The sequence below is a fragment of the Piliocolobus tephrosceles genome, chromosome 8 (genome assembly GCF_002776525.5).
Source record: "Piliocolobus tephrosceles isolate RC106 chromosome 8, ASM277652v3, whole genome shotgun sequence".
NCBI classification, from domain to species: Eukaryota; Metazoa; Chordata; class Mammalia; order Primates; family Cercopithecidae; genus Piliocolobus; species Piliocolobus tephrosceles.
In genome coordinates, this window is record NC_045441.1 from 99,345,163 (window position 1) to 99,417,251 (window position 72,089).

General features: G+C 40.7%; 1 long non-coding RNA gene across 1 annotated transcript; it reads left to right on the plus strand.

The window, feature by feature from the left end:
• The first annotated feature begins 24,481 nt into the window (after nt 1–24,481).
• Nucleotides 24,482–29,767, plus strand: LOC111520391. Its single transcript, XR_002724667.1, has 2 exons — nt 24,482–24,680; nt 26,941–29,767. It is a non-coding gene; the product is annotated as an uncharacterized LOC111520391 (long non-coding RNA).
• Nucleotides 29,768–72,089: the final 42,322 nt, after the last annotated feature.

Sequence of the window (72,089 nt, forward strand, 5' to 3'; positions counted from 1 at the left end):
TCTATTCAGAAAAAAAGAGATGATGCTTATGGTCTTACATGGAAGGGACATCATGTGAGATGTAAAGTCAGTGGCAATCAAGAGGTTTCCACAGGGGCGGGGAGAAGGGGAAATATTGGCAATAAATAGACAAGCGGGCAGGGAGAGGAACGTGGCTAATTTCTTTTTCCTGCTTTTACAGTTTTGAAGGGCACAGCCAGCAAGATTTTCCAGCTTAGTTCATTTTCCTTCTAAATAAAAGGCAGCACTGCAGGATAAGCATGACCAGAGCATAGCCAGAGAGCATGGGATGCTTATAGTGATAATAAAGAGGGGGTGACTGAGTTGTTTACAATGAGCAGACAAACTTTACTGGAATTGAATACAGGCGGGCCTCTTGCATTCAGTGCTCCTGTTGACTTAATTTGCTTTATCTGTCTGCTGCTTGCCTCCATACCTCTACTTCCTAAGTGCCTTTATCCCGCCTGTGTTTGCAACAGTGGTGGGAAGAGGGATCAGCCGTTCTAATTGTTCTGTTAATAAAAACAAAATGAAGGCCCCTCTCTGCAATAGACCCATGACTAACCAGGACATCAGAGACTGCAGCTGCCTCTTCAACTCCACACTCAGCAAGCAGCTACCTCTCCCAAATTCGCCTCTTAGGGCCTGCTCTCCATGTGACCAAGGAGAGTGGGCTAGAGAAGAAAATCAAGCCAGGGGATCTGAGTCAATAAATCCCAACTCACCAAAACTCTCGCTCCACAGGATGTATGGGAGCCAGCTCACACAAGCTGGAGAGAGGCCATTGTGCACCTCTCTTCCCCATTCCACTTAGTGACCCTACGTTGGTTATGTGGCACCTGTTGTGGGAGTATTTAGAAGTCAGCAAATCTCACAAATCAGCACGCTCATTCTTTTCAGGGAGCCCCTTGTTAAACACCAGCACATCATTGCTTTCAACCCTAATATTTAACTGACGGCTTCAAATGTCCAGATGCTCTAATGGCTATTTCTGACAGCAGGATCCCACATATTAGATAATGCAGAAAAGCATAAAGGATGTAAATCTCTACTATAAGTGTACTGCTTAGAGAGAAACACTACTGATATTTGTGATGTATATCTTTCCAGACACAAATATGTGTGTTTCTAACCACATTTTCCTAGTGCAATTATTATTTTAATGTTTTTATTTATAAAATAACAGATTTGTTCATGTTTGAAATTTGACACAAATTTCAAATACAGGTTTGAAGTAAAAAGTGAAAAACCCACCCTCATCCCCTCTCCCTCCCTCTAAACTCCTACTTCCTAGGAGTAACTTCTGTCTAGAGTTTGTGGCACACTCTTGTAGATCTTCAGATAGCTAGACTCCTTTTTTTTTTTTTTTTTTTAACTAAAACTAGCATTATATATACATACTGCCCCACATTTTTTACATTGGAAAGGTCACCCCTATTGTAAGATGATTAAAATTTTTTATTAAAAATATTTTCCTGGCTGGGTGAGGTAGCTCACACCTGTAATCCTAGAACTTTGGAAAGCTGATGCAGGAGAACTGCTTGAGGCCAAGGGTTCAAGGCCAGCCTGGGCAATATAGTAAGAACTTGTGTCTACAATTTAAAAATTAGTTGGGCATGGTGGTGCATGCCAGGAGTCCCAGCTACTCAGAAGGCTGAGGTGGGAGGATTACTTGAGCCCAGGAGATCAAGGATGCAGTGAGGCATGATTGTACTGCTGCACTCCAGCCTGGGTGACACAGTGAAACCCTGTTTCTCAAAAAAATGAAATTTTCTATATTTGTCTTAAATATGTGTGTATGTGCTTTTTACCTCATTATTTTTTCTGAAATTGACTTGGAGTATAGTATGAGGTATGGGTCTAATATGATTCTTTTTATAGAGGGGTAGTGAATTTCATAACACAATGTGTTGAAATGTCAGTTCTCACTTATTTGAATGTGTACCTTTAACATAAACGAAATTCCTATGTATTCATGGTCAGTGTCTGAATCTCTGTGCTAACCTGTTGGTTCATTTATCTCTTCCTAATACCACACTGTTTACACATGGTGTGGCTCTGCCGAGCCTTCATGGTGGCTCCCATTGGCCGCTGGCTCCTGGCATTCACACATTTGTGTAGTCTCCTCCCACATTGTACCAGTGTTGGTCTGTGTGACCAATAGCACATGCAGAAGTGATAGGATGTCACTTCTATATGGGATTCTTTCTCTTTCCTCCTGTGGGAAACCACGTGCCATGTCCACTGAGCAGCCCTATGGAGAGGCCCAAGTGACAAGAAACAGAAGTCTGCCTACAGCCACTCGAGTGAGCTTAGAAGACTGCAATTTCATGAAAGACTCTGAGCCAGGAAGCTGCTCCCAGATTCCTGATTCTCAGAAACTGTGAGAGACAATAAATATTTGTGTTAAGATGTCAACTTTGGGGGTATTTCGCTACATAGCAATAACTAATACACATTGTATTAGTTTGTAATTTTGCTATTTAATGGAGCAAGTCCTCTATTCAAACTCATTTTCCCCCCAATGTTTTCTCAGCTATTTCTGCTCATTCTCTCTTCTTTACGAACTTCAAAATCTACTCTTCAAGTTTAATAATCCTGTTGAGATTAGAGCCTTGACTTTACAAATTAATTCAAGATACTAAACAGCTATACAATACCGGGTCTTTCCATCTAGGAACATGGTATGTCTTTTCATTTATTAATAATAAATATATTTCCTTTCTAATATTAATTGGTTAATAACTTATATGTTATTTGTCTTATTTTATTTTTTGCCTTATCATATGGACCAGAGCTTCAAGAACAAAGTGTTTTTGTAAATGATATATAGTCTAACCAAATTACCCACTAAAACTTTCCTACATCTTAGAAGGCAAGTTTCACTGTTAGCTAAATGTTTAATGCATGACTATTTTTGCTGGTTTATGTTATTTTCAAGTTGTAGTATATATAATATATGAATATGTTGTATATATTATATATGAAATATATTACATACATAATATTATATATTAAACATTACACTGCTATGTCCCCATTAGGTATGGTCATTTTTGCACAGAAGATTTCTAATGTAAATTTAATATTCAAAATAATAAGATTTATAACAGTTGTATCATTGCTTTCATGATAATTTATTAATTGAACCTAAATGTACTCAGTGCCAAATGCTAGCTTATGAGCATAGTTCTCAAACATAATGTTTCTATAGAACAGTACAATCTGCATTTTGACCATTCATTTTATCATGATCTCCAAGAACATATTCCAGCAAAAGGTAAGGAATACATATATGAAGTTAGCTTTAGATAGTAAAAGTCTTTTATAAAATGCTGAATCTCATGATGCCAAGTTGGGTGTATTGATGTTAGAATGCAGTGAACTAGGGGCCAAGAAGGGGGATTCTAAAAGCAGGAGAGCCACAGACATTTCAGACCATGAAAAACAAATACAATAATAGCAAAGAAAATTTCCCAGTGCCTATAATGACTATTGCATATTTTAAATATAAATACAGAAGAGAGTTTTTCAGACTGTTCAAATAGCTGTTAGATGCAGTTTCTGTGAATTGCTTAGTCAAGATAATACGGAGTAAAAGACATTTGGCATTTCTTGATTTTTTATTTTGTGAGGGTGATTCTTTATGCCCAAACTCCCAGAAAATATTTTAATATTTTTAAATATTTTTAAAATATATTTTAAAATAAAACTAGATACTATCTCATGCCAGTTAGAATGACGATCATTAAAATGTCAGGGAACAACAGGTGCTGGAAAGGATGTGGAGAAATAGGAACACTTTTACACTGTTGGTGGGAGTGTAAGTTAATTCAACCATTGTGGAAGGCAGTGTGATGATTCCTTAAGGATCTAAAACTAGAAATCCTATTTGACCCAGCAATCCCATTACTGGGTATATACCCAAAGGATTATAATTCATTCTACCATAAAGACACATGTACACATATGTTTATTGCAGCACTATTCACAGTAGCAAAGACTTGGAACCAACCCAAATGCCCATCAGTGATAGACTGGATAAAGAAAATGTGGCACATATACACCATGGAATACTATGCAGCCATAAAAAAGGATGAGTTCCTGTCCTTCATAGGGACATGGATGAAGCTGGAAACCATTATTCTCAGCAAATTATCACAAGGACAGAAAACCAGACACCGCATGTTCTCACTCATAAGAGGGAGCTGAACAATGAGAACACATGGACACAGGGAGGGAACATCACACACTGGGGCCTGTCAGGAGGTGGGGTGCTAGGGGCGGGATAGCATTAGGAGAAATAACTAATGTAGATGACGGGTTGATGGGTGCAGCAAACCACCATGGCACGTGTACACCTATGTAACAAATCTGCATGTTCTGCACATGTACCCCAGAACTTAAAGTATAATAATAACAATAATAATAACTGAATTACTATAGATAATCAGGAAATAACTTATAAATGCAAAAATCAAGTGAATATTTTTCAGTTGCCATATAACATGGTGGGCCGACTATTTGAATTATTACTAAAAGCAGAATCTGCTGACCACAAGTTATGAAAAGCATGAAAGTTTCATGACTGTGTATCATTAATTATTTAGAACTAGAGTTCTCATTTTTTAAATTTGTCGTGTGATCTCCCACATAGCTGCTATAAAATTAATACTCATCTTTACTGAGCTTATAGACAATCGATTAAAGAGAACAAACAAGTAGATGATACACTGACAAGTATTTTAAATTCTATGTGTTTTTATTCTTTACTGCTGAAGTAGCTATCAGGTAAGTATGGGAGTGGAGCAATAATGTGATTCTAATAAAGGTGGCTTTAATTTAACTCATTGCTCTCTGCCTGAAGCAATCAGAGGCCCATGTAACCTTCTCAGCCCAACCCCATATCCCTCCCCTCTCTTCCTTGTGGTCTTTGCTCCCCTCTCCTCTCTCTCCTTTTTGTGGTCTTTGCTCCCAGATGCCAACTGATTTGTGACAGGAAGGCAAACACCTGATGTAGGAGGTGAGGTTGAGAGCTATATTGGAGGGCAATGTTCTGTGTCAGCTGGAGTTGGCAGTCCTCTGCTCAGGTGAGGTAAGGTTTGTGATTGATCCCAATGGACCACTGAGCCACAGGCTGCATCATCTCACTGAAGCTCTGATGGACACACAGTCTTTGGTTGCCCTCAGCCCTGCCAAGGCACAAAATAGCAAACAGAATTTAGGGCCAGGTATTATATCCTAAGAAGGTAGAGAAGATAGCTACCTACAGTCATGATATTAGAGACAAAAGAAAAGCCCCTATAAATGCCAAGGCTAGCCAATCTCCATGTTAATCTGCTTCCAGTCATTAGTCATGACATCCCCAAATAGCAGGAGTTTAAGAACATTCTAATAATAAATGTTGGCCTACGGTCAAAGGTATCAAATTTTCCTATTTTTCTGGAAAACAAGAACATACTTTCTTCTGTGATCATAAACCAATTATCGTGGGAAGTATGATTCCACAATAGTAAACGGTCAACCTGTCAAGAACTATAAAGAGCCTGAGATTATATTCTACCTGGCAGATTAACAAATTAACCTATCACTGTTGCATGAATGCTGACAGAATGCACCAGACTTCTGGCTCAGAGACAAAGGACTTTATCACCCAGAGCATGGAAAGGAACATGAGCTACACATTCATGTTAGTTCCCCTTCCCCAGACATCCCCGCCAAATTCCACAGAGCAACTGCATAGATGCTCCACACATGTGGACTTACATGACAGCTAAAGAACCCCAAGTTTAAGGAACCTAATGTTTTATAATGGGCTGCAAGAAAACCTGCCCAATCTTTGCTCCCAAACACACATCATCTTTATTATATTGGACAGTAAATAAATCTGCCCTCTGCTCCATAGGGAGATACCATCTTCCAAGGAAGTTTGAATGCAAAGGTTCTTTTTTTTTTTTTTTTTTTGAGACGGAGTCCAGCTCTGTCACCCAGGCTGGAGTGCAGTGGCTGGATCTCAGCTCACTGCAAGCTCCGCCTCCGGGGTTTATGCCATTCTCCTGCCTCAGCCTCCCGAGTAGCTGGGACTACAGGCGCCCGCCACGTCGCCCGGCTAATTTATTTTTTTTTGTATTTTTTAGTAGAGACGGGGTTTCACCAGGTTAGCCAGGATGGTCTCGATCTCCTGACCTCGTGATCCACCCGTTTCGGCCTCCCAAAGTGCTGGGATTACAGGCTTGAGCCACCGTGCCCGGCCGATGCAAAGGTTCTTAAAAAGATAATCAATACAAAAGCAGTCTGTGCCTCTGTTCACAAAATGTGCAGAAATGTAAGAGACCCTTGAAGAATTGTCTCCCAACACAACTCCATCAAGCTGCTATGGTTTGTACGTTGTCCTCTTCAAAACTCATGTTGAAAATTCATTGCCGTTGCAACACTATTAAGATGTGGGGCCTTTAAGAAGTGATTAAGCCATGAGGGCTCCATCCTCATGAATAGATTAACACCATTATCACAAGAGTAGGTTAGTTATAGTTATTGCAAGAGTTCAGCCCCCTTTGCACACTCACTTGCTCTTCCACCTTCCACCAGGGGATGATGCAGCGTGGAGACCATCACTAGATGCCGGTGCCATGCTCTTGACTTCTCAGTCTCCAGAACTATGAGCCAAATAAATTTATTTTCTTTATAAATTACCCAGCAGAAAACAGACTAAGACATAAGCCCTCAGCAAGACCAAAATCTATATTCTCACCATTGGTATCACTATCTCACATTAAATGGTATAAAGAAAGGCAATGTGGGTCAGATGTGGTGGCTCACATCTTCAATCCCTGCATTTTGGAAGGCTGAGGTGGGAGGATTACTTGAGCACAGGAGTTCAAGATCAGCTTGGGTAACATAGGGAGACCTTATGACTACAAAAAAAATGAAAAAAATTAGCTGGGTATGGTGGTGTGCCTATGGTCCTAGCTACTCAGGAGGCTGAGGTGGGAGGATCACTTCAACCTGAGAGGTCGAGGCTGCAGTGAGCTATGATTGCACCACTGCACTCCAGTTTGGGTGACAGAGGAAGACCCAGTCTTAAAAAAAAATAGTAAAGCTTCTGCATAATTCTTCCTCTTTGTAGTAGGTGTTATTGGGGTCCTACTCAGATCTGTTTATCTGGTAAATGCCTACATTCCCCACCTGTATGAATGTTGGCTGTTGGCAACTCATAGCTGTACCCTTAACCTAAGAATAGCCTTCAGCAGAGCTGCCTTGCCTGGAAATGCCTGTAAGGCATATGCCTTCCTACCCCATACATACACCCTCCATGGGAAGCACACAGGCAATGCCTGACTGGTAAAGAAGCACAAAAGACCTAAGAGATGACAATTCAGTGATACCATTCATGCCCCAGAACTCCTGTGGGATCAGGTTGGGGTCAGACTTTAGCATACACGCATCTTTGCCCAGCTTCCCCCCCTCCCCTCCTCTGCTCAGCTCACTCCTCTACTGGCTTCTCCTGAGCCCACTCCCTCAAAGCTCACTCTTCCTTGCACAGGAATCTCCATTTCAGGCTCTCCTTCTAGAGAACCTGACCTAAGGCACTGCCCTTGAACATTTCCAGAAATAGAGCTATCTGCCTCACAAGGCAAGCCATTCTGTTTTTGGACAGCTATGATCATTAGAAAAGTTTTATTATTATATTAGGATCACATTGCCTCTGTAATCTCCACATATGGTTCTATGTAGGATAAGTCTAATCCCTTTTCCACATGACAGCCTCTCAGATATTGGGGCAGGGGGATTCCTTCTTAAATCTGCTTTACTTTTAGGCTGCGAGAATAAAGGGGGAGCTTTTTTAAAAAGTTTTTAAAAAACTATACAATAATATTCTAACTCAGAGTAATGTCTGCCTGACAACAAAATTGTATGACACAAATAATGAAAAGTTAGCCAGAAGAAAGTCTGAAGAAGCTTATTTCAAATCCACTGGATGCTGGGGGCAGAGGGAAAGGGTGGGGCAAAAAGACGTACCCAGCACAAGAATGAAGAAGAGATCAAATCTCAGAAAAAGATAAATCAAACATAAACTATTCAAAACCAAACACAATGAAAGACTGCAAGGATCCCATAGAAGAGAAACCTTATAATTCTCAAGGGACCATGTCATAGAAGTAGACCTAAAAAAAACTCTAGGACTCAAATGTGTATATGTCACATGCACACAGTATCCATACTTTGAAGATTTTTAGATAAGGATTGGTAAATACTGTCTCCAGATCATTGAGACTTATTGATGAGATGCATACCTGGAATACAACATTAAAAGAGCATGTATACCTTGTTCAAAAGGAAAACGTTTCCTTGAAAGGATAGGATAGGAAAATTGTATGTCAAGAATATATATATTCCAATGGAAATTTAAAATCTGGGGATAGAATTACTTAAAAGGAGATAAACCCAGAAAGAGATGGAAGTAGTATCTTTGAAGGACTGTAATACAGATAGCCAGCAGATGAAGGAAGTTGGGTAAAACAATCCTAGATATCTCTTATGAGAAGGGCAAAGTCAGAGATAACCATGTTTGTGTCTTTCCACAATGTCAGGTTTTTATTGATGCTATTTTAATCACAAAAGCCACATGCTACATGGAGTTCTCAAGAAGGTAACTCTCTCCTTAGTACTTCTCATTTACTCGGTAGTCAGAGCACACAGGCTCAAGCCACTTCCCAAGTCAGTCAGTATTGCAAACCATATACAGTAGTATATTTCATCAACATATAAATGTTAAGATTAAACATTCCACACCAAAGTGATATTTAACATCAAGAGAAAGGGAATAGGAAAATGGGTTAATGAACTAGTCCAGGGAAAGTGACGATGAAGACAGAAAGAATCTCCTGGTCTGTGCTGGGCGGTGCAGGAAAGGTCTTGAAAGGAAAAGTCTTTGATGTGGGCAGAGCCTTTAGCAGCAGATGCCAGGTGTTGATCACTAGTGACAGTAAGAGCACGTCAGCTAAGATGGCTGCTTTGAGCTGCTGAAGCCCTGCTCTTTTTATGGCCACCAGAGGACTGATAGTGGAAGTGTGTGCTTGTTTATGCCCTTATCTAGTTGGATACAGTCTTTATTTATTATAAATGTATTAAGCAATCATCGTATCTCTGTTGGCAAAGTGTCCCGTGAAATGTAAGATGGAGTCTTTTTCTAAGATGGAGTTACTTATGTCAAGGGTGCGCAATACAATAGCCTTTATTGGGACTTTATAACTTAAAATGTGCTCTCTCACATTTTCTTCAACCTCACAGAAGCCTTATCAGTTGAATAATAAATAATCATTATTTTATGGAACTTATAAGTGATTAATTGACTATGCCCTGTTAAGTTTAGTCTAAAGCTGCCTCCTTACATATTTTTAAGTTGAGGCTAAAGGATTCTCTGCACACAGTGAACTGTAACCTAACTGGATGTGTCAACAGACTGTAACTTTCTCTTGTACCCATCACTGAGTTTCAGCCAATTATAGATGGCCAACTGTTTAAACCATATTCAAATAAGACAAACATAAAGCTGTAACAATCCAGCTGTTTCTATTCCTTACTTCTGTTTCACTTTCGTTTTTCTGTTCATAAATCATTTTCTTTTCACGTGAGTCTGTCTGAATCTATTCCGGTTTGGGGATTGCCCAGTTCATGAAACATTCTTTGCTCAATTAAACTCTGTTAAATTTAGTTTGTCCAAAATTTTTCTTTTAGCAGCCGCAGATCGCCCAACTCACCGGTGGTAGGTCTAAGACTTGAGTGTGGGTCTTTAAGTTTAAAGTCTATATTCTTGCCACATAGCCATGCTATCTTCTGATACATGTAGCAAAACTGCTATAGAATTGGCCACCTGGAACCAGTTAGTGGTATCCTGCTATTAACCACATGTATTGGTTACCTGATGCTGCCATAACAAATCACCACAAACTAGATGGCTTAAAACAACAAAAAATTATTATCTCAGTGTTGGCAGCTAGCAGTCTGCAACTAAGGTGATATTTTCCTCTGACGCCTCTAGGGAACCTTCCTTGCCTCTTCCTAGCCTCTGGCAGTTGCTTGCCACCCTTGGTGCTCCCTGGCTTCTAGATGCATCACTCCAGTCTCCACCTACGATCTTCTCCCTGTCTGTGTCCCTGTGTTCCAGTGTTCCTCTTTTTATAAGGATTTAGTTATATTGGATTTCGGGTCCATTCTAATCCAGTATGACCTCATCTTAACTTGATTACATCTGCAAAGACTGTATTTTCAAATAAGGTCATGCTCACAGGCTCCAGGTGGACATAAGCTGGGGAAAGGCACACAGTCAACCCAGCGCACAGCAATGGAGAGTTTGTTCTTGGCTTGTGTTACTGACAAGTTTCTCTCAGCAGGTAAAGGAATACATTTGGGAAACTTCTATCCTGGATTCCAACAAGAAAGAAGGAGGTGTCAAATGTAGAAACGAGGAAACCTTGGGATAAAATGGCCTTGATGTTTTATAATAGTGAAAAAAGTAATGGTCAGGCCTTCAGAAAGGAGGCTTCATAAAAAGTAGGGAAAATAATAGTGCCCAAGGGAATATGTTTAGAAGAGGAATGTAGACTCTGAAAGCAGGATTACTTGAGCATTACAAAAATGATCCTGTTTCGGAGGAAAGATATGCTGTCTGGAAAGAAAATATAATAGATATAATCTCAGATAATTGACCATAAACGAGGTTCTGAGATTGTGCTGCAAAGATACACAGCAAGAATAGAAAAATAGTCGAGGAGTAGACAGCTCTCAGAGAGGAAGTAAAAGGAGTGTTAGATCTGGAGTAGGAAGACTCGAGGTTCCTATGGCTCAGAGGATGGATGGGGTGGACAGAGCCAAGCATGCAATAAAAGAAAAGGAAAAATTGTTTAGAGTATTATGAGAATAAAGTCTTAAGGTAGGGGTGGAGATAAACACTAAAGACAGCAAGAAAGCTGTTTTTCTTTTTAATCTCTTTAGCCAAGAAAAGATCTGGGAAGAAAATCCTATTCTATATCTCAGACAATATAACCTTAGGCCAAGCATGGTGGCTGACACCTGTAATCCTAATGCTTTGGGAGGCCAAGGCAGGTGGATCACTTGAGCCCAGGAGGATCTCTTGCCCACCAGCCTGGGAAACAAAGTGAGACTCCATCTCTACAAAACTTTGTAAAAAGTTAGCCAGGTGTGGTAGCACATGCCTGTGTTCCCAGCTACTCAGGGGGCTGAGGTAGGAGGATCACTTGAGCCCAGGAAGTAAACCCTCACTAGCCATGTTCACACCACTACACTCTAGCCTGGGCCACAGAGCAAGACCTTGTCTCAAAAAAAAAAAAAAAATACAATACAATATAACCTTAACAAATGATAACATAATCAAAGAACCAATCAATTTTCTGCTTTCTTCCATATTCTAAGAGAGATGAACATCAACTTTGAAGCAAACATTATGAAGAGAAAATTAAAACCTATAATAGAAAAAGAGATAGTAAGAGAAATCTTCACTTACTCTAAATGACTTCAAAACTTCAGTTTAATAAAAATTCTATCCCAAAGTATCAAAAGAGTTTGCAGATGAGATCAGAGAACTGTTCCTGAGAATCAAGGAGAACGGAAAAGGTGACTAATGGCTAGAAAATGTTTCTACTTCTAAAAATAGTGAAAACATGAGATCTGTATATAAACTGATGAGCCTCACGCATACGCCAAACAAAATTCTAAAATGGATGATCTGTAAGCAAGATACAGTAAACAAATATTAATCAATGTGAATTAAGTAAGAACAAGTCATGACAACCAGTCTTGTTTCTTTTCTTAGATTTGGTTGCCTGTGTGTCAGGAGGAAGGCATGTACATGGTATGCCTTGGTTTTAGCATAGCATTTGCCAAATATTGTCATGCACACTTTTTGTTGTTAAGATGGAGGAATGAGGGCCAGGTAAGAGCAAGATGACTAGTGTTTTGCTTCACAGTTAGGCATTCAATGTCACCCAAGAGTATTGGCCAAAGACTTGACTTCAACCTTAAAAGGCAAACTCCAACAATTTATGATTTGCTCTTTCCTGTTCAATATTTTTGTCAAAAACATGAAAACCACAGAATGCATGTTTATGAATATTTGAATTTTAAAATTAGGGAGAGAAAGCTAATACACCAGGAGATAATTCAAAACTATTTCTTCATATAGAAATCAGGCCCAAAACAAAGAAAATATAAGTTATTTGAGATAAACATAAGGTCAAAAAAAAAAGGAGAGACTATTAATACCAATAGCTTACATTTACTTAATAGTTACTATGCATTATATAATCACATGCCATATATATATATACACATATGTTTTTATAATACATGTTTTGAGACAGGATCTTGCTCTGTTGCCCAGGGTGGAGTGCAATGGCACAATCTTGGCTCACTGCAACTTCCCCATCCCAGGCTCAAGCAATCCTCCCACCTCAGGCTCCCGATAGCTGAGACTACAGGCACATCACCATGCTTGGCTAATTTATATATATATATATTTTTTTTTTTCCACAGAAAAAGAAGTATTTTATTTTATTTTATTTTTTCTGATTTTCAACTTTTTATTTTTTATTTTTTTATTATTATACTTTAAGTTCTAGGGTACATGTGCATAATATGCAGGTTTGTTACATATGTATACTTGTGCCATGTTGGTGTGCTGCACCCATCAACTCGTCAGCACCCATCAACTCGCCATTTACAGCAGGTATAACTCCCAATGCAATCCCTCCCCCCTCCCCCATCCCCATAATAGGCCCCAGTGTGTGATGTTCCCCTTCCCGAGTCCAAGTGATCTCATTGTTCATTTCCCACCTATGAGTGAGAACATACGATGTTTGGTTTTCTGTTCTCACGATAGTTTGCTGAGAATGATGGTTTCCAGCTGCATCCATGTCCCTACAAAGACACAAACTCATCCTTTTTTATGGCTGCATAGTATTCCATGGTGTATATGTACCACATTTTCTTAATCTAGTCTGTCACTGATGGACATTTGGGTTGATTCCAAGTCTTTGCTATTATGAATAGTGCCACAGTGAACATACGGGTGCATGTGTCTTTATAGCAGCATGATCTATAATCCTTTGGGTATATACCCAGTAATGGGATGGCTGGGTCATATGGTACTTCTAGTTCTAGATCCTTGAGGAATTGCCATATTGTTTTCCATAATGGATGAACTAGTTTACAATCCCATCAACAGTGTAAAAGTGTTCCTATTTCTCCACATCCTCTCCAGCACCTGTTGTTTCCTGACTTTTTAATGATTGCCATTCTAACTGGTGTGAGATGGTATCTCATTGTGGTTTTGATTTGCATTTCTCTGATAGCCAGTGATGACGAGCATTTTTTCATGTGTCTGTTGGCTGTATGCATGTCTTCTTTTGAGAAATGTCTGTTCATATCCTTTGCCCACTTTTTGATGGGGTTGTTTGCTTTTTTTCTTGTAAATTCGTTTGGGTTCTTTGTAGGTTCTGGATATTAGCCCTTTGTCAGATGAGTAGATTGCAAAAATTTTCTCCCATTCTGTAGGTTGCCTGTTAATTCTGATGGTAGTTTCTTTTGCTGTGCAGAAGCTCTTTAGCTTGATTAGATCCCATTTGTCAATTTTTTGCTTTTGGTGTTTTAGAAATGAGGTCCTTGCCCATGCCTATGTCCTGAATGGTATTACCTAGGTTTTCTTCTAGGGTTTTTATGGCTTTAGGTCTAACATTTAAGTCTCTAATCCATCTTGAATTAATTTTCGTATAAGGAGTAAGGAAAGGATCCAGTTTCAGCTTCCTACTTATGGCTAGCCAATTTTCCCAGCACCATTTATTAAATAGGGAATCATTTCCCCATTTATTGTTTTTCTCAGGTTTGTCAAAGATCAGATGACTGTAGATGTGTAGTATTATTTCTGAGAACTCTGTTCTGTTCCATTGGTCTATATCTCTGTTTTGGTAGCTGTACCATGCTGTTTTGGTACCAGTACCATGCTGTTTTGGTTACTGTACCCTTGTAGTATAGTTTGAAGTCAGGTAGCGTGATGCCTCCAGCTTTGTTCTTTTGACTTAGGATTGTCTTGGCAATGTGGGCTCTTTTTTGGTTCCATATGAACTTTAAAGCAGTTTTTTCCAATTCTGTGAAGAAAGTCATTGGTAGCTTGATGGGGATGGCATTGAATTTATAAATTACCTTGGGCAGTATGGCCATTTTCACGATATTGATTCTTCCTATCCATGAGCATGGTATGTTCTTCCATTTGTTTGTGTCCTCTTTTATTTCACTGAGCAGTGGTTTGTAGTTCTCCTTGAAGAGGTCCTTTACATCCCTTGTAAGTTGGATTCCTAGGTATTTTATTCTCTTTAAAGCAATTGTGAATGGAAGTTCATTCATGATTTGGTTCTCTGTTTGTCTGTTACTGGTGTATAAGAATGCTTGTAATTTTTGCACATTAATTTTGTATCCTGAGACTTTGCTGAAGTTGCTTATAAGCTTAAGGAGACTTTGGGCTGAGATGATGGCAAAAACATGCCAAAATGTAAAGACCATCGAGGCTAGGAAGAAACTGCATCAATTAACAAGCAAAATAACCAGTTAATGTCATAATGACAGGATCAAGTTCACACATAACAATATTAACCTTAAATATAAATGGACTAAATGGTCCAATTAAAAGACACAGACTGGCAAACTGGATAAAGAGTCAAGAACCATCAGTTTGCTGTATTCAGGAGACCCATCTCACATGTAGAGACACACATAGGTTCAAAATAAAGGAATGGAGGAAGGTCTATCAAGCAAATGGAGAACAAAAAAAGCAGGGATTGCAATCCTAGTCTCTGATAAAACAGACTTTAAACCATCAAAGATCAAAAGAGACAAAGAAGGTCATTACATAATGGTAAAGGGAGCAATTCAACAGGAAGAGCTAACTATCCTAAATATATATGTACCCAATACAGGAGCACCCAGATTCATAAGGCAAGTCCTTAGAGACTTACAATGAGACTTAGACTCCCATACAATAATAATGGGAGACTTCAACACCTCACTGTCAACATTAGACAGATCAACAAGACAGAAAGTTAACAAGGATATCCAGGAATTGAACTCATCTCTGCACCTAGCAGACCTAATAGACATCTACAGAACTCTACACCCCAAATCAACAGAATATACATTCTTCTCAGCACCACATCACACTTATTCCAAAATTGACCACATAATTGGAAGTAAAGCACTCCTCAGCAAATGTACAAGAACAGAAATTATAACAAACTGTCTCTCAGACCACAGTGCAATCAAACTAGAATTCAAGACTAAGAAACTCAATCAGAACTGCTCAACTACATGGAAACTGAACAACCTGCTCCTGAATGACTACTGGGTACATAACGAAATGAAGGTAGAAATAAAGATGTTCTTTGAAACCAACGAGAACAAAGATACAACATATCAGAATCTCTGGGACACATTTAAAGCAGTGTGTAGATAGAAATTGATAGCACCAGATGTCCACAAGAGAAAGCTGGAAAGATCTAAAATTGACACCCTAACACCACAATTAAAAGAACTAGAGAAGCAAGAGCAAACACATTCAAAAGCTAGCAGAAGGCAAGAAATAACTAAGATCAGCGCAGAACTGAAGGAGATAGAGACACAAAAAACCCTCCAAAAAAGCAATGAATCCAGGAGTTGGTTTTTTGAAAAGATCAACAAAATTGATAGACCGCTAGCAAGACTAATAAAGAAGAAAAGAGAGAAGAATCAAATAGATGCAATAAAAAATGATAAAGGGGATATCACCACCGACCCCACAGAAACACAAACTACCATCAGAGAATACTATAAACACCTCTACGCAAATCAACCAGAAAATCTAGAAGAAATGGATAATTTCCTGGACACTTACACTCTCCCAAGACTAAACCAGGAAGAAGTTCCATCCATGAATAGACCAATAGCAGGCTCTGAAATTGAGGCAATAATTAATAGCCTACCAACCAAAAAAAGTCCAGGACCAGAATGATTCACAGCTGAATTCTACCAGAGGTACAAGGAGGAGCTGGTATCATTCCTTCTGAAACTATTCCAATCAACAGAAAAAGAGGAAATCCTCCCTAACTCATTTTATGAGGCCAACATCATCCTGATACCAAAGCCTGGGAGAGACACAACAAAAAAAAGAGAATTTTAGACCAATATCCCTGATGAACATCGACGCAAAAATCCTCAATAAAATACTGGCAAACCGAATCCAGCAGCACATCAAAAAGCTTATCCACCATGATCAAGTGGACTTCATCCCTGGGATGCAAGGCTGGTTCAACATTCGCAAATCAATAAACGTAATCCAGCATATAAACAGAACCAAAGACAAGAACCACATGATTATCTCAATAAATGCAGAAAAGGCCTTTGACAAAATTCAACAGCCCTTCATGCTAAAAACGCTCAATAAATTTGGTATTGATGGAACGTATCTTAAAATAATAAGAGCTATTTATGACAAACCCACAGCCAATATCATACTGAATGGGCAAAAACTGGAAGCATTCCCTTTGAAAACTGGCACAAGACAGGGATGCCCTCTCTCACCACTCCTATTCAACATAGTGTTGGAAGTTCTGGCTAGGGCAATCAGGCAAGAGAAAGAAATAAAGGGTATTCAGTTAGGAAAAGAAGAAGTCAAATTGTCCCTGTTTGCAGATGACATGATTATATATTTATGCTTTTTATAGGGATAGGGCTTCATCATGTTGCCCAGGCTTTATATTTTTTAACCTCATAACCACATTATCATTAGATTTATCACTTTTAAAATTTACCAATGAGGAAGCTGAGGCTTAGAAGGGCTAAGTAACTTCTACAATTTATACAGTTAGTAAGTGGCCAAGATTTAAATCCAAGAGCCAAGACTTAAATCCAGGTGTGTCTAAATTCAGAGCTTATGGTTTTAGCAACTTTGCTAGTCTCATGAATGCAGGAATGGAGACTACTTGGAGTTAGCTTATTTTGAGTTTTAATTGAAAACACCCAGATAAAAGTGTTAATACTGCACAGTAGCCACTTAATAATGCTATCTTCTTTCTTACTATAACATTGAAAATTTAGGAGAAACTTGATAGTTGAATTCAAATAATTTGAGAATTGATAAAATCTATGTAACTCAAAACAAAAAATCTATGACTGCGGCTAGGCGCGGTGGCTCAAGTCTGTAATCCCAGCACTTTGGGAGGCCAAGACGGGCGGATCATGAGGTCAGGAGATCGAGACCATCCTGGCTAACACGGTGAAATCCCGTCTCTACTAAAAAATACAAAAAATCTAGCCGGGCAAGGTGGCGGGCGCCTGTAGTCCCAGCTACTCGGGAGGCTGAGGCAGGAGAATGGTGTAAACTCGGGAGGCGGAGCTTGCGGTGAGCTGAGATCTGGCCACTGCACTCCAGCCTGGGCAACAGAGCGAGACTCTGTCTCAAAAAAAAAAAAAAAAAAGAAAAACTATGACTGCAGTTAAAAATCACATTGAGATAGGTTTAGGCAAGGATTTTATGACCAAGAACCCAAAAGCAAATCCAATAAAAATGAAGATAAATAGCTGGGACTTAATTAAACTAAAGAGCTTTTGCACAGCAAAAGAAATAGTCAACAGAGTAAATAGACAACCCACAGAGTGGGAGAAAATCTTTGCAATCTATACATCTGACAAAAGACTAATATCCAGGATCTACAACAAACTCAAACAAATCAGCAAGAAAAAGAACAATGCCAACACAAAGTGGACTAAGGACATGAATAGACAATTCTCAAAAGAAGATATACAAATGGTCAACAAACATGAAAAAATGCTCACTGTCACTAATGATCAGGGAAATGTAAATCAAGACCACTATGCAGTACATTCCATCCTAAAAACTGCGATATACATATATATATTCTATCATATATATATATGTATGTATATCACAGTTTATCCACTCATTGATTGGCATTTGGGTTGGTTCCATGACATATATATCATATATATGATGGAATATATATATATGATATATATATGTGATGGAATACTACTCAGCCATAAAAAGGTATGAATTAATGACACTTGCAGTGACCTGGATGAGATTGGAAACTATTATTCTAAGTGAATTAACTCAGGAATGGAAAATCAAACATGGTATGTTCTCACTTATATGCGGGAGCTATGAAGACACAAAGGCATAAGGATGATACAATGGACTTTCAGGACTTGGATAGAAGGGTGGGAGCCGGGTGAGGGATAAAAGACTACAAATAGGGTACTTTGTATAGTGCTTGGGTGATGGGCACACCAAAATCTCACAAATCACCACTAAAGAACTTATTCATGTAACCAAATACCACCTGTACCCCAATAACCTATAGAAAATTTAAAAATAAAATAAAATAAAAAAGAATGACAAAAAATTAAAAAGATAAATTTTTGTTCAATAACATGAACATTTTTCTATGTTGTGGCTTGTCAACCATCGAATAAACCACCTTGCACAGGAATAAGTTTTTTATCAGCATTTCTAAGAGGGGGTACTTGAACTGAGAGGAGAAATCTCTAGGTGATTTATCAGTCTTCTAAATCTAAGGTTCAACAAAGAAAACAGTTTAAAGGTTAAGTGGTGCAAAAAGGAATTCCTGAGAATCACTGACTCATAACTACAAGAAAACTTGTAGTCATCAGCAACATAAGTTAAACAAGTTGTGGTCTAAAACCTAATTCTCCTATTTTAATTCTTTTAGGAAGGTATGAAACCTGTTGCGGGAAGTCAGGGACCCTGAACGGAGGGACTGGCTGGTACCACAGCAAAGGAACATAAATTGTGAAGATTTCATTTTAATATAGACATTTATCAGTTCCCAAAGTTAATACTTTTATAATTTCTTATGCCTGTCTTACTTTAATCTCTTAATCCTGTTATCTTTGTAAGCTGAGGATGTACATCACCTCAGGACCCCTAAAATTGTGTTAACTGTACAAATTGATTGTAAAACATGTGTGTTTGAACAATATGAAATCAGTGCACCTTGAAAAAGAACAGAGTAACAGCGATTTTCAGGGAAACAAAGGAAGACAACCATAAAGTCTGACTACCTGTGGGTTTGGGCAAAAAAAGCCATATTTTTCTTCTTGCAGAAGCCTATAAACAGATGTGCAAGTAGGGAAGATACCACTAAATTCTTTTCCTAGCAAGGAATATTGATATTAATACTCTGGGAAAAGAATTGCATTCCTGGGGGGAGGTCTATAAACAGCCGCTCTGGGAGTGTCTGTCTTATGTGGTTGAGATAAGGACTGAAATACGCCCTGGTCTCCTGCAGTACTCTCAGGCTTACTAGGGTGGGGAAAAACCCCGCCCTGGTACATTTGAAGTCAGAATGGTTCTCTGCTCTCAAATCCTGTTTTCTGTTAAGATGTGTATCAAGACAATACATACACTGCTGAACATAGACCCTTATCAAAAGTTCCGCCTTTTGCCCTTTGTCCTGTTTCCTCAGAAGCATATGATCTTTGTTCTGCCTTTTGCCCTTTGAAGCATGTGATCTTTGTGACCTACTCCCTGTTCTTGCACCCCCTCCCCTTTTGAAACCCTTAATAAAAACCTGCTGGTTTTATGGCTCAGATGGGCATCACAGTCCTACTGATACGTGATGTCACCCCTGGAGGCCCAGCTGTAAAATTCCTCTCTTTGTACTCTTTCTCTTTATTTCTCAGCCAGCTGACACTTATGGAAAATAGAAAGAACCTATGTTGAAATATTGGGGGCGGGTTCCCCTGTTAGAAACCCTCAGAACATTCCACTTATTCTATTTTATTTATCCTTAGAGTGTTTCTTGGAGGTAGAGCAGTCATCAACATCCCCGTTTTGTTGACTGGAGAATGAAGCAATTCCACAGCCAATGCATAGCAGGGCAAGATGAGAGGTCAGTTCCTGTAGACATCTGGTAATCTTTCCATGACATCACTGTTTTCACCTCAGTAGATGGTCCCAAGGCTTTTTTGTAAATTAAATATATTTTAAAGTAATTTTAATTCTCTCATTCATATATATACACACACATATGTATATATGTACACATATATGTAATTCACCACTTGTGAAACATTTAATCATGTGATTTTGATCTACATCCATATGGTTCTATGCAAATTCCTTACCAGCTAGTAATTAAGAACCCTGGTTAAACATAACACTTGCAAAAGCAGTCCTGGAATTTTGGTGCTGGTCTGGTATGGTATAATAAAGGTGCTCTTTCCTGGAATGCAGGGTCAAATTCCAGCCTGGCTCTGCCATTAACAAGTCATGGGACCTTGGGCAAGTCACGCAACCACTTTGCACCTCAATTTCTTGGTTTCTAACATTTGTGAAGGGCTTGAACTACACTGATCTATGTTTCTTCCATCTTTTAACATAAGTAAGTCATTGCCTATCGAGAACTCGTGCCTATCAGTTTACTAGTGACGGTCATTTCGTCTTTCCTAGCTCAAGGCATGATCTAGTTTATAATTCTATTGATTTCTAATGGTTTTTTTTTTTTGCCAGTTTTTATCAGAAGGAACTTTGCATGCATATTTAGCCTGATTTTAGCAATATTTTTAATCTAATAAACTTAACCAAGAAGTTTTGCTGCTGTTGTCAAAATTAGGGGTAAAATTTCAAAAACAGGAATATTACTTTTTAACTTCTCAACTGTACTCATGCATTTTGGTTTAGCAGTATGCTTTTTTCCCCATGAATTCAGCAATCTTAAAATATGCTATCACACAAGATACTTATGGGGGATTTAACACCAAATTTTCTGTTTTGGATCCTATAGTCACTTACTGTTCCAATCTGAAAAATACATAGCTGTATCTCAAGTGTATATATTGGTTGCCAGCTGGTAGTTTCTCAGATATCTCCATTTCTTTCAGCTGCTTCACACTCACTACCAAGCAAAAAGGTAGGCTCCCTATGAGTAGTGATATGAAATAATGTCATAGGTAAATCAAAATAATCTAGATGAAAATAAAATCAGAGTCACAATCCAATTAGTATTTAACATCTCTGTAATTGAGTGTATGCTAATAATCTTTGAACATTTAGTTTCTTAAAACAGAAAAACAAACCAAATACAGGTACATTCATCTCATTCATAACATCTAATTTTCTAACAAGAATGTTCAAGTTTTACAGGGTGAGCATCCCTTATCTGAAATACTTGGGATGAGAAGTGTTTCCAATTTTGAATTTTTTCCAATTTTTGAATATTTGCATTATACTTAGTTGTTGAGCATCCCTAATTCAAAAATCCAAAATCTGAAATGCTCCAATGAGCATTTCCTTTGAGTATCATGTTGGCGCTCAAAAATTTCAAATTTTGGAGCATTTCAGGTTTCAGATTTTTTCATTAAGGGTACTCAACTTGTACTATCAAACTGGGAGCTCAAACTAGGACATCATTCCAAAGAAACCTTCCAGAATGTCATGACCTAGTAATAAAGTCAAATGTTTTTGTTATAGAAAGGGGTCTCAATTCAGAACCCAAGAGAGGGTTCTTGGACCTCACGCAAGAAAGAATTCAGGGCAAGTCCATACAGTAAAGTGAAAGCAAGTTTATCAGAAAAGTAAAGGAATAAAGAATGGCTACTCCATGGGCAGAACAGTGGTGTGGGCTGCTCGACTGATGATACTTTTTGTTACTTCTTGATTATATGCTAAACAAGGGGTTGATTATTCATGAGTTTCCAGGAAAGGGTTGGGCAATTCTCGGAACTGAAGGTTCCCGCCTCTGCCCTCACTGACTTTTTAGACCATATAGGGTAACTTCCTGATGTTGCTATGGCATTTGTAAACTGTATGGCACTGGTGGGAGTATCTTTAACATGTTAATGCATTATATAATTAGCGTATAATGAGCAGTGAGATGACCAGAGGTCACTTTCATTGCCATCTCTGTTTTGGTGGGTTTTGGACAGCTTTTTTACCCATGCTGTTTTATCAGCCAGGTCTTTGTGACCTGTAGCTTGTGCCAAGGACCTATCTCAGCCTATGTCTAGGAATGCCTTAACCTCCTGGGAATGCAGCTCAGTAGGTCTCAGTCTTATTTTACCCACCCCCTATTCAAGATGGAATTGCTCTGGTTCAAACACCTCTGACAGGAAGAAATTCAGATGTTAGAAAATTTTACCTCCTTAAAATAACTTAAGGGACCAATTACTGTATAGCTTATTTATTTGCATATTTTATATGATGTTTTCTAAACATATAGTATTTATCAGTGTTTCTTTGGATGAATTTTAACAAATACCAGTGACAAGGTTTTTTGTGGAGGGATTTAGACCAGTGGGGAGCCCAGGGATATTTATTCTGCTATCATTCTTGAGCCGCTATAAATATTTCAGTTAAGAGTAGTCATAGGAGAGCAAGCAATTGGAGCTATCTGGATTTGAAAGTACTTCTGCTTTCTTCAGCATCCATGCTATCAGTAGCTGCCTAACCTTGCCTTCTGATTACTATGCAAGAATTGGATGCTTCTAGCTAACAAACCTCCACTCATGCTGGCTTTTCCCATCCTTTGATCCCTTACCTTGATGCTGCTTTATGGTGCCAAAACACCTCAAAGCTTGAACTTGAATAGATAGTGTCAAAACATAAAGACAGTATTGAATCAGCTCATGAGTCCTCAAAATCAAAAGTCCTTCTTTTGCATGTCCAGCATTTGTGACTTAGTGAATCATAGGGTGGGGAAGTGACTCACAGTCATCCCAACAGCACTCTTTTTTTCATTAGTTGTTTCTGAAGAATTATAAAGTTCTGAATTCAAAGCATGCTTATAAAGTATTCAGATGGACTTTTTCTCCCCTGCAGCATGCCAGAAACTATACAATCCACCCCCTTTGAAGGAGTTTGCTAATTAAAAAAAAAAAAGGGTAAGCATGTTTTTAAAATTTAATTGCAGCGACAGTACAGAAAACAGTTTTTATGGCCACATCACGTGTTGCCTGGGTCTGCTGTTTTTTCTTCTTTCCTATTTTCTCTCATCCCTTTGTTCCACTAAATCCTCCTGCTCCTGCCCCCTTTTACCACCACCCCCTCCTCTTCCTCCCTCCTCCACGCTGGATCCCTAGAGAGGCTTGACCTGGGGGCTAGGTAATAATCCCAGAAAGGGCTTGGGATTCCAAATTGCCAGAGATCAGGAAAGGAAAGCCACACAGAGAGAACCTGGAAGGACACAGAGTGGTCAGTGTAAATGCATCCATGTGCTCCAAATGGGCAAAGTAATTGGTTAAAATGTGTAAATGTAAATGCTAAAAATCGAATCTCTATAGAGCGGCCAATGCTATAAAAGTATTACCTTCTTCTAAACAATTTTTTCATTCTGTATTTTTCCGGCCAATCTATATATTGTTCATTATTTCACCTTCTCCTTGTTTTCCTGAGCTTTGGGCAAACCTCATCACTTAACCCATGCAATAAATGGGAGTAAGTTCAATTTTTCATCGAGGATAACCATGACAAAAAAAAAAAGAAGAAATTCACTAACACTACAAACTGTATTAACCTTCACATAAGAACTTTCAGAGGAGTAGTGGGGGCAAAAGTTTGATTTGAAGGGAATGGAAGGAGAAGAATTGAAGGCAGTAAGTATAGACAACCTATACTTGCAGAAGAATCATGCAGTGAAGAGCAGCAGAGATAGTAGAGCCAGAGGGAGAGCTAGAGGTGGATGTGGGGTCAAGAAAATTTTTAATATAACTAATGTGAAAGAAATAATAGCATCTTTATATGGTCATAGTAATGATGAGACCAAGAGGGGAAAAACTGATGACATAGAGGAGGGAGTGTATTAGTCCATTCTCATACTGCTATGAAGAAATACCTGAGACTGGGTAATTTATAAAGAAAAAGAGGCTTAATGGACTCACAGTTCCACATGGCTGGGGAAGCCTCACAATCATGGCAGAAGGCAAAGAAGGAACAAATGCACGTCTTACATGGTGGGAGGCAAGAGAAGGTGTGCAGGGGAACTGCCCTTTGTAAAACCATCAGATCTTGTAAGACTTATTCACTATCACAAGAACAGCACAGGAAAATCCTGTCTCCCTGATTCAATTACCTCCCACCAGGTCCCTCCCACAACACTTGGGGATTGTGGGAGCTACAATTCAAGATGAGATTTGGGTGGGGACACAGCCAAACTATATCAGGGAGTATGTTTGCCAAGCAGCATTAAGGGTTTATGTTCATGAATTTAAGATGGAAGGATTGCTGGAGATGGAGAATGTTAGGGGTTAAATTGTATGCCCCCCCAAAAAATTTAAATGTTGAAGTCCTAACCTCTGGTACCTCAGAATGTTACCTTACTTGGAAATAGGGTCATTGCACATATATCCTAATTAGTTAAGATGAGGGGGTGTCCTAATCCAGTATGACTGGTGGCCTTATAAAAATAGGAAATTTGGGTACAGACAGGCACACAAGGAGAACACCATGTGAACACGAAGGCAGAAGTTGGAGTGACGAATCTACAAGCCAAGGATTGCCAGCAATTCACCAGAGGCCAGGACAGCAGCCTGGGGCATCCCCCTACATGGTATCAACTCCATCAACACCTTGATCTCAGACTTCCAACCTCCAGAACTGTGTGAGAATACATTTCTATTCTTTAAGCCACCTAATTTGTGGCACTTTGCTTTGACAGCCCTAGCACACAGGGTGATTGAGGGAGTGTGCTATAAAGAGAGGAAGCAGGGATCCTAGAGTGGGCGGCATGCCTTGCAGCCATGGAGGCCTTGCAACTGTGGGAAATGACAGGGTCTGCAATGACGGTGATGCAAGGGGAAGGACCAGATTGTGAAAGGAGAGGTCAGTAGGGAACTGAGATACCAGGATAATGGAGGGACAATCCATGTGTAAGTTGAACTTGCTCAGAGTTAAGACACGAAGAGGAGTGCAATGGTGAAGCAGGAACACTGAGGAACCAGACGGAATGACCTCAGTATGACAGATGTCACAAAATAAGAAGTCAGGTGACATAACCCGATAACCTGAGATTCAACGCAGGACACTTTTAGGGAGGAGAAAGAGAGAATGATGCAGAGGTGGCAATGAGGAGTGAAAAAGAAACACACCCCGCCTCCAGGCCCCATGGCACAACTGGAGGGAGAAAACCACAGCCACCACGGGACACGGAGAATACCGGCAGAATCAGAAGGCAGCATTCCCAGGGTAGAGCCAGGTTTTCATCAGAGTGAGATGGTGCTGGAAGAGTCAGAGCCAAGGCTGACACAATTGGGTTTTGCTAATAATGGACTGTGAGTTCCAGCAGGGCCCAAAAGGGGCTTCAGGATTGGGCAAGGGTAGGAGATGTCTTCCTCTAGTCCATGACCAATGCTGATCCACATTGGACTAATTACTTCCCTGATTCCAGGCTAGTAGATGGGTGGCAATGAATGTTCCATCTCCAGCTGTACTCACCATGTTGACTTTATTTTCTAACTCTAGCTAATTCTGTCCCAGGACCTGGCTATTACACAGGTTGAAGCAGCAGTGAGCTCCTCTTTTCTCTAGGACCCACAGAAATCACAGCAGCTGTGTTATTGTGGGGTTTCTTGGCGTTTTGTTTTGTTTTGGTTTGTTTTTTGCCAGTAATTTTTTTCCCAGAAAGGCATTCTTTCTCCTCACTGCAGTGGAAGGGAGAGAGGGAGAAAGGGTGCAGAGGAGGAGAGGGCAAGTAATCAAATTCCCAGATGACCGTCTCCCTAGAAGGCTTTCACTATCCCTCAACATGTGGCATCATTTTAGCATCCTCAACTCTGTTATTTTGAGGGTAACCTCAGCAAACATGCCCCTCTCATGAGCAAGGTATGTGGTTTGACAAGCAGAGTGTGACTTTTGTGATTAGAAAAAAGCATCCTTCCTCCTGGTGGATGCAGGCCATGTCAGGGCACTCAGCTTGACAAGGAGACAGTAGGCTGGACTTTAGATCCCATTCATTTCTTGGGCTAAGTATTCTCACACAGTCAACAACTTGGAAAACTGTACATAGCAGATCTAATGGGAGAAAAGCAATTGGGTGTTTTAAGGAATATTTTCATTAAAGTATGTGGAATATGGTATCAAGTAGTGACTGTCATGTAACAATGTCTTTTACACATTCCAATGTGTGTGAAATATATAAAAGTTTCCTGTGTTAGTCCCCTTTAAAATAATTGAACAAGTCTTTTTTATGTGCAATTGTTTTAGAAAATATGTTAAAGTTAGCCAGAAAATTGTTCACATTTTCAGACTATTATCTCATTCTGGGAAAAATTAGGACAACTTGACTCATGCTGGGGAGGCTAGAATCCTGGAGAGAATGAAATCAGAAAAACCCAGATTTTGGGTCCCCCAAGATAGCTCAAATCTGTCAGTTCTGCAAAACAGAATTATGCCCCACTCCCGTTCTCTCACTCCTTACCTGAGATGCAGACAGGGCTTGGAAAGGACACGCCAAGATTTGTTACCTTGCCATGCAAGCTGGGTTTTCCCTCCCTTGGCCCTGCCAGCCTGGAGGTCATATTCCTTTACCTTTTGTCCATTTTTCCCTCCCTGGGGCCTGGCTTGAAGGACAATTCTTGTTTAGAAGAAATCACGTCTAATATGTTACTAGTCTGGAAATGTTGATCTGGTCTGCCTCTAACATTTGTGAGGCCCAAAGCAAGAGTACAGACTAAGGTCCCCAAACCATATGTCTAGTTATTTAGAAGTTATAAATCAAAGCTAACAAACTGCTGAATAAAAGATCCTATTCTCCTATCTGATAAATATACCCTCCAAACAACCCAGAAACCCAAGGTAGTAATGCGGTGGCACAGGGAGCGCCAATTTCTGGCCCACGGCCCACGCTCCCTCTTTTCCCACAGCCAGCCCTCCATGAATGAGGGGCTTCCTGGGGACACGAGTGCACACTGCAGCTCACACACTCAACTCCATCCACACCCCCACAAACAGCTGCCCCTTGGCCACTGCTCAGACATAATGACACGCCCAGCAGGGTATGCCCTCTAGAGGTCAGACCAGGGAAGAAGCCCATGCACAGTCAGGAGCCAGCTCAGCGCCTGTGATTGTGAATTTTATGTGGCAACTTGACTGGATGCAGGTGCTCGGATTAAACCTGATTTCTGGGTATGTCTGTGAGGGTGTTTCCAGAGGAGATTAGAATTTGAATCTGTGGATTGGCAAAGTCGGTGTTTGCCCCAGTGTGGGTGGGCACCATCTACTCTCCTGAGGACCTGAAGAGAACAAAAGGCAAAGGAAGGAGGAATTCGCCCTTACTTGCTTGCTGCCTGCCTGCTTGAGCAGAGACATTTCATCACATCTTCTCTGGCCCTCGACTGAGATTCACACCATTGGCTTCCCTGGTTCTCAGGCATTTTGACTTGGACTGAACTATACCATTGGCTTTCCTCGGCTCCAGCTTGCACATAGCAGATTGTGGGATTTCTCAGCCTCTATTATTACAGGCGCCAATTCTTCAAAATCAACTTCTCTCTCTCTCCCCAGATCACAGTATGGAAGTCTGCTCACAGTCTCAAGGTTGGCATATCCCCTAGAGCCCCCAGACTCCTCATCCCATGGGGACCAACATGGCCAGAGGAGGGCCAGAGCAGGGCCCTCTAAACCACAGACCCCAGGGCAGGAGCCCCTCTGGTCTGGATCTAAGGGTGGTATTTTCAACAATTATTAAAGTTTTATCCTAGGCTCTCCAAATGGGAGTCTAAAGGTCTCAAAACATGGTCCAGAAGAAGTCTGTAAAAATGTAAATTCCTAGGCCCCAACCCAGACCTATGAATCAGATGATCTGTATGGGGGTTCCTGAAATCTATATTATTAAACAATCTTCCTAAATGACTTGTATTCATACTAAAGTTTGAGAATTGCTATTAAACAGCTAGAAGGTGGAGTGAAGGGTCCTGCCTTTCCCATGAAATTCATCAACTCTATGCCCTCAAAAGCTGGGCTCTTGGATGAGCTGCTCTCCATTCAAGAGACATTACCAACTAGGTAGCCTGCTGGTCCTCAGGAAGCTAAGCCCAGGCTCTTCAGCAGAGAGTCAGATAAACACTGATTACATCATACTCTCCAATTCCGAGAACACCATTACTTAATTCCTGGCAAGTTGCAATGTAATTGAGTAGGTTGTAGTTCTTTGGTTCTTGCGTTTTTTGTTGTCATATATATATAACAGGCATAGTTAGCCAGCTTCCTAGAAACACCATGATCTCTTGATGAAAATTCCAGAAACCTGCATCACTTCCCAATTCAAGTAGGGAATTTTTAAAAATTATTAAACCATGTGCTTTCTAATTCCTGTTGCCCTTTCTTTTCACCCACCATTCAGCAGTCAGCAGACACTTTCTGGGTATATCAGGGTAGGACCATCCAGGCAGAACAAAAGCCACTGATCATGAACTACAGAGAGAGCTTGGTAAATGCACACCAGAAACCATGGTCTACAGGGGCCTGGCTTTCTCCCATCTAAATACTAACTAGGCCCAACCCTAGTTGGGCGTAGCTTCCTAGATCAAATGAAATTGGGCGCATTCAGGGTGGTATTGGGAGTATGGCTCTCTATTGTAAGTGGCAGGAGTTTGAGAGAAGAAAAAACGGATTCTCTTTTTTTTTTTCCTTTAAATTTTAGAGAATTAACTTCAAGATCCAAACCCAAAGGATTCGGAAAGCCTTGTACCATAAACCATTTGTATTAGTCAGGGTTCTGTTCTCCAGAGAAACAGAACCAACAGGAGGTATAGATAGAGAGAGAGAAATGGAATTGGCTCCCATGACTACGGAGGCTGAGAAATCCGTCAATCTGCTGTCTGTGAGCTGGAGACCTAGGAAAGCTGGTGGTACAATTCAGTCCCAGTACAAAGGCCCAACAACTAAGAGCACCATTGTCAGAGAGCTGAAAAAGATAGATGTCCCAGCTCAAAAAGAGAGAGCAAATTCACCTTCCTTCCACCATTTTGTTCCATCCTGTTCCATTCCTCAACAGATTGGATAATGAGGGAGATCTTTACCCAATCTCAAGTTTTTTGCACAAATATGGGATACAAATGAAAAATACAGCACATCATCATTGACTTCCAACTTAGACTAGTTTAACTTCCCTTTTTCTTCTATCCTGTCTATCCCTTGAGGGATCTTCTCTCCTTGTTCATCTCTGTATCTCTAATAATTAGCACAGTGCTAGGCACATGGTAATATGGTTATAACAGTGGATTATTGGTCTCCAACATAAGTAAGCCCATCCAAAAGAAAAAGCAACTTCATAAATCTGCTTTGCAAAGTTCATAAACAATGGATATGCTATGTCTCAAAGGTGCTGGCCAAAAAAATTTAAGAGCTTGGGAATTATGTATTATTTTGTTATATTTTTCACCGAGTCTACTTTTCTGTCACAAGAACCCATATCAACAACATACCCACGTATATCCTTCTTTTTATCTACTTTACTCCATGAAGTCTGTCACCATCAAACTGTAAAGATCTGATCAGCTGAACAAGGTCTTCAAACTAATTTCTCTCATACTTACTAAAGGAACTTTGAAAATCTGTGTATCGCCTTGCACATTTTCAAGTAGACACCTAAGATTTTTCATCATAAATTTGAATAACTTCAAAATGTATACTTTTTAGTATATTGTAAATATTTATTTTTAAATAAAATATATCACACTTTGTATCCAATGAACTCTAAATGCCATCGCAATTTGACACTTAGTCTCCCACCCTCAGTCTTAAAAATTCACCAACAACCTCTTTTTTAACAACAGAAAAATTTGTATTATTCCTTTTCAAAATTTTGAAGTTTTCTGGATTGAATTATTTTTACAATGATTTTTAGTATACAACTGACTAAAGCAACATAAATATATAGCATATAGCATATTTTGATAAATAATTATAAAACATAGCAAGTTAAGTGTTGTTGGAAAATTAAACTAAATGAATGGATCTTTTAAAATTAGTTCATGTATCTGTGGCTGTTCCTCACTGTTAAAATGAGACAGAAGTCAGCATCAATTCTACTCTTATTTTTTATTTTTTTAGACATAAGTCCTGTGAAAACTTGTTCAATTAAATAAGTAACGAGAATGTTAGGCATTTTCTGATGAAAATGTCACTCTGTTATTTGAACGCCTTCTTGATTATAAGTCAAAAAGTACACAGTAATGTGTTATGAAAAACTATTGACCTATCTGTTGACAACTTGGTTAGGTCCTCCTTTAATTTTATTGAAAGCAAAGAATTGGAAACTACCAAATTTATGAAGAAAGAAGAAGAAGAAGGAGAAGAAGGAGAAGAAGGAGAAGGAGAAGGAGAAGAAGAAGAAGAGGAGGAGGAGGAGGAGGAAGAGGAAGAAGAAGAAGAGGAAGAGGAAGAAGAAGAGGGAGAAGAAGAAAGAAGAAGAAGAAGGAGGAGGAGGAGGGAGGAGGAGGAGGAGGAAGGAGGAGGAAGAGGGAGGAGGAGGAGGAGGAGAAGGAGAAGAAGAAGAAATGTGTCACCTAATTATTAGAGTTCACTTTCTAAGTTTCTAGGAAGTATGACCCAAAAAAGCTTGGCCAAGACTTATTACATGGCTATTGATTATACCCTCACCTTTTCATTTACAGTTGTATTGCTTATGGAGCTAAAATAGATGAAACTGGAGTTAGAAACAAAAACAGAAAATCGTAAATTGTGCATTTGGGGACTTTTCTCCTTGACTGTGGACAGAGACCTACATATAATGCCAAATTTCATTTTTTTAAGGATGTCTCAAAATGCAGAGTAAAGAAATGACAGAAGGACAGACACTGGGGGATATTCATGTATATATTAATAATTTCTCCCCAAATACGACTGAAGACAATACACTTAGCAGAACTGAAATCAGTATATCAACATCTGAAAGGGAGAAATTAATACTAATTAAATCAAGCCAGTTTTCTAAAGTTCAAGTCATTGCATATTAGATTTACATTTTGGAAAATTTTTTTGCTTTTGAACCAAAAAGCAATATATGCTTTTGACAGTATAGTTTAAATACTTTATGTAAGTTGACAGAAAAAGAAAGAACTTAGTCACCAATAAGTATAGTACAAGATTATGGAAAGCACATTAAGGATTATTAAGCACATTAGAGTATAATCTCCAACATATTCCTGTTAAATTACTTAATGCTAATTTTGCGGTCTGAATTTCATTTCCCCAAAATTGATATTTTCAAGGCTTAACCTCAATGTGACTATATTTGGAAATAGTGCCTGTGAAGAGGTGATAAAGGTTAAGTGAGGTCGCAGGCTGGGGTCCTACTTCAATAAGACCGGTGCCCTTTAAAGAAGAGGATAGATGCCAGACACTCTCATTCATGCCCTCTATCTCGCTCTCACTCTCATTCTCTATCTCCTCCTGCCCCCCATGTGAGGATATAACGAGAAGGCAGCCATCTGCCAGCCAGGAAGAGAGCCCACACCAGAACTTGACCATGCTGACACCCTAATTTTGGATTTCTAGCCTCCAGAGTGATGAGAAAATACATTTCTATTGTTTAAGCCACCTGGTGCATGGTATTTTGTTATGGCAATACAAGCTGACTTATATACCTAATAACTACATGGCAGGAATAAATACATGAACAGGAAAGTTGTTCATGAGTGACAGTGAGCAGGAGACTTGTACCTTCATCAAAAATGGGTATAGATTTCATATTTTGCGCCGGGCGTGGTGGCTCAAGCCTGTAATCCCAGCACTTTGGGAGGCCGAGACGGGCGGATCACGAGGTCAGGAGATCGAGACCACCCTGGCTAACACAGTGAAACCCCGTCTCTACTAAAAATACAAAAAGTAGCTGGGCGAGGTGGCGGGCGCCTGTAGTCTCAGCTACTCGGGAGGCTGAGGCAGGAGAATGGCGTAAACCAGGGAGGCGGAGCTTGCAGTGAGCTGAGATCCGGCCACTGCACTCCAGTCCGGGCGACAGAGCAAGACTCCGTCTCAAAAAAAAAAAAAAAAAAAAAAAAAAAAAGATTTCATATTTTGCTAACTTTTAGCAAAAATTAATGCAAGTGTTTCTTCTAGAAATCTGAGTAAATATTTAAGAAAATACAAAATACTAACTTACCTCTAATATGTGTTTCTTTTATTAAAATATGTAGCCTTGATACGTTGGAAGAAATTGTAGATCTTTTCACCTTGAAGTTATGCAAATTACACTACTGAGACACAGAGTAAAATGCAGATCAATCAGAGTATTCACTGAGCTTGCTCTCATTACTGAGATGGTGAAATTGCAGAGAAAGTGTGGTTCATAGCTCACTGGCATTTCCCAGTACACTTCTTACAAATCTTGTATATTTCAAGATAGACAGAGACCTCCCATGAGTTTGCCACCTGGATGAATAACTTACTGCCATCTTCAATATTTCTAAGAGATTTTCTCTTTGTTTTATTCTCTCTCTTTTTTTTTTTTTTTTTGAGATGGAGTCTCACTCTGTCACCCAGGTTGAAGTACGGTGGTGCGATCTCAGCTCTTTGCAACCTCCACCTCCCAGGTTCAAGTGATTCTTCTGCTTCAGTCTCCCGAGTAGCTCGGATTATGGGGTCCTAACACCACGTCTGGCTAATTTTTGTATTTTTAGGAGAGATGGGGTTTCACCATGTTGGCCAGGCTAATCTCGAACTCCTGACCTCAAGTGATCTGCCCACCTTGGCCTCCCAAAGTGCTGGGATTACAGGCGTGAGCCACTGTGCCTGGCCTGCTTTATTCTCAAGAGTCTCTTTCCTCAGGAACAATGCCCTTTTTGCCAGTAGTGAAGACAGGAGGAAAATGCCATCACTTCTCCTGTCTGATTCTATGATACTCCTGAAGTCCAAACACCCCGACATGGGTGACCATACCTGCTTAAGGTGTGCTTTGCCCCTAAGAGAGATAAGCATAAGACAGAAAAGGTAATATGCCCTGCACCTTTGGTTTATACTGGTTTGAGTAAAGGAAAATACCCATAGTATTTCCTTCGACAGAGAGTATTTCCTTTGAGAGTCTCTCTCTCTCTCAAATACCCATAGTTTGACTTTTCTCAGCTTGGTGTCCCACAGGTTTGTATACCCAGGGCAATCAAGGTACCACAGTATAATTTGAGTTGGATGAAAAATTTGTCACTTTTTTGTAGCACAGAAGAAAAGGAGCTATAAAAGAAAAGGTAGATGAAGAGAAGCAGCTTGATTCAGGTGCACTTTTGAGCAAATATAGAAATATATATATATAGAGAGAGAGAGAGAGAGAAAGAGAGAGTGAGAATTTGGAAATTGATTCTGAGTCTGCATAGCTCTTGGGATGTCTTCATGTACCCCTAAAGCTATGCAAATCCCAATTTGAATTAAATATTTCTACCATTGCTAATAATTATCATTGCAATGTACTGGGAACCTATTTTAAACCAAGTAGTATATTAAGTTCCTCATATACATATATACATATATATATATATATATATATATATGGAGAGAGAACATGTGTTCATTTAAATTGTATTTCTCATGTGATAGCCATTATTAACTCCATTTTAAAGATGAATAAATTGGGACTCAAAGAAAAGTAACTTGCCCAGGATCCCACGGCTAGTAAGTGCCACAGCCAAATTCAACTCTAGCTCCATTTGATTGGAGAGCCTGTGCTTTGCAGTTCACCCTATGTGGCCTTGTTTCTGTGTTCTCAACTGGCAGCAGCTGAATATCTCTGCCTCCCAGAGAACTAGTGCTTAAAAAGTAATAATTCTCTAATGGTGGATGTCAGGATTATGTGACAGACTTTTGAAAGGTATTTTCATCAAGACACTCTTCCTAGTGGCTCCTCAAATCATGAAAATATTTTTTTCTCTCTTTTTCTGATATACACATCACTCTGTTTCTTAATGAGGTTACAGGGTGGGGAGAATCAAGTATGAATAGCAAATAAGCATTCAAATTAAGAAAACTTGAAATTATTCCAGGATCTCTAGTTCACTGTTAGAAATCCTAATTGTGTTTTCATACTTAATTTAAAGATTCTGTGGTCACTAGTTCTTTTCTTTTCCTTAAAATATCCCCCAAAGGATTAATTCTTTAATTCTCAATTTTTGACCTAAGCCCGTGAACTCAATCCCTTTAGTGATTAACCACACAGTTAAAAATTAAAGGTAATGATGACCATAAATGATCATTAATTCTTTAATTCTCAATTTTTGACCTAAGTCCATAAATCCAATCCCTTTAGTGATTAAACACATAGTTAAAAATTAAAGGTAATGATGACCATAATCGCAAACCATAAACAATATCCTACTATTCTCTGCAAAAATATAGACAAATCTGTGGCACTTAAAAAAATAGCCCCCCTTCAACCTAATTCACACATACGTACATATATAATTTTCAGTGGAACTGTGAGTAAAGTGAATCTACACTTATATTTCATTGTGGAGCTTAAACTAATATTTATCTATTCTTTAAGACAAATTAAAGCTTGTATTTTTGGGTGGGTTCAGCTGAATAGTACTTTGGACAGTAGCCCTTGGTCTGGGGCTCATGTGGTTTTCAGACATAAAGACACCTAAGAAGTCACAGAGCATAGGATGAATAAACAAGATCAGTTTGCTATAGTACAGATTTAGGAGAGGAGAGAAGGCTTAATGATCTAGACTAGAAAAGCAGTTCCCAAGACAAAAGAGCACCTCTGTTAGAGCCAGCCATGCTGCATTTTGAAACACAGCTCAAAAAGGTGGAAGGCGGAATGGGAAAATCTAAGGAATTTAGTAAAGTGAGAGTCAGAGAGAGAGATTAATTATGCTAGATTTTAAGCGTATATTTGGTCCTCAATGAAATACTAATGTCATGAGTTTATGTTTCGCCTAAAGAACTTTCCCATAAATGTATTATTCATAACTGCCTGCGGGGTTTGTGGGGAAGGCACTATTTTTGTTAAGTGACAGAAAAGAAAACGCAGGCACAGAGAGACTGGGCAAATTTTCCATTGTCCCGTATCTGGTTCCTTGGCGGAGTGATGATCAGACAGACCCGAATCCAAGGGAGTCCCACCTCTTGCCAGCAGTCAGAGGCACTCTTCTATAATTTTCCAAATTGTTCTAAAACTAAACATACAAGTACCCTATAATCCAATAATTGCACTCTTGAGTACTTATGTCAAAGCTATGAAAACTTACGTTCACCAGAGACCTGTATATGAATGTTCATGATGGCTTTATTCATAATAAACAAAAGCCACCCAAATAGTCTTTTGCAGGTGAAAGGTTAAACACACTGTCATCTATCCATACACCATACATTGGAATACTTCTCAGCAGTAAAAAGGAACAAACTATTGATAAATGAAGCAACTTGGATACTTCTTAAGGGAATTATGCTGAGTGAAAAGAGCCAAACTTTTTTTTTTTTTTTTTTTGGAGAAAGGGTCTTGCTCTTGTGCCCAGGCTGGAGTGCAGTGGCACGATCAGCCTCAAACTCCTGGGCTCAGGTGATCCTCCCACCTCAGCCTCCCAAGTAGCTGGGATTATAGGCATGAGTCACCACAGCTAATTTTTGTATTTTTAGTACAGACGAGATTTCACCATGTTGCCCAGGCTGGTCTTGAACTCCTGAGCTCAATTGATCCACCCACCTCGGCCTCCCAAAGTGCTAGGATTATAGGCATAAGCCACCACACCCAGCCTAAAAGAACCAACACTAAAAAGTTATATACTATATGATTTCATTTATATAACATTCTTGAAATGAAAAATTCTGAAGATGGAGAACAGATTACTGATTGTTCCTCAGGGTAGGAGCGGGTGTAGGATAGCAACACAGCCTTGTGATGGAACAGTTCTATATTTTGATTATAGTGGTGGTTATGTGAACCTATACATTAGTAAAGCTGCACAGAACTATACATACACACACATGCAAGAACACATCAAACAGGTGAAATGTGAATAAGCTCTGTGGATTGGCCTAATGCCCATTTCCTGGTTTTGGTGTTGTACTATAGTTAGGCAGGATGTTATCACTGGGGGAAACAGACTGAACCTCTATATATGTATGTGTGTGTGTATATATATATATATATACACACATATATATATATATATATACACACACATATACATATACTTTTTTTTTTTTGAGACAGAGTCTTGCTCTTTTGCCCAGGCTAGAGTGCAGTGGCGCGATCTTGGCTCACTGCAACCTCCGCCTCCTGGGTTTAAGCGATTCTCCCTCCTCAGCCTCCTGAGTAGCTGGGACTACAGGTGCCCAGCTAATTTTTTTATTTTTAGTAGAGGAGGGGTTTCACCATCTTAGCCAGGCTGGTCTAGAACTCCTGAGCTCGTGACATATACATTTTTTATAACGTCCTATGGGTCTATAATTTTTTTCAAAACAAATCATGAAAAAATCATTTTCTAAGTAATCGTAAACCACATTTAATAGTCCATTTTTGAAATCTGTCTGGGACTGATGCAAAGCTAAGGTCAGTTTTCCTGTATCTCCTCATTTCTTCTTACCTGTTGGTTTGTGATACAGTCTGGATCTGTATCCCCACCAAATCTGATGTTGCACTGTAATCCCCAATGTTGGAGGTGGGGCCTGGTGGGAGGAGACTGGATCATCAGGGTGGATCCCTCACAGCTTGGTGCTGCCCCTGCAATAGTGAGTGGTAGTTTAAAAGTGCGTAGCACCTAGGTCAGGCACAGTGGCTCACACCAGCAATCCCAGCACTTTGGGAGGCTGAGGCAGGCGGATCATTTGAGCCAAGGAGTTTGAGACCAGCCTGGGCAACATGGCAAACACCATCTATACAAAAAATTAGCCAGACCTGTAGTCCCAGCTACCTGACAAGCTAAGGTGGGGGGATCACCTGAGCCCAGGGCGGGGAGGAGGAGAGGGCTGTCAAGGCTGCAATGAGCCATGATCAAGCTATTGCACTGCAGCCTGGGCAAGAGTGAGACCCCATCTCAAAAATAATAAATAACAAAAAAAAAGTTGTTAAGTATGTAGCACCTCTCTCCCTACTCTCTCTTGTTCCTGCTTTTGCCATGTGACATGCCTCCTCCCACTTTGCCTTCTGCCATGAGTAAAAGCTCCCTGATGCTTCCACAGAAGCCAAGCCGATACCGGCGCCATGCTTCCTGTACAGCCTGCAGAACTGTGAGCCAGCTAAATCGTTTTTCTTTATAAACTACCCAGTCTCATGTATTCCCTCATAGCAAGGCCTGATACAGTTTAGTTTGTCTTATTGTCTTTCATTCGTTCATTTATTTCTTAATTCATTGCATACTTATTAAATGTTCATCATACACACACTGCTACTCCTGCAAGAGATTATTGACCTTTATCCTACCCCTTGGCTTCACCTTTCTTCCCACCTTTCTGTGGAAACAGACAGGAGCAACTAATTCAGCCCTGAGAGTCATGAATATCCACAAAGGGAGCATTTAAGTTTATTTTACCAGGATTTTCTTCTCCCTTTCCCAGAAAAATTGAGTGGAAAATCCCTCTTGATCAAGTCAGCAAATCTCCTGCCAAACAAATTCTTCCCAGTCTTTGAAAGATCCACTGCCCCTATTCTGGTAGGTTTGGCTATTATCCAAGAAACCTAATCTCACTCCTGTAAACCAGCAACAGAAGCCAAGTCTTCCTTTCCTGCATCCTTTGCTTCCAAAGCCAACTGGAAAGAAAAAATAAACCAAAAAAATTCTATCTAGACCCTAAAATTCTCTATTTTCTGTCCAAAACTCCAACAATAGAGATACAATTGAAACTTCTTAACATCACGGAATTCGTTTTTAGCAGAAATCAATATAAGAGGCCAGCCTCCTTCTGCTCCTAGAGATGAAGGAGAAATAGAGATTCAGAAGGGTATGCAATGTGCCAAGAGCTGGGCAGCCAGGAGAACAATGCACTTTCTAATCCCAGAAAATGCCCCCTCCACTCTGCCATATTGGCTAAATCTTTTCTCACCAATATTTCTTGGTCTCACATCTTAGGTTAGTTGTTCAAGGAAGAAGACTCATCTCCTCCACAACTTTCTTATGTTCCAAAGAAACAGAATGAACTTCTTGAAGGGAGCAACATTTCATCTTCTTTCTTTTTCTTTCTTTTTTTTTTTTTTTTATGATTATTAGGGCCTGAGTCTTGAGAAGCCAACATTTACCACGTCCCCACAGCCTGTCTTGTTATCAGGAACTGAAGGAAGCAAATGAGAGGAAAGCCCACCGACTCTCTGTGGTTCAGGTGTAATCCAGGAGGCCCCTCCCCATGTTCTCCTCCAGAATGCCTTTGGTAGGAATGAAGAGGGGACTGTATCTTCTCCTGACTGGAGCCCAACATACCAACTTTCCAGCCTTCATACTCCACACCACTGTCCTCCTTGAGACCACCAGCATCAACCTCAGCATGCTCCCTAACCTTGGTTATGTCACCACAAGAAGCCCAGGACTCCCTGGTCAGCCCTCAGACCCTACACAGCTCTATGAGAGCAAACAACCATCTCCTCAAACACACACACACGATCCTAATCACCCCTCCTGCACTGCATTTTGGTTTTTTTTTTTTTTTTTTTTACTTAGCATTTATAATTATTTGATAATTCATAAGCTCTATTTACTTGTTTTTCCATCCACTCCCAGAATAAAAGGTCTTTGAGAGCAGGAATTTTAGTTTGTTTTGCTCACTGTTCTGTCTTCAGTGTTAGCACTTTGTAAGAGCTTAATAAACATTTGTTAAATCAATAAATCTCTAAGACCGGTTTTTGAAGTCTGAAAATGCCAGGATGAAAGGATGTCAGAGAAATTTAAGAGAAGAGTGATCATTTGTGGCAACCAGAACACTTGAAAAGGGGAAGGCTTGAATTCTAAAGATTTTCAGAACCGGCATGGATCAAGTGAAAGAACAATTAGCAGTTGGGTGTTCAGAGCAGATACAGGACCAGACATAAGCAAATTAGTGTTCCTTCTGAAACAGGGAATAGAAATAACTTCACACCTACTATGTGCCAAGCACCATGTCAACAAGCACTATTCAAGATGGAATTATTATCCCCATATACAGATGAAGAAACCAAGGCAAAGAGGAGATAAGTAACTGCCCAAGATACACAGTTAGTAAGGAGGAGAGCCACTTTTCAAATCTAAGTTTACCCAGATCCAAAATCCACCTCCCTTTTTCTCACTAAGTCTGCCTGGCCCATCCATCCCAGGTGTCAAGCCCCGTCCTCTGTGTACCCCATCTGAATTATTCAGCGTCTCCTTCTCCAAGCTCCAGATGACCCAGAGGATCAATTAGTTCCCATGCAGTGCTAACGAATGCTACAGGCTCAGACCCTGGGTGCTGTCTTCCTCTCTAAATCAACACTTCCAGGAAAAAAGTATGGAACCATCCAGAAAGTACTTTTAATGATTAAATTATTAAATAACCCCCAAAAAAGTACAGTGAAAGGGATTGGTAAGGGGGACAATTAGAATATAGCCTACTGGTATATCTGGTAAAGTTTTTATGATAATAAATTAAAATATCATAAAGTTTTTATAATAAATAGTATATTGATTAGTCTTTTCTAAACCTCAGCATACTTTTTTTTTTTTTTTTTTTTTTTTGAAACAGAGTCTCTGTCACCCAGCCTAGAGTGTAATAGCACGATCTTGGCTCACTGCAACTTCCACCTCCTGGGCTCAAGTGATCCTCCCACCTCAGCCACAGCATACTTTTTAACCTTGTTTATGTCACCACAAGAAACGCAAGGCTCCTGGGTCAGCCTTCATCCCCCACACGGCTCTATGAGCAGTAAGCAACCACCTCCCCAAACGCACACACGCAATCCTTATCTTCCTTCCTGCCCTTTTGTAAAACTTAGCATTTATGATCATTTGACAAATCATATCCTTTATTTGCTTGTTTTTCCATCCTTTCCTGGAATAAAAGGACTATTATATTAGAGCTGGAATTTGTTTGGACAGAAAAAAAAAGTGTTTAAATAAAAGCAGAGAGAGAGAGATGGTTTATAACAAAGTCTCATTAGGATGATGAAACACTTGAATACATTTTTACTGGGGTCGTGATCCCTGGAAAAACTTTCAAAATAAGAACTCTGACATTCACACTGAATGACTCTTCCTTCCATCACTGAGACATTCTGATCCAGATCAGATGGCCTCACAGTTCTAGCCAACTGAGTGAATCCAGGGTTAAAAATGGCCACTTACATTTCATGGTGCCCACTTGACAGCTCAGTTGTTTGGAGGTATGGTGTTTGCAGAAACAAGATCACATGCAATGAGGGTGATTATTGTTCATCATTAAGTATTATCTATGAAATGATGCTGCTTAATGGTCCTATGGGCTTTTAGCAATAGAGTTATCAAGAAATATAAAATCCAGACTTTAGGTTTAATAGGAGAAGAGGGAAAGGAAAGCTTAAATTTAGGATAGTTGTAAGAAAGATGCTTATCAAAAAAAGAAGAATGGAGTTTCTCTGCTTCCACTCCTACAAGACACTAGTATTACAGGTGTCTGTTATTTTTCCACCTGCCCAGCAGATGTCAGTGTAAGACAATGTTCCTAGAACTGACCAAGCTTTTTCAAAAATTGAGTTATCAAATTATAAAATAGAGAAGATATAATAAAGATGGGTTTGCAAAAATTTTCACGTGAGCCTTTAAATGCATTATTTAAGGAAGGTGATGACCCAAAATAAGTTTCCAGAAAGATAAGATGATCAGAGTTGGACTAGGGGGCCTCAGAAGATCCCATCTGGCTCTCAGATTTTTTGTCAATTCAGTGGGAATTCCTGAAGCATCTCAGGGTTGCAGCAGGACGCAGCACTGTTAGAAGAGTCTGTTGCTGGTGACTAGCACAGTAACAGATGAACAATCCCAGGGAAAATGGCAGTATTCCACCGGACATACTCTCTTTTAAAAAACAGACACCATCTCCGCTTCTCAGAGCCTTACAATAAGAACACAGAAATCCTGTAATCCATGAAAATATATGATTATAAGGACTAAAAAAGTGAATCAAGAAAAAAGAGATGGTCATCAATGGTTGCATGAATAATTTGCAGAATGTGCTGAGTTAGTCAGGGTGAGCTTCTCGGAGGAGCTGGCCATTGAGCTGTGACGAAAAGGCCAGGGTTCCACCCTAGCTCCTGCCTTTCTGTTCTGCATTCAGTTTTTCTCCTCCAAATACAAATGTCCTATACACTGACGAAGGGCAAGCAATACAGAAAAAGAAAATAAACATGACTTATCTTTTAAATTCACTATATAAAGGTTCTGTGGGCATTTTAAAGGGAAAATGGTGGGGGGCGGGGGCTCTTATCTATTGTGCATCTAACAAGACATACATTATGTCATACAAGTCTTACCAAAATCCCGAGATATAAGTAGTATTGTTCTATTATTGCATAAAGGATCGAAAGCTCCCAGAAGCCATAAACTTGCCCAAGATTACGATATCTAATATTTATGAGGGATTACTCTGCATACACAATAATCCTATGAAGTTACCATTATTCCCATTTCTTGGATGAAGACATTAAGCCTTACAAAAAATAAGTGATTGTCTCCCCAAAGCCACAGGCCTCATGAACCATTGAGATGAAATTCAAACTCATGTTTCGCAAGGTGGGTTCTCTGGGAACTCAGGCTGTAGGTGTTTACTAGGAAGTGCCCTTAGGATTAGTACCTATGGAGAGAAGGGGAGGGTGGCAGGATTTGCCAGCACTGGGCCAAAGAGCCAGACTTGTCTACACCTGTCTCCATCAGTCACTGGATATGGGCCTCACAGGAGGGAATGGCCTTGGGGAAGGCAGCTCTCTGCAGCTGAGGTGGACCCTGAAGGGTTGGTACCTGACAACTGTCTGCTGACAGCACTCCCAGAGCTAGAACAAGCCCTTCCTGGAAGGGGCATCTGGCATCACCACATCCATTATGCCATGCCTGTGTCTTCCTCTGTTCCAGCTAATCATGTTCTCTCTGCTACACCACACTGGGAGAGGGCCAGCAGGGAGGCAGTCGTAGTCTTTGATAGAGTTGGAGGGTGGGGCAGGGCTGGGGGTTGTGGAGTGGTGAGCCCAGACCCCAGACTTCCTGGGGAAATGAATACCAGGCTCTCATCCAAAGGGACATTTCATCAAATAACATCAAGTAGAAATAAACAAAGGGGTGGAGGCTGATTGCACTGGCTCTAAGTACCATCAGCCATTAGATGCTTGTCGTTCAGTTGATTGACAGCTTCCAGGTGGCCAAGGAAGGAAGGATGCAACAGTTGGCCCAGACCTCATGCTGTTTAGCAACATCTGATCTCCTCCCGCTGTGTGCCACTTACTCACCCGGAGGCACCTGAGCTGCTCCATATGCCTGGTGTGCTAAGCGCTGGCCTTTCTGTGCTGTGCGGTCCTGCCCTAAGGTGAGGGTAGCCTTCAGAGTGCTGCTTGCCATTTGGAAATAGAGTCAGCTTGTGGCTCTCTCAAGAAGTGAGAACAGCAAAATTCAAGCCTGAGTGGTAACCACTTTCTCATACTTCTGCTTGAATTCAGAGAGCAGCTGACTTGACAGAAGGCAAAAAGCCGGCCAGCTTAGCTCATTCAGTGACAACTGAGCACAGAGCAAAACTAACTTTCCATGGTTCAATTCCTCTCCAATGTCACCCTGCTTGCACATGGAAGGGAAGCCTGAGAGGCTGCAGAATGGCCCTGGAGAAGGCAAGAGACATCATCTGGTTAGCCTGGAGTGCACATCTGTGAGAGACTTCAGGGCAGTTCCCTCTTCTCCATGCTAGAGCCACTGATGCCCTGTGCACTTCACTGCCTTTGACCATCATTCCTTGCTCCTGGAATGCCACCTCCCCTTTGCCACAGTTAATAAAACCCAGCTGAAGCCTCCATTCAAACTCTCTTCCATGAAACGCTCCATCCCCATCACCATTCCAGTCAAAAGTACAGCAATTCTTCTTCATTTGATACCTATCACTTAGCAACAGGGGTTCCAGCATTTTAAATTGTGCATAAGAATCACCTAAAGTGTTGGATAAAGGCAGATCTCGTGGCTCTGGGCTCTAGCCATTCTGAGTCAGCAGGAACGGAGAGGGCTGGGAGTCTGGATTTTCGTTATCAGTCTTGGCACTCCTAGTGCACTTGGTTTGAAAAAGGATACTTAGAGAAGTATTGGCATTATAACTGTAAAAAGTTTCTTCTCTCCAAAAGAAGGGTTGATACACTTGCTGTAGAGTCTGTTTCTTCCTCTAAAGTGCATGCGATAGTGTTACAGGACCCCAACACTTACCCAAAGGTAGCCTTTGGGAAGGGGGTTTCCACACTACAGTCCCTTCAGTGGTCAACAGAAAGATGTTACAGGACCCCAACACCTACCGGGGGTTTCCTCACTATAGTCCTTCTGTGGTCGCCAGAAAGATGTTACAGGAAAGGCAGACCCCAAGTGAGGGTTCTTGGATCTCATGCAAGAAAGAATTCAGGGTGAGCTTGTAGAGTAAAGTGAAAGCAAGTGTATTAAGAAAGTAGAGGAGCCAGGCACAGAGGCTCATGTCTGTAATCCCAGCACTTTGGGAGGCTGAGGCAGGCAGATCATGAGGTCAAGAGATCGAGACCATCCTGGCTAACACAGTGAAACCCCGTCTCTACTAAAAATACAAAAAATTAGCTGGGTGCGGTGGCATGCGCCTGCAGTCCCAGCTACTCGGGAGGCTGAGGCAGGAGAATTACTTGAACCCAGGAGGCAGAGGTTGCAGAGAGCGGAGATCATGCCACACCACACCAGCCCGGGCGACAGAGCAAGACTTTGTCTCAAAAAAAAAAAAAAAGAAGAAAAAGAAAGTAGAGAAATAAAAGAATGGCTACTCCATAGACAAAGCAGCCCCAAGAGCTGCTGGTTGCCCATTTTTATGGTTATTTCTTGATATGCTAAACAAGGAATAGATTACTCATGCCTCCCCTTTTTAAGCCATATAAAGTAACTTCCTAACATTGCCATGGCATTTGTAAACTGTCATGGCATTGGTGGGAGTATAGCAATGAGGACAACCAGAGGTCACTCTTGTTGCCATCTTGGTTTTGGTGGATTTTGGCCAGCTTTTATACTGCAACCTGTTTTATCAGCAAGGTATTTATGACCTGTATCTTGTGCTGACCTTTTATCTCATTCTGTGACTTAGAATGCTTTAACAGTCTGGGAATGCAGTCCATAGGTTTCAGCCTCATTTTACCCAGCTCCTATTCAAGATGGAGTTGCTCCAGTTCACATGCCTGACATTTTCTCCTTCCCTTTTATAAGAGAACCCTTAATCCTAAGGGTTGCCCAGGAATGAAGATCCACCTTCTGTAACTTCTTCAGGCTGAATAGGGGTGACAGTATTCCTGCCTAACTATTAGGGTCTCTTGTATTCAGGGTAGAGAGGAGCTCAGTCAGAAAGCATTGGTATATTGAGGGCCACTCATAACTCCAAGTTCTGACAAAAGGTGCTATCTGGAAGATTAATAAGTGTTCAATTTAAGAAAACACTCAGTAAGCTTGTCCTGCATTTTTATATGCAACAGCAATATATTTCACAACAGTAAAGCAAAATAAGTAAAATTATTCCAAGTAAATGAAATTAGAGGGCTTTCTATGAACTGGGCAGCTGATAGAACCAAGCTGATATGGAGTTGCTAGATGATTTCAGTACATGCCCAGAATTAGAATATTGATTCAGATTTTTACATTCCTCTTGTTTCTTCTGAGCAGCAGTCAGAGATCACTGGTTAGTTCACAGGGTTAGCCTAAATTGTAGAAACAAACTTAAAAACAACTGATGAGACTATAATCTAACAAGTGTACCATATTTCTTGAAACACAATATTTCTCTCTCCAGTTTCTCATTTTTATAAAAGACAAATAATGGTAAGACTGATTTGCTTTATCATAGTTGGACTGATTATTTGTATAAAGTGCAGCAAGCATAATTATTTTTCACATAAGCTATTTTTAAATTGGCTTTGATGGGACTGTGTTCCACAGAAGGAATCTTAGATAAGACTTGTTTTAAAGTTGAGCCCTGCCATGGGTTTGCACTCTCAAATACCTATGAGTTGAGTAAATTCCCTTCCTCTTGGGGTCCCAAGATAACTTGGTGCTTCTAGGCCTGTTAGAAAGTGACATTCTTTTCTTACCTCAGGTCAGAAACCTTATACAGAGACTGTTGTAGGCAAGGTATGAAGTGTTTCCCTAAGGGGCTTTTATTGACTTTACAAGTCAAGTTTGATTCCTTAAAGGAAAGCACACCATTCCAGTCAAAGCCTTGGTAAAATAACCAATTCTCCAATTATGTTCTGTTGCAAAAGAAAACAGATTCTTATTGCACTTATGCAAATAACTATATTGCCGTAAATTAAGAATACTCAGAAATAGTTTCCAAATTCTGGAGAAATCAGGCAGAGAGAAATAAATATGCTCCAAATTTTGTTCATAGGAATATACTTTACTCAATTGTTAAATGCTGTAAATAGCTTAAAAGAAGTTTTTGTTGACTCTGAAAAACAAAACAAAGGATTAGCAACGTTTTAAGAAAAAAGTTAAAAAGATTACTTCAGTTTTTATTGGTTCAGTTAATTTAGTTAACTCCTGTTTTGCTTGATATTCATAAACATTTCAGCTCTCAATGAAAATCCTGGCCGGGCGCGGTGGCTCAAGCCTGTAATCCCAGCACTTTGGGAGGTCAAGGCAGGCGGATCACGAGGTCAGGAGATCGAGACCATCCTGGCTAACACGGTGAAACCCCGTCTCTACTAAAAATACAAAAACTAGCCGGGCGAGGTGGCGGGCGCCTGTAGTCCTAGCTACTCGGGAGGCTGAGGCAGGAGAATGGCGTAAACCCAGGAGGCGGAGCTTGCAGTGAGCTGAGATCCGGCCACTGCACTCCAGTCCGGGCGACAAAGCGAGACTCCGCCTCAAAAAAAAAAAAAGAAAATCCTGAAAGATTTTTCCTCTATTCTAATGTTACAATCGCCAAAGTTATTAGAAACTTGCATTCAAGAGCACCTGTCAGAGGTCTATAGTTGATTATAAACCACCTCCTAAAGAAGATTAAAACAAGACAATTGTCTGTGGATGACAAAATCTTAGGACAGCCACTATTTAAGCCACAATTGACTAGGAAATGTTGGTTACCCTTGTGTCACACAATGATTTTATGTAACAGTTATAATTATTAATAAACTACATTAAGCCATATTACAATTATAGGAATTTTTTAAAATAATTTTGGAACACATACCGATAGCATATTTATACAAATACAGCCCAAAGAAAGCCAAATGCTATTTTACATTTGACGATGCTTTCTGTATGATTTTAATATACCAAAAAGCCAGATTTCACCATTACATTAGTATACTATTAACATTAAACTCAATTCTTAATGAAACCTTATAGCTATATCTACCCAATTTTAATGTTTGACTGTAAAATAAGATTTTCATAAACCTTTTATAACCCTTTACAAATTTGTGTTAAAGAGCAGATTATAGGCAGGTTTTTTGCTTTTAAGAAAAACCTGTTATGCTTTTATTCCAATGTTTAATTTACAGAAAAACTGTATAATATCCCTTTAACTTTAGCCAGTAGGTTTACACACAGAATTTCTTTTACAATTAATTTTTCATAAACATTTCACAACTTGCTTAAACTTTCAGCTTTATCTAACTTGAAACAATCTTTTAATCTAGGCAAGAAAAATACACATTCCCATGTGTTCTTACAATCTTTTACCAAAAACACATTCTACTTTCCTTACATGCCTTGCATGTAGAACTTTTTTTCAGTAGTCTTAAATACATGTTACTCTGTTAACTCTTAGTGACTTTTACTTGTGGTGAAAACCCTGGTTAGTAAGTGATTTTAATTATCTACTAGACATGAAGCCTACGACCCAGACAGAAATGTAGATAAGGTCTGACTCTTTCCAGCATTTAACTTCACATGTCCTAGGACTTACTTAGAATCTAATGCCCCAAAATAAACTGAACAATTTTTCAAAGTCAAAGAAGCAGATTATGACCTTAAAGTATTTAGCAAACTTAATATCTGACCTGCATAATTTAGACCAAATGTCTTTTTTTTTTTTTACCAATAATCCTTAAAACTGTCTTTATTTCCCAAACATTACTAAAGTCACATGAACTAAAAGGCATTACACTTTTTTACTTTTCTGACAAAATATTTCATTGAAGCTCTTATTTTTAAGCCAATCAATTAAAGCTCTTTCATATACAGACATCACACAAGACATACAAATACACAGACAGAAGAAGACAAAGAACTCATCTTCCAAGCCAGGAATTGAATCCTGAACCCGGACCACCACTGTGATGGCGGAGACCAAAAGAAAGTACTGCCACATGGTTACAAGGTCAAGCTTCCAAGGACACAATGGACCAGAGGGAAACCTCATCCAGTTTACACACAAACACACACACACACACACACACACGCCAGAAATCTGACTGGTAAGAAATTCTTAGCCTCTTGCCAGCATGCCAGGCTTCTGGGTTCCCTTTCCCTGAGTGGCCCTAGTGATCCAGCTGGCTGCACCACAGCCCTGGAGGCCAAGATGCAATACAAAGGAAAAATTATCTCCCTCCATTCTGGCCAGAGTAAAATACATGTGACAAAAGGTAGACATTAGCCACTCTGCTTAGCACCCAATATCAAACTGGCAAGGCTCAAACTTGCCCCCATCAATCATTGTTAATCCAACCTCCAACCAGGAGTTTCAACGTGTGGTCTCTGGGCAAGATAGTCACCCTGAGTAATAGAAAAGATGAGAAAGGGAAAGGAGAGAGACAAAAGCATTGCCTGTGGCAGGGTGGGGAAGGCCAGCTGCTCAGGGAAGCCAGAGAAAGGCAGGCCCATTGCAGCAACAATGAATCAAAAGTTCAAGTGGCCTCTTCTTGGTCACAAAGGAATCTTTTCCAGCAGTCCCATCAGCTCTCAGGTTTCCCTTTTAGAAAAATCTCCCTATGTTTCACAATCCTGTGAATGCCTAATCCTGTACATGCCTAACCCATAGCCATCAGCAAAGAGTACAAGGCAGTTTAATTCAAAGAGAATAGCAGTTAACATCCCATAGTACCAAACCCATTCTTAGCTGAGAGGGACTTTGCCGAGAGGGACTTTACTGAAAGGGGTCTCTAACTCTCTAAATCTTAGAAGTGACTCTAATTCTCCTAAGTCCGACCTTTAAACAAGGTTGGTCAAGCGTCCTTGCCTTTTATTGAGAGGAGCTTTTAACCCAGTCTTAGAAGAGACTCTAACTCCCCTAAGGTGGGCCTCTAACCCAATCCCATTCTTTACCTGGGTACCCTACCACTTACCCAAAGTCATCCAATCAGTGCTGCAGTCTGTTTCCTTTGGGTCAGGGTGGGGGGGGTCTCCTCAGTATTATCCCTTCAGGGTTTGTCAGAAAGATGTTACAAGACCACACCACTTACCCAAAGATAGCCGTTGGGTCAGGGTTTCTGCACTATAGTCCCTTCTGTGGTCGCAGAAAGATGTTACAGGACCCCAACACTTACCCAAAGGTAGCCTTTGGGAAGGAGGTTTCCACACTATAGTCCCTTCTGTAGTTGCCAGAAAGATGTTACAGGACCCCAACACTTACCAGGGGTTTCCTCACTACAGTCCCTCGTGGTCACCAGAAAGATGTTACTGGAAAGGGGTCCTGATCCAGACCCCAAGTGAGGGCTCTTGGATCTTGCCCAAGAAGGAATTCAGGGCAAGTCCATAGAGTAAAGAGAAAGAAAGTTTATTAGGAAAGTAAAGGAATAAAAGGATGGCTACTCCATAGAGCACCCCGAAGGCTGCTGGTTGCCAATTTTTATGGTTATTTCTTGATGATATGCTAAACAAGGGGTGGATTATTCATGCCTCCTCTTTTTACACCATACAGGGTAACTTTCTGACATTGCCATGGCATTTGTAAACTGTTGTGGTGCTGGTGGGAGTATAGCAGTGAAGACAACCGAAGTCACTCTTGTTGCCATCTTGGTTTTGGTGGGTTTTGGCCAGCTTCTTTACTGCAATCTGTTTTATCAGCAAGGTCTTTATGACCTGTATCTTGTGCTGACCTTTTATCTTATTCTGTGACTTAGAATGCCTTTAGAGTCTGGGGATGCAGCCCAGTAGGTTTCAGCCTCATTTTACCCAGCTCCTATTCAAGATGGAGTTGCTCTTGTTCACACATCTCTGACAATAGGATAGGGACCCTGTCCTACTCATGGCTATACTCCTCACTGTATCTAGCACAGTAATTTGCATACAGTAGGTGCTCAAATGTTGTTTATTGGTCAGCTGAAAGTCTTTCTGACTTTCCGATTTTTCTCTCCCTCTTCTAGATGATGTGAGGTATGTAGGAAAGCCCACCTCTCACTTCTGCGGCATACATCTCCTGGCTATGCACCATCATGTTCCAAAATCTATACTGGCTGCTGTCCTCCTCCCCACCGTATTCTATCTGCTGTCTGTGACCTGTAGCACAGCTGTTTAGGAATTTTTGCATGATTTTCAACTCTCTATCTTAGATTGTATTTTATTCTAATTTTCAAAATATACATGCTTACTAGGCATATTTTAGAGAAAAAAAATTAAAAAGAAAACTTATCTGTAGTCCTCATTTCCTCTTTAAAGCACATTTTCACATATCCTGAAAGTGTCCCTCTTTCCGGGGGCTGTGTCAACGACTTTTTCTTTCCAGTAGATCTCTTTTCTGAAAAGGTTGGGCTATTACTACAGATTAAGAAGTGGACTTTAGGGAAACAGAAAATGTAAAGGCTGTTTTTAAAGAACAAAATTTGTTCTGCTACCTACCTCAACCTATCAAAAATTAAACAAATATGAAACTAAGAGTATAACTTTGACCAAGCACAGTCATAGGGGACAGACATTTGGGCAACAGCATTCTAAGGAACACAGTGTCTTTTTCCTGGCTTTCAGAATCCACTTAGCACAACAAGTGGATAGTTTAAAAAAAAGTAGGGATAATAAACATAATAATGATAACAAAGCAGACATATATTACTTCCTCTATGCTGGGCACGGTTATAAACACTTACATTCATTGACTTTAGCCTCACAACAGCCCTATGAGGTAGGTATTGCTATTGCCTCCATTTTACAAATGAGGAAAATGAATCACAGAGAGGGTAAGTAATTGGCCCTAGGTCACATAGCTATTATAGTAAGTGGCAGAGTTGGGATGTGAACATAATCAGGCTCCAGATTCCATCTTCTCAACCACTAACTGCAAAATAACTAGTGTTGTGTGAACAATTATAACATTTTAGTCATTTAAAGACCTTAAGTAACACTACACTTAAGCCTTTGATCAAGGTCCCAAATATTCTAGAGTGTTTTTTTGGAAAATAAACCCACAGCTAAGCCTCAATCAGACGTTTGTTTCACTCATAATTATCATGGTCCAGAGCTTTATCTGTCAACATGTATATGCAGCCAGACTGAAAAGTGAGGATTTACTTTGAGAAAATGCTTCTTTTATTCCTGGAGTTGGTTGTTCTCTTGAATTAATTTAGGCAACAAATTTGTTGAGCAACTACTATGTGCTCAACAATAGATCAACTATTCTGGGTTCTTGGTCCAAAAGATCAGTGAACTGTGTTGTTTACCCATCATGGGAAAACTCAGCCTCTACTGGATCCATGGTTATGAATGGACAAGAGTGGTAGGGATGAGTTGCATATTAATATTCCAGAAAAATGCCATGTGACATACAAGCGCGGCTCTAAAACTAGCACCCTATATAACTTACTATGGGATATCTAAAGAACAAGAAACCCAAAGGCTATGAGGGTGGAGCAAGCATTTTTTGTCTTACTGCCAATGAGAGGAGCCACAGATATTACCACTGCTACACCCATCCAGAGCTGCTGTCTCCTGGCACTCTGAGTTGTGTGAGGTTAGGCCCTGATCCTGTCTGTTGATTTGCTTAACCATCTCTTCCTTCTAGCACCACCACTTTCTAGCTTCAATACTCCTACAATAAATATGTTCTGAAATTCACTAGTTATTAAATGCTGTCACCGAAATAGCTAAATAGTATAATCAGTGAACAAAACAGACAAAGATCTCTGCTCTTGTGGGACTTACATTCAAATGGGGGAGGCAGGCAATAAATAACACTGAACATGATGTAAAAAGTAAGTGATACAGTACGCTGAAAGGTGATTAAGGGCTATTGAGAATAAAGGTAGAGCAGGTAATGGAGACTAAGAGTGCTAAGGTGGAGAAGGGGTAGGGTGCAATTATAAATAGAGTGTCAGGGCTCACTGAAAGGGTGGTATTTGAGTAAAAACTTAAAGGAGGCAAGGAACTTACGTATGAGATATCTGGGGCAGAGCATTCCAGGCAAAGAGAAGAGCTCAGAGGAAAGGCCAAACGTGAGAACACACCTGCCGAGTGAAGGAAGGAGGCCGAGGCCAGTAGGATTGCAAGGAGAAGAGTGGTGAGACATAAGGAGAGAGACATAATGAGATCATGCTGGGACTCCTGGGTCTTGTAAGGGCTGGCTCTGGCTCTAAATGAAATGGGAACCATTACAGACTTTTGGACAGAGAAGGGCGACCGGTGTTAACAGGATCACTGAGGCTGCTGCATTGAGAATGGATAGCAGGGGATGAAGAAAGAACCAAGTAGCCCAGTAAGATGACAATGTCTTGAACCAAGGTAGTAGTAAAAGTGATCAGATTCTGGTTACATTTTGAAAAGAGTGTGTTTCAGTCAGCATAGTAGTTAAGCTGCAGTAGTAAGAGGCTCCCAAATCTCAGCAGCTTACAACACTTCATGTCCGGGGAGGGTCGGCTATGACTCTGCTCCTTGTTGACATGGTTCTGGGTCCAGGCTGATAGAACGGCCTCCATCTGGAATATCTTAAGCTGTTGTGACAGAGGGAGAAAGGAGATGTGCAAACTACATGCTGGCTCTTAGAGCACCCACCAGAAATGATGTCCATCAATTCTGCTCACGTTTCTTCAGCTACAGCAAGTTGTATGGCCACTCCTATTTTCAACAGAGTGGGGATATTTAATCCTCCTGCAGTGAGAGGCACAGCAGGAGGAAAAACTAGATTATTTGGGGAAAAAGTAATACTATCTATTATCAGTCATTTAAAGCCAACAGAATTTCCTGATAGATTGAATGTGAGGTATGAGTGAAAAAAAACCATCAAGAAAGACTTGAAAATTTTGGCCTGAGCAACCACAAAAATGGAGCAACCATCAACTCAAATGGTAAAGCTGTCAGTGAAGAAGTTTATAGTGGTAGATCAAGAGTTCACTTTTGGACATATCCAGGTCAAGCTGCCTATCAGACATCCAAGTGGAGATGTCAAGTGGGAAGCTGGATAATACAGTGTGGATTTCAGGTCAGATGCCTGAACTGGAGGCATAAATTTGGAAAACATCATCATATGGTTGGCATTTAAAGCCCTAAGCCAGGTACAATCACTGAGAGTAAGTGTAGACAGAGAAAGTAGAAGACCAAAGGCTGAGCTGAGCCAAGCCAACAGGAGGAGCTAAGGAAAAAGACAAGGAATTTGCTGGGAGAAACTGAGACTGGGAAGGATTGAGCAGTGAAGAAACCCAGATAGTGTTATGAAGACCAAGTGAAGAAGTCTCGTCAAAGGAGCAGCAAGGGACCAATTACTACATATCTACTGGAGACTGAGAACTTTACCATTGGATTTAGCAATGTAGAAGTCATTTGGCCTTGAGAAGAGTAGTTCCCATGGGGTGGCAGTAGTGAAAACCTAGATAATATGAGTTTAACAGAGAATAGGGAAGAATTAAAGTCAGAAAGTATAAGCCACATTTTGAGTTTTGCTACAAAAAGGGGCATAGAAATGGGGCTAGCAGAGGAAGTGGGGTCAAAAGAATGTTTTATTATTTTTAAAGATGGGATGCAAATAGCATAGAAATAAATGTTAATTAGAATAGGCCCAGTAATGTGTGAAAATTTATACAAGAAAAAGAGGAAAGGCTTGCTGGTGTGCTACCCTTGATGAACAGATGTTGATGGGAGGACCTAGTTTTAGACAGCGCAGATAGACCACCCAGGTACAGACAGGAAGGATGCAAATGCCAAGTCATTTGTAGAAGTTGGGAGCAGGTGGGGACCATGTGAAGGCTCTCTTCTGATTTCTTTCCTTTGTTTAGTAAAGTGGGAAACAAGATAATCAGCTGAGAGTAAGGATGGGGAAGAGGAGTTGGAGATTTGAGGCAAAGAAAAGGTGTGAGTGAAGTGATCACCAAGGATAAAAATCAGTGGTGGCCTCTGGGGGTGGAGGTGCAGGAGTTGGCTGGGAAGTGATTTAAAGGAACTTTCTGGGGTGATGGTAGTGTCCTATATCTTGCTGGGATATGGGTTACATGATGAATACATTTGTCAAATCATCAAACTACACATTTACAATCTGTGCATTTCACTGAGAATAAATTACACCTCAATTCAAATGGAAGGAGAAAGAGAAGGGAAGGGTAAAGGAGGAGGAGGAGTGAAGTCACCCAGGAAAGTGGAAGAGTGAATAGAGAAGTGTGGCATTAAAGGCCCACTTGAGGTTTATGGTCATTAATTCAATTGACATCAGGGTGGTGGTGTGTTACTCACCTGCCACAATCAGCCGCACAGGTGTCAAGCAGAGTTGAATTTATCCAGGGTTTTGCTAGACAGTTACTGTGAATCAAGAGCAGTAGGTAAAGTAGTGTTTGTAATGACTGACTACAGTGACTGTAGTTTTTAAAATAGGACTTCATTGTGAATGACTGTGCATCAAATCCACTAACAGATAGAAATAGATGCCAAGGCTATCACAGTAGCAACCCCTATGTATTTAAAGGAAACATACTTCCTTGTTGACCTGACTTGTAATCAGCATCACTGATGCTTTTAATCACCTCTGATTGCATCTCATTCTGTTAAATGTATTCACGTGCTCTTTGAAGCATTCTTATTATAAGGAAAAGGACCTCCTTTGGGAAGACAGGCAGAAATACATGATTTATACATGAAATATAGCCACATTTTCCTGCTACTAATCATGGAGGCCAATTACACACTTAGCTTTCCTTGGTTTCAGGTAGTAAAACTTGCTATTGCCATCAAAGGACTGCCTCATGGTTGAAGTGAGTAACGTCCCAGGAGATATGATTCCTGAAGCACAATCAAGTTCCTCCCTCCTGAATACATCCTTTCTTATCTCAAGTCTTGGTTAATGTCCAAATGACACCAGAATGACAGTCTTAAGGCTTAAGGTTTTAATAATAAATTAAAGTTCAAGTGATCTTGTTATCAATCAACTATACTTTCTACTTTAATTTATCCATGCTACTTTCTGCACTCCCACCGTCTCCCACACAATGTTTTGACAGAAGAGTGAGGATTTGAGAAGTTCCCCAGACAAAGAGCTCTGTCTCAGGACCTCATGGTGCTCTTCTGTCTTCCAAGAGTCCCAGTCACGGTGCCACTGCTCCTAAACTCAAATCCCGGCGCCACTGCTCCTAAACTCATCCCAGGAAGTGGGATGCCCACAAGTTACTGATGCTTCTCTGCAGACACAATCACTGACCTTCCCTTTTGCTACCTTGACTCTGCAATCCGCTTCCCCAATCCACCTACACCAGCCTGTTTGGGACAACTTCTTTACTGAAGGGTCAAGGTAATTTTAAAAGAAAACAAGGAAAAGTTAAGCTAAGTGCTAGATTTGGCTTTCTTCAGAATTCCAAGGCAGCAAGCACTGGAGATGTTAACTCTTCACAACAGGGTTCCTGCTTGGACTCAGAAGCAACCTGTTTATAACCTGACTCCAATCTCCTCACACCCACAGCTCACCTTCAAAGAGATTCTTGCTTCCAGTTTTCAGGAGGAAAACCTCCACCACCTTCTGGAAATTTGTGCCTCTCACCCAGAAGGATCCATTCTCAACCTAGAATGCATCTCCCCGCCCCCCCCCCCTCCCCAACTAGATCATGTCCCCTTACCTGGGCCTTTCATTAGGGGCTTCAGTAAGACCATCAACCACATCTGTTGATGCCGCTATGTGCTTTTGAATAGTCAGAGACTGGGCGAGGAGGGGCTGTCCAGGGCAAGCATCTAGCCCTCCAGCCAACCTCCTGCTGAGGACTCATCTGAAAGCTGAGGACACTCTCCCATTTAGTTAACACCTGTTGTTCTGAAGAGGGCCCCATTACACCAAGTTCTTCCACACATTCTTCAGGGGCTAACGTTAATTTTCACACACAGCTGAAACCCATAATGAGGATGAAAATATTTACGAAAGTCGTCGTAATTTTTCCTTCCATAGAGTCAGGAAGTCACATTCATGCACAGATGCTAATGTTTCTTTCTTGCCCTTTCTTCCACATTCTTTTTTTTTTTTCTGTTTTATTTATTTATTTTTTTTGAGACGGAATCTCGCTCTATTGCTGAGGCTGGAGTGCAGTGGGTCAATCTTGGCTCACCCCAACCTCCATCCCCTGGGTTCAAGTCATTCTCCTGCCTCAGCCCCCCAAGTATCTGGGATTACAGGTGTGTGACATCACACCCGGCTAGTTTTTGTATTTTTTTTTCTTTAAGTAGAGATGGGGTTTCACCATGTTGGCTAGCTGGTCTTGAACTCCTGACCTCAAGTGATCCACCCACCCTGACCTCCCAAGGTGCTGGGATTACAGGCGTGAGCCACCATGCCCGGCCTTTTCCTTCACATTCTTGATGGTATCTCCTTTGTGAAAAAGAAAAGCTTTGAGACAAATGAATGTTGAGGGTTTGTTGTTAGTCTTGTAAACCCAAGAGCATCTTAGACAAGTCTCAATCAATTTAGAAAGTTTATTTTGCCAAGGTTAAGGACATGCCTGTGACACAGCCTCAGGAGGTCCTGACAACATGGGCCCAAGACAGTTGCGATACAGCTTGCTTCTATACATTTTAGGGAGACATAATAATACACCAATCAATACATGTAAGATTTACATTTGTTCCAGCTGGAAAGGGTGGGGGGCTTCCAGGTCATAGGTATTCTGAGTGACAGTTAGTTGAAGGAGTTATTATTAGTAGAAAGAAAGGTCTGGATTATAAGAAGGGGTTGTGGAGACCTAGGTTTTATCATGCAAATGAAGCCTCCTAAAGCCAAGGAGCAGGCTTTAGAGAGAATAAACTGTACATGTGTCTTATCAGACTTAATGTTGGTGTTGATGATAATGCTGGAGGGGTATAATGAATGTTCAACCCCCACTTCCTGTCATGGCCTGAACCAGTGTTTCAGGTTAAATGTTAGAGTGCCCTGGCCAGGAGGCAGTCCATTCAGATGATTGCAGGGGTGCTTGGAATTTTATTTTTGGTTTACAGTCTGTTCAGCTCTCATCTCAGGTAAAGCAAGGCAGTGGTCTAGCTGGGTATTTTCCACAGGATGATGTTTAAGTGCAGGGTGATATTATTTCCCAGGTATTCTTTCCCAGCCTCCTTACTTGACTCTCCCCTCACACTTAAAGGGTGAGGACAGAGATGGGTGGCCAGGGGCGGGTTCATGGCCTAGCAACATGGAGGAGGCATGAATTCAGGCTGAGAACTGTGGTAGCATGAAGCATGTGGTAGGGGTGCAGGTAGATGAGGACACCAGTTGCAAATAGAGCCAAGTCATGAAGGAACCAACAACCGTGCTACTCCTTGGCCTTTGGCAATATAATTGCCTAGATTGTTCTGAGGCTTACCTGTCTTAGTCCATCTGGGCTGCTACAATAAAATAGCATGTACTGGGTGACTTACAAACAACAGAAATTTATTTCTCACAGTTCTAGAGGCTGGAAGTCCAAGATCAAGGCACCAGCAGATTCGATGTCTGGTGAGGGCCTGCTTCCTGGTTCATAGATGGCAACTTCTCCCTATGTCCTCACGTGGTAGAAGGGTCAAGGCAGCTCTCTGAGATCTCTTTGATGAGGGCACTTACCCCATTCATGAGAGCAGAGCCTCCCAAAGGCCCCACCTCCTGATGCCATCACCTTGGGGCTTAGGATTTCAACACATGAATTCCAGAGGAGCAGGGGGACACATTCTGACCATGGCACCAGCTTTGTCAGATTCTTGGCCATGAGCTGCCAGAAGGCTTTCACAGAAATAAAACATTGAAATCTGCGAGTCTTGCAATAATGTTCTGCTTCTGAGTAACATAAAAAATTTAGGGCCAGGTGTGGTGGCTCATGCCTACAATCCCAGCACTTTGGAAGGCCGAGGCAGGTGGATCACCTGAGGTCAGGAGTTCGAGACCAACCTGGCCAACATGGCAAAACCACATCTCTACTAAAAATACAAAAATTAGCTGAGCGTGGTGGCAGGTGCCTGTAATCCCAGCTACTTGGGAGGTTGAAGCAGGAGAATCACTTGAATCTGGGAGGTGGTGGTTGCAGTGAGCTAAGATCATGCCATTGCACTCCAGCCTGGACAACAAGAGTGAAACTCCATCTCAAAAAAATAAAAATTTAATAACTATTTGTCAAACATATGTAGACAAAAATGATGACAAATTTCCATAAATATTGATAAGACTGATGAATACAACTGAGAAGCAATCAGCAAGGAACAAATTGGTGACTAAGCATTAGCATTATATACATACAGTATAGTAAGTTATAGATGAAACAGCATACCCAGTAGTAAAAATATGAAGAGTTACCATAAAGCACAAGTACTTGATGCCTAGAATCTATTTCTATGAAAGTTTGTTCATAACTACATCCTATTTTTCTAAATACTAGTTATTAACAATATATTTGCCCAGAAAAATGCTTTTACATATAATTACTTCATTTAAGCCTCACAAAAAGCCTATAAGCCTATTATTCTCTTCATTCTGATTTATGAGAAAAAGACTCAAAAAATCCAGTGGCTTTCCTAAGGCTATACAGCAAAATTGAGACAGCCACCTACATCTTCCCTCTTAGGTCCAGTTTCCTGGAAGCAGAGCCTGAGATGAGGATTCTCATGCAAGTAACTTATTGAGGGAGTGAAAACCTGTATGTGCATGAGGGAGGTAGAATAGGACAGGGGAAGGGGCTGGGCTAAGATATGGGTCAGCTAGAGTTTATCACTAGCCTGATGACATGGGAAGCTCTGGAGCATGAGTGCTCCACAAATTTCTCCTGCCTTCAGACAAGAGAGTGAGGTTTTTATATCTCTTTATCAATCATTCATTGCCTATAGCCCTCCAACCCCACCCCACCCCAGGTGGATGGAAGCTGCATCTCTGGGCAAGGAGCTTATACTCATTGAGTCTACAGCACCTGGAAGATGGATACCATGGCCAGGTAATGGACTTCTGGGCCAAGCACCACCACCATCTACCACATCTTCTGAATCCAAGTCTAAAATTGTTTTCACTATGTAACTTTTAATATTTAAAAAATTATATTTTATAATAAAGATAAGTGCAGTGTTTTCGAAGTCAAAAGATTTATTAAGCACTTACTATGTAAGGATATAGGAGGATGAAAAAATTATGAAGAAAAAAATACAAACTCATGATTCAAGTACTTTTTCATTCTTTTTGAGACAATCTTTGCATGCAAGTTTCCATTTCAAGAAGTTTTCCTCACTTCCCAGTGAAATGACATTACATATATATAGATACACTCTATATATACATACATATATATGTATGTATGCATATATATATACACACACATATATATGTATGTATGCATATATATATATACACATTGTATGTGTGCGTGTGTGTGTGTGTGTGTGTGTGTAATTCTGAATAGGTTCTTAAAAAACAAAAAGGGAACTATATCAGTTAGAATTAGATTTGGCTATAAAACCAACGCAAAATGACAGTACCTTAAACAAAACAGTTTCTTTTTCTCTCACATAAGAGAAATCTAGAAATAAGCATTTAGGAGCAGTTATGGCAATTATCACAGACCCTGGCTCCTTCCAGTTTTTACCTCCACCATTCTCAGAGTGTGAACCTCTTCCTTGTGGTTCAATGTGATTGCTAGAGCTTCAGCTATTGCATTCATATCTCAGGCAGAAAGATGAATAAAAAAGAAAGGAGGCCATGTTCTCTCTCTTTTAAAGATGTTAGTGTGTACTCCCACACATAATTTCTGCTTATATTTCATTGGTCAGAACTTAGTTACAGGGTCATATCTGACTGCAAAGAATTTGGGGAATGTAGGGTTGTTGTTCTTTTGTGGGTTTTTTGCTTGTTTGTTTAGCTTGGCAGTCATGTGAAATTTGGGGTTCTCTTATTAAAGGGGAGATATTTAGGAGTAGACAACCAGCAATCTCTGCCACAGACACCATTTTACTCCAGAAACTTTGAGGCTTTTTGGAAAATATGAAAAATCTAGGATCAGATTAAAGGAAAGTCAACCAGAGCCATCATTCTGTTAAGTAAGTTGCCTTCTGCAACAGAGCTCCAGAAAAATCTCTAGCTCAAAAGCTGCAGGATCTGGAAACAAGGTGGGCCATGAGGTAAATGGCAATGAAAAAAAAAAAGGATGATGTGCAGTTAAGCAGAGCAGCCAGCCCCATCCTTCCTCCTCCCCAGCCTCAGTGAGGTCTGCTGCTAAATAAAGCAGTTGAGGGTTTGCCACGAGCTCCTCACATGGGTTGCACTTCTGACTAAATTCTGGCTGCCACACCCAGTAGGGAGGGAAGAAAGGCTGAGCAACAGAGTGAAAATCACTCACAAGCTCAGCCTCCATGCTCTATAACTCATTCCTTCCTTCCCAGGGTATGACAGCTCCAACTGGGGTTGGATCCTTGCATCCTTGGATCCTACTGGCAGAAGCTGTTGAGAAAGCAGTTGACAAGGAGCACCAAAAAGACTTCAGAGACTTCACTGCCATCAGATACCTCACCATTGCATTGGTCCCTAAGCTTCGCTACTGAAAGAAGGACTTGTATACGGAGACCTGAGTTTAGGAGTGCCACATTCCAAATGTTTTCCAGTGATGCTTTAACACCTCTTATAAAATGGTGCCCATCTTTCTATGTCTAGTTGGCCTGTCCCCTTAATATGATTCTCACTGGTTGGCACCTCACTGTGTTATCTACATACTAACTACAGACATGATATAATAATTTAAAGATGATTTTAAAAGCTAATGGTGATATAAATGTACATTTTTCCCATCATGGAATACTGAACACACCATGCCTGTTCCTGCTATAGGGACCTTTGTTCAAGCTATTTCTTCTGCTTGGAAAGCTCTTCCCTCAAGCTTCACAAGGCTGGGTTCCCATCATTCTCCTTTTATCTCAAATGTTGCCTCCTCAGAGGAATCTTTTTTAACCACCCCAATCTAAATTCATCATCCCCACTCCAGTGCCACTCTGGTATGCAGACCTCACCAGACAAGTGACCCTGCAGATGCCTTGGTCGTGGACTTTCCAGCCTCTAGAACTGTAAGAAAATATATTTCTGGTTTTTAAAAATCACCCAGTCTCAAGTATTCTGTTTTAGCAGCACAAAATAAAGCAAGACACTGTTACATATTTCATTGTTCATTAACAGTTGTGTGTGTGTGTGTGTGTTTCAATAGTATAGGCCTGGTGCCATGGCTCATGCCTATAGTCCCAGCACTTTGGGAGGCCAAGGCAGGTGGATCACTTGAGGCAAGGAGTTTGAGACTGGCCTGGCCAACATGGCGAAACCCTGTCTCTACTAAAACTACAAAAATTAGCCAGGCGTGGTGGTGCACACCTGTAATTTCAGCTATTCAGGAAGCAGAGGCATGAGAATCGCTTGAACTCAGGAGACAGAGGTTGCAGTGAACCAAGATTGCGCCACTGCACTACAGCCTAGGTGGTGGAGTGGGACTGTCTCAAAAAAATAAAAATAAAAATAAATAAAATAAAATAGTATGCACTGAAGAACATTGCCCCACAATTCATCTCAACATTACTAGATTAAATTATTTGATAAGTTCATGTTTAATTTTAAAATTATAATGAATTATGAGCCTTTTGATAATGATATTTAATGTTCATTAATGAAATGTCAAATGCCACAACCCATTTTATTAACATAGCATGTATATTTTCTAATAAAACAAAGCTGTGAAGCATTCATTACCTACTAAAAATTACATGGAACCATTATAACTTATGTCTCATCTCCTCTCTTTTCTACTGGAAAAGTCCTGGAACATTTATTATGGGGAATAAGTGAGAAAGAAAGGGAGAAAATGAGTCACCTTCTATTCCTGCTAGCAAATTCTATTTGGCTTCTTCCACCACCACCTCCTGTCCATCCTTCTGGTGCAAAAGACCAGATAAATTGGGGGACAGTGACAAGATAGTTGAATGAGGTTACCAGAAGTTGCATCAGATGAAATAATCAGGGGAAAGAATTTGTAAAACGACACTTCCCAGTAAGAATCTCCACAAACATAAACCCCGATGTCCATAGACTGGCAGTCGTTTGTGAGTTTCAGCATGACACAGTGACAAGAGCCTAATCACCTCTGCAACAGAACATCCAGTAACTGACCTTGACTGTCATCTCTGCAACACTATGACCTCATCACATACCTTTCTTTGGAAAGTCTACTGTGTCTTTTTAGATTCTCTTGGATTTTCAGTTAAAAACATCAAAGATAGTTTTATGTTATAACTCAGATGACTGTGTTTTCTTCCTTATTTTCTATCCATTTTCCCCTAAATAACTTAGATTTCCTCAATATTCTTAATCAGAGTTGAGATGCTTACCAACATACATTACCAGAATTCTTAACATACAAAGCCAATTTTTTTTTCTTTGCTTCCCCAAATATTTGACATCAGAACATTTAGAAATAAATGCAGAGGGTAGAAAAATGCCTTTTACTTCAAGTTTGTTATTCCTATGTCAAGAATACCTATTGTGATAGTTTTATTCAAATAGGAGGCACACTTCCCTTCTATGAGTTCCATGTGAAAGAAGTTCCCAGGGTTAGGAAGAAACAATACACAATGCCAGTACTTCCCAAAGGATAAGAGCCCCATGGAAACCCAAATACATTTTTCATAGAATTTGTTTATTGAACTTATCCTGACTACCCTGTCTAATACAGCACCCCTAATCATTCTCTATTACTTTGTACTGCTTCCTATTCTTCATAGCATGGATCATCATGCTATTAATATGTTATTCATATATTAGCTTACTTATTATATTAACCATCTCTCCCACTAGCATGAAAGCCCTCCTGGCTTATACTCCACCAAATCCCCAGGGCTTTGAACACTGTTCAACATACAGTGGGTGCTCAATATATTGGTTGAGTACAGCAGACACCATGGATGCTCCTTCCCGATCCCATCACATCTTTGTTACCCTTGTATTGTTTCTGTGCATCCCTTTCTGTGCTTTTGGTTCCAATGGCCCCACACATCCAATTCATCTTTGGAGCACTGCTCTGGGGCTCCCGGAGCTGTTTTGCCACCTTGTGCAGGAGATGGAAGTGACTGGGCGTTTGTATCTCCCTTGGGCAGCCTGCAGCCAATGATTGCATCACGGGAGTACAATTTGCTGCTGTTTCCTATGAGTCCTCACCCCAGGCTCTGCTCTGAGAGGCCTGACCCAAATAAGACATTGAGTGATTGAATGCGTGCACTATTTCACACAAACTCAAATTATTCCTTGAAAATGTCACAATAACAAAAAAATTTAACCACATTTCTCTTGATTATATTCAGAACAGTAATAGATAGAGATTTGCCACCTGAATCTATGGTAAAACTAATTACCCAGAGAGCACTGTGGGAAGAGCTTAGCTTCAAAAGTAATTTCAAAAACAATAATTATAAACCACTGGAAAAAAGAAATAACTGAGTCAGTTCCCATTAGCCATCCAAAATTAAACTTCTTTGAATTAAGGCTATGATTTGAAAAGCCTTGCTCTTTTAACAACCATGGAACTATAACAAAGAAAAATTAAAAATGCATTTGCTTTTAATATCACCTGCTTCTCATAGCTCCCTGCTAATATCTTCATTTCTCAGTCAAAATGTAGGTAAAATAAATTTACTTTGCATTCCTCAGAATATCATTAGCAAAAATGCATGCATACTTGCACATCTAATTTTATTAAATTATGCTTCATCTAACTGCCACATCTGCTTCTTCAAATGCCCTTTATTTAGCTTGCACTTTCTCCCACAATCCATTTTCCTCTACTCAAGGGGCAAGATAGGACACCAGGTCAAAGGTCAAATCCCAATCATAATTGTCTGTGATGGTTAATTTTAGGTGTAAACTTGACTGAATTGAAGAGTAACTAGAGAACTAGTAAAGCATTATCTCTGGGTGTGTCTGTGAGGGTGTTTCCAAAGGAGATTGGCATGTGAGTTGGTAGAGTGAGTGGGAAAGATCCACCCTTAATGTGGCTAGGCATCATCCAATTAGCTGGGCACAGAATACAAAGGCAGAAAAAAGCCTCTCTCTCCCGCTGTCTCTCTCTCTCTCTCTCTCTCATTCTCCCTCTCTCTCTCACTGTCTCTATCTCTCTTTCTCTCATTCTCCCTCCCTGCAAATGGGACACTTTTGTTCTCCTGCCCTTGGACTGTTCCATGTTCTCTGGCATTTGAAGCTCTGGGACTTACACCAGAGCCTTCTGCCTCAGGCTGAGAATTACATCATCAGCTTCCTTGGTTCTGAGGCTTTTAGACTTGGACTGAGCCAGATTTTGTTATCCCAGGGTCTCCAGCTTGTGGGTAGCCCTTGGAAGGATTTCTTAGCCTCTATAATAGCATTAGTTAATTCCCTGAATAAATCCCTTCTTAAATATCTCTGTCTCTATATTTACCTCTAGCTAGCTAGCTAGCTATATACATATATCCTACTTGTTCTCTCTCTCTGGACAATCCTGACTAATACAGATATTCCAGGGGCATTTCTGGAGGAACAGAATTTTAAGGCTGAGTTTCCCTTGTTGGTTTAGGGGTTTTCTGGAATTGGCTTTCTGATTTGATTTGACCTAAAAATTCTACAAACTCCACTTCAAGTAGTACAGAGAGCATTGGATAGTCCACGGCATGAACTGTTTATAGAGACACACAAATATCTACATTTGATACTTTTAATCAATTACTTATAAGAGGCATGGGACTTGGTAACTCTCTATATCATGCTTTCAAACATTTGTGAAAAACCAAGGAATATAATGAGGATGGTTGGCTGCTTCTAATGTCACTGGACACAGTAATGTAAGAAAAAGATGAGCTCAGGGATTCAAATTTCTAGCTCCAGCTCCACATAAATAGCCTAAGAGTTTCTAAGTGTGCCCTAAGGTAACATCTTCTCTTCTGTAGCCACAGGCCTGAAATTGCTGAAAATCAAACACAAGCCACTGTCAGGTGATTGGCTGAGTTACAACAAAAGTTGAACTCTCAGTCTCATAGTGAGGACATCGGTTGCGCAAGAATGGGATCCTGTAAATAGAAATTTGTGGGAAGACCCTGATAAAGTTGGGACATGGAGCTCCTAAATTCCAATGAGTCTTGTTTGCCAGCAAAAGTGGCCTCCCTACCCCCACCCCCAGTGGCACCAGCATCCCTGACCGTAGTGACACGGCCTTTCCACCTCTGTCTTCAGGGATTGACTCTGCATAGCCGAGAAAAGGGTAATGGCCTCTGCTGAGGCAATTGCTAAGTAAGGCAACGTTGATTCACCCCCTCCCCTACCCCTCTTTGCTTCTAGACCTATATCTGGACTCAATGCCCAGCAGGCCCGTAAGAGGGACAAAGTGTGACCCATGAGGAGGTGCACCACACTCCAAAAGAACTACTTGAGTTTTCTAATTTATGAGAACAGATATCCAGGGAATATGTATAGAAATGGATATTAATGGTATGGAATAATGGTGGAAGGAACATAAAATTGGATCAGGCCAAAGTTATTAATACAAGCCCACTAAGCAGAGATCGTGCATTGCATGCTGCAGTTAGAGGAGTTAGGAAAGGTGCTAGCAGTTTGGCTGACTGGTTGGCTGTGAAGGAAACCAGAATATTTCACCCCAAAATATACCTTCTTGACAAAAATATATTTAAGCCAGAGGCAAATGGAAAGCAATAGTTACAGAAAGAGCTATCTGAGCTGCTCTTTCTTACCTTTGGCACGCCATAAAATTCCAGGGAAAAGGATGCAGGGGGGCTTCTGCCTCCCCTTTCTACCTAAAGACAGAGATCTCAATTCTCTCTTGCTTATCAGCTCAGACATTGGCACCAGCAGGGCCAGAGGATTCTGGGACTGTCTTGACTTGACTACTGTCTCATAGTTTTCTCACCTTTTGGGAAAAGTTGCTTATTCCTTTGTCTTGTTGCTTCTAAATTTATTGCTCTTTATTAGATATGCTATCTAAGCTGAGACCCTAAGCCTGAGAGACACTTTTGAACTGATATTTCCCCCTACATAATGCACATTGCATGCTTAAATTAAAATGCTTGGTTTGGCCGGGCATAGTGGCTCACACCTGTAATCCCACCACTTTGGGAGGCCGAGGTGGGTGCATCATTTGAGGTCAGCAGTTCAAGACCAGCCTGGCCAACACGGTAAGACCCCATCTCTACCAAAAACAAACAAACAAAAAAAAATATATATATATATACACACACATACACACACACACACACACACATATATATGTGTATATATATATATACACAAAAATGAGCCAGGCGTAGTGGCGCGTATCTGTAATCCCAGCTACTTGAGAGGCTGAGGCAAAAGAATCACTTGAACCCGGGAGACAGAAATTGCAGTGAGCTGAGATATCGCCACGGCACTCCAGCCTGGGTGACAGAGGAAGACTCCATCTCAAAAAAAAAAAAAAAAGAGCCTGAGCGTGGTGACTCATGGTGACTCACACCTGTAATCCCAGCACTTTGGAAGGCCAAGGCAGGTGGATCACCTGAGGTCAGGAGTTCAAGACCAGCCTGACCAATATGGTTAAACCCCGTCTCTACTAAAAATACAAAAATTAGCCAGGTGTGGTGGGAGGGTGCCTGTAGTCCCAGCTACTCGGGAGGCTGAGGCAGGAGAACTGCTTGAACCCAGGAGGCAGAGGTTGCAGTGAGCCAAGATTGGGCCACTGCATTCCAGCCTGGGTGACAGAGTGAGACTCCATCTCAAAAAATTAATAAATAAATAAATATATATATATATATATGTTTGTTTTTCTCTTATCTGTCTTTTGTCACAAAAGTGTCCCATCTACAAACTTATGAGGGTTGAGAAAAGAAATTATATTTTCTCCTCTTCACCTGAAACTTGGATCAAAAGATGGCTCACGAGGACAAGCTGGAGATCCCCCATCTCCCTTGGGTTAATGTAGAGGAAAGGGTTAAAAGAAGATTGGAATGCTAGAACGGATTTGTCACTTAAAACCTACTAACCCACGCTGGGAGGGTCCAGAAGATGTACCTTTCACCAAATACTTTGAGAAACAGATGTGTGGGGGGAGCCCCAGCATCCCTGAACAGTGCTATGATTGTGCTTTTCTGTAGGTTGGACCTTACAGTGGGAACCTGCATAGAGCACCCTTGACATAGTTAATTCCATCTTAGAAAAAGGCTTTATTTTATATTTCACAGGACACTTTGCAAACAAGGATAAGATGTTTTGTTTAATAAACAAATAAAAAAATAAAGACCACATCCAATGAGATAAAGACACAAACAAGCACAGCCTTCCACTGTCAGTTCTCATCATCAGAGGACTCTATGACTGTAAAAGATCGGGACTTCAGCAGCTCCAAATGGCTGCCTTAACGACACTGTCTTGCAATCACTTACAATAAGATATTGGGTGTCTGCAGCCAAAAGCTCTGCCACCTCAAGGACTTGCAAAGCTGACAGACCACCTGGCTCAAACCAGGATTCATTTTGTCTTCTTAGCCCTCCCTGGACTGCCTTATTAACACTTTCTCTTATCCTTTTTCCTCTTGATTTTGAATGTGACTTTGTTATGGAATGTTTAACCTGTAACATTTATATATTGACTAAGTATACTATTATGTATGGTTTGCAATATTGACTGACTTGTGGAATGTCTTGAGCCTGTGTGCCTGAAGCTCTGACCATTGAGTGAACAGGAAGTACTAAAGGGAATTTTTTCCTTGGGAACTCCATGTAGCTTCTGGCTTTTGTGATTGCAACAGTATCAATAAAAGCCTGACACTGTGGAAAGACACAACCACACATGGATCTGGTTATTTCTAACCTTGCACCAATCTTGACAGAATTGCAGTCACTCAATTAGAAAACTTAAATGCAATGGGGATCATTGGAATCTGGTGTGGCAGGGGCTAAGTGGTGGCACTCATCTATCAAAGGCAAGGCAGGTGTAGTTACCATCTTAGACAGCTGAGGCAAAGCAACAATCAGAATAGTGTGACTTGTGTAAATCTAGGGTGTTGGCTAGCTAACCATGGTGTTCCTGAAAGTAAAATAGATAGGAAGCCTAATAAATTCTTACTTGATCTGTATAAACAGAAAACTATCAGGTCAAGTGAACAAAGGTTTAATTTGAAACATAAAGACAGAGAATCATTCCCTCTCAATCAATTCCTAGACTTGAGCCAGTTCACAGACCCAGAAATACTTGGATGAAGGGGAGGCCAGGTTCTGTCCAGGAAGTACTCTGGTACACTACTGAAAATTTACACTATTAAGCTTTCTCTCATCCTTCCCCAAATGGACCCACGGCCTTTTGCCAGCATCACTGTGCATTGGACAAAAGGAAATACAGATCTTTCAGGACTACTGAACGCGGCCTCTGAATTGACATTGATTCCAGGAGACCCAAAAAGTCACTGTGGTCCACAAGCCACAGTAAGGGCTTACAGAAGTTAGGTTAGCAATGGAGTTTTGGCTCAGGTCTGACTCACAATAGGTCTGGCGGGTCCGTGAGCCCATCCTGTGGTTATTTCCTCCATTCGAGAATGCATGATGGGTACAGATGTGCTTGCCAGCTGGCAGAATCCCCATATTCCCCAACCTGTGGAATGAGGACTATTATGGTGAGAAAGGCCAAATGGAAGCCATTAGAGCTGCCCCTACCTAGGAAAATAGTAAATCAAAATCCACTGATTGCATCCCTGAAGGGATTGCAGAGATTAGTGCCACCATCAAGGACATGAAAGATGTAGGGGTGGTGATCCCCACCACATCCCATTCAACTTATCTATCTGGTCTGTGCAGGCGACAGAAGACAAATGGATCCTGGAGAATCACAGTGAATTATTGTAGTTTAGCCAAGTGGTCACTCCAATTGCAGCTGCTATATCAGATGTGGTTTCATTGTTTAAGCAAATTAACACATCTCCTGGTAGCTGGTATGTAGGTGTTGATGTGGAGAATGGCTTTTTCTCCAACCCTGTCCATAAGGCCCACCAGAAGCAGTTTGCTTTCATCTGGCAAGGTCAGCAATACACCTTTACTGTCCTACCTCAGAATTATATCAACTATCCAGCTCTATGTCACAATTTAGTTCACTGGGATCTTGATCACCTTTCCCATCCACAAGATTTCATTCTGGCACATTATATTATGCTGATTGGACCTAGTCAGCATGAAGTAGCAAGCACTCTGGACTTACTGGTGAGGCATTTTTTGTGTCAGAGGGTGGAAAATAAATCCAACCAAACTTTACGGCCTTCTACCTCCGTGAAATTTCTATGGGTCCAGCAGTGTGGGGCATGTTGAGATATCTCTTCCAAGGTGATGAATGAGGTGTTCCATCTGGCCCCTCCTACAACCAAGAAAGTGGCACCATACCTAGTAGCCTTCTTTGGATTTTGAAGGCAACGCATTCCTCCTTTTGGTGTGTTACTCTAGCCCATCTACCAAGTGACCTGGAAAGCTGCTAGTTTTGAATGGGACCCAGAACAGGATAAGGCAGAGGCAACAGGTCCAAGCAGCTATGCAAGCTACTCTGCCATTTGGGTCATATGACCCAGCAGATCCAATGGTGCTGAAGGGGTCAGTGGCAGATAGGGATGCTGTTTGAAGCCTTTCATTGGTCCCCATAGGTGAATTGCAGCAGAGGCCCTTAGGATTTTGGGAGCAAGGCCCTGCCATCATCCACAAATAATGACTCTTCTTTTGAGAGGCAGTCTTGGTCTGCTACTAGGCCTTAGTAGAAAGTGAACACTTGACCAAGGGCCACCAAGTAACCATGCAACCTGAACTGACCATCATTAACTAGGTGTTAACTGACCCACCAAGTCATAAAGTTGGGCATACACAGCAGCCCTCTATCATCAAATGGAAGTGATATACACATAACTGGGCCCAAGCAGGTTCTGAAGCACAAGTAGGTTACACGAAGTGGCCCAAATGCCCCTGGTTCCAATTACACTGCCTCAGCCTGCACCGATGGCCTCATGGGGAGTATCCTATGATCAAATGATAAAGGTCCCAGTTTACAGGTGGTTCTGCATAATATGCAGGCACCATCCAAAAGTGGACAGTTTCAGCAATACCATGCCTTTGTGAGACATCTTTAGAGGATAGTGGTGAAGAGAAATCTCAGTGTGTAGAACTTTGGGCAGTGCACCAGGTTGTGCACTTTGCTTGGAAGGAGAAATGGCCAGATGTGGAATTATATACCAATTCATGAACCGTAACCATTGGTTTGGCCAGATGGTCAGAGACTTGAAAGAAACATAATTGGATAATTGATGACAAAGAAATTTGGGGAAGAGATATGTGGATGGACTTGACTGGGCAAAAGATGTGAAGATAATTATGTCCTTTGTCAATGCTCACCAAACGGTGACCTCAGCAGAGGAGGACTAATAATCAAGGAGATGGGATGACCCATTCTGTGGATACTAGTCACTCTCTTTCCCCAGCTACCCTTACCATCATCCAATGGGCTCAAGAACGAAGTGCCCAGGGTGGCAGAGATGGAAGACATGTATGACTTCAGCAACACAGACTTCCACTTAGCAAAGCTGACCTGGCTACAGTCACCTCTGAGGGCTCAATCTGCCAGCAGCCGAGACCCACACTGAGCCCTTGATACAGCATCTCGGGTGGATCAGCCAGCTACCTCGTGGCAGGTTAATTACTCTCATCTCTGGAAAAACCCTCACATACCCAGAAATAATGCTTTACCACTTCTCCAGGTATTCCTCAATCCAGTCAAGCTGACACCTAAATTAACCATGACAAGTCCACCCCTTGTCTGTACTTAATCTACACACCTCTCTGTAAACTGAACTTAATCTCCAAATAAAGACAATAACAAGGTCATAGTCCCACCTAACCTGATACAATTATCCTGCATACAATAAAAAACACACTAATCCCTTACTCAGAAGACGGGGTAAAGTTCTTGAATGATGTTCACTTGTCTCCTGATATCTCATAACTTAAATACTATGATGTAAAATTAACAATATTTAAATACTGATGTAAAGTCAATATATCTTTTTTTTTTTTTTTTTTTTTTTGAGACAGAGTCTCACTGTGTTGCCCAGACAAGAGTGCAGTGGCATGATCTCAGCTAACGGCAACCTCCACTTCCTGAGTTCAAGTGATTCTCGTGCCTCAGCCTCCCGAGAAGCTGAATTGTATTTTTAGTAGAGATGGGATTCCATCATGTTGGCCAGGCTGGTCTCCAACTACTGGCCTCAAGTGATCTGCCCACCTCAGCCTCCCGAAGTGCTGGAATAACATGCATGAACCACTGCACTGGGCCCCTAAAGTCAATATATCATATGTTAAATGATTAAGAGAGGAATGAAAACAAATATATTTATTTAATATCTTTGTATTATTAAACACAAACTTATTCTGAACAAAATAGGGAGGAAATACTGATGATAATTACAGTCCTCTTTTCTGTAACTGGTCACATGGTCATAACTGGTATTTATAACTACTTTCTTCCAATATCCATTCTGTATTATCTTTGCCCTCAGCAAGCACCTCAGCTAGTCATGGTTCTTCACCTGGTGGGGTGAACCTTCATTCCTGAAGGGCCTGGGTCAATGGTAGTACTGCTTGGATTGGGTTGTTGTAATTTTCCATTGACTTTAATCACAGGGTTTGGTAATACTAAGAGATGCCCTAAGGGATCTTCTGTATTCCAGACATACTCTCCCTTAACCCCAATGTGGAGTACTCATCCAGTTTCCCCTTGGTAATCTGGATCAATTTCCCCAGCCAACACAGTAACTCCCTTGTTTGCCTGTTGACTCATAGGCCTAGGAGCCCAAAGTGACTGGGTGGCAGTCTTAACTTCCAGTTGAATGGAATCATTTTTGTGTCTCCTGGTGGCAGCACTCTTCTCTGGTGCTAAGTCCTGTACACTAGCAGAGAATAAAGTCACAGGAACAGGAAGCAACATTTTGCTAGTGGGTCAATAGGGATAATGGCAAATGGTGCCACTTCCACTTCTATCATGGAATGGGCAACATTTCGTTCTTACTGGCACTTACTCTGGATATAGATTTGCCTTCCTTGTATGCAATGCTTCTGCCAAAACGACCATCTGTGGACTTATAGAATGTTTATCCATTTTCTTGGCATTCCACACAGCATTGCTTCTGACCAAGGAACTCACTTCACAGCCAAAAATGTGCAGCAATGGGCTCATGCTCACGGAGTTCACTGACCTTACCAAGCTCCCCATTGTCCTGAAGCAACTGGCTTGATGAATGGCATTTTGAGTCCAATTACAGCAACAACTAGGTGATAATACTTTACAGGGCTGGGATGAGGTTCTCCATAAAGCTATATATCCTCTGAACCAGTGTCCAATATATGGTACTCTTTCTCCCATAGCCAGGATTCACAGTTCCAGGAATCAAGGGGTAGAAATGGGAGTGGCACCACTCACCCTTATCCTTAGTGACCCAGTAACAAAATGTTGCTTCCTGTCCCTGTGACTTTATGCTTTGCTGGCCTACAGGTCTTAGCACCAGAGAAGAGTGCTGCCACCGGGAGACACAACAATG